The sequence below is a fragment of the Ammodytes marinus genome, assembly GCF_949987685.1.
Source record: "Ammodytes marinus genome assembly, chromosome: 8".
Classification (NCBI taxonomy): domain Eukaryota; kingdom Metazoa; phylum Chordata; class Actinopteri; order Uranoscopiformes; family Ammodytidae; genus Ammodytes; species Ammodytes marinus.
The window spans coordinates 12,081,142-12,152,984 of NC_137212.1; the positions used below are offsets into that span (position 1 = coordinate 12,081,142).

The 71,843-nt window shown below is 40.9% G+C and overlaps 4 protein-coding genes across 6 annotated transcripts in view; 2 read left to right on the forward strand and 2 right to left on the reverse strand.

Annotated features, from left to right (window-relative positions):
• Positions 1–19,883: 19,883 nt before the first annotated feature.
• Positions 19,884–38,743, forward strand: ptprc (protein tyrosine phosphatase receptor type C). Of its 3 annotated transcripts, none has more exons than XM_080032258.1 (32): positions 19,884–20,022; positions 20,145–20,254; positions 25,027–25,041; positions 26,632–26,781; positions 26,960–27,064; positions 27,294–27,317; positions 27,479–27,733; positions 27,822–28,061; positions 28,148–28,261; positions 28,607–28,732; positions 28,824–28,970; positions 29,461–29,622; positions 30,080–30,291; positions 30,378–30,438; positions 30,577–30,685; positions 30,953–30,990; positions 31,294–31,403; positions 31,575–31,665; positions 32,159–32,235; positions 32,498–32,534; positions 32,678–32,775; positions 33,023–33,148; positions 33,451–33,608; positions 33,956–34,091; positions 34,665–34,811; positions 34,994–35,084; positions 35,250–35,386; positions 35,678–35,812; positions 35,929–36,051; positions 36,156–36,316; positions 36,826–36,961; positions 37,604–38,743. In XM_080032258.1, exons 2-32 carry the CDS (start codon positions 20,191–20,193, stop codon positions 37,907–37,909), a joined length of 3,891 nt encoding a protein of 1,296 aa, XP_079888384.1. In that variant the 5' UTR covers positions 19,884–20,022; positions 20,145–20,190; the 3' UTR covers positions 37,910–38,743. The 3 variants fall into 3 exon arrangements, with proteins under 3 accessions (XP_079888384.1, XP_079888385.1, XP_079888386.1); XM_080032259.1 differs by having other exon boundaries at positions 30,086–30,291; XM_080032260.1 differs by lacking the exons at positions 26,632–26,781; positions 26,960–27,064.
• A 1,695-nt stretch (positions 38,744–40,438) lies between these two features.
• On the reverse strand, positions 40,439–46,993 carry LOC307254006 (protein ABHD8-like; the record flags this gene model as incomplete). The annotated part of the gene is made up of 4 exons (XM_080032227.1): positions 46,224–46,993; positions 45,133–45,303; positions 41,000–41,216; positions 40,439–40,717 (listed from the first exon to the last, which is right to left on the reverse strand). Exons 1-4 carry the CDS (start codon positions 46,985–46,987, stop codon positions 40,439–40,441), a joined length of 1,431 nt encoding a protein of 476 aa, XP_079888353.1. The 5' UTR covers positions 46,988–46,993.
• Positions 46,994–52,505: 5,512 nt separating this feature from the next.
• On the forward strand, positions 52,506–56,463 carry LOC307254793 (DET1- and DDB1-associated protein 1). Its single transcript, XM_080033306.1, has 5 exons — positions 52,506–52,818; positions 53,649–53,729; positions 53,901–53,952; positions 54,262–54,323; positions 54,491–56,463. Exons 1-5 carry the CDS (start codon positions 52,810–52,812, stop codon positions 54,593–54,595), a joined length of 309 nt encoding a protein of 102 aa, XP_079889432.1. The 5' UTR covers positions 52,506–52,809; the 3' UTR covers positions 54,596–56,463.
• A 2,864-nt stretch (positions 56,464–59,327) lies between these two features.
• LOC307254532 (anoctamin-8-like) overlaps positions 59,328–71,843 on the reverse strand; it is a 33,124-nt gene continuing 20,608 nt past the window's right edge. Inside the window, exons 4-19 of the mRNA XM_080032953.1 lie at positions 71,792–71,843; positions 71,613–71,709; positions 71,257–71,373; positions 70,999–71,126; positions 70,713–70,874; positions 69,408–69,560; positions 68,587–68,713; positions 68,325–68,380; positions 68,135–68,209; positions 65,139–65,386; positions 64,370–64,529; positions 63,844–64,242; positions 62,756–62,947; positions 61,991–62,122; positions 60,941–61,051; positions 59,328–60,441 (exon numbers count right to left, since the gene is read on the reverse strand). The exon at positions 71,792–71,843 is cut by the window's right edge and continues 87 nt beyond it. Coding sequence (XP_079889079.1) covers positions 59,710–60,441; positions 60,941–61,051; positions 61,991–62,122; positions 62,756–62,947; positions 63,844–64,242; positions 64,370–64,529; positions 65,139–65,386; positions 68,135–68,209; positions 68,325–68,380; positions 68,587–68,713; positions 69,408–69,560; positions 70,713–70,874; positions 70,999–71,126; positions 71,257–71,373; positions 71,613–71,709; positions 71,792–71,843 — 2,941 coding nt within the window. The 3' untranslated portion in view covers positions 59,328–59,709. The remainder of the gene's footprint in view (positions 60,442–60,940; positions 61,052–61,990; positions 62,123–62,755; positions 62,948–63,843; positions 64,243–64,369; positions 64,530–65,138; positions 65,387–68,134; positions 68,210–68,324; positions 68,381–68,586; positions 68,714–69,407; positions 69,561–70,712; positions 70,875–70,998; positions 71,127–71,256; positions 71,374–71,612; positions 71,710–71,791) is intronic.

Consider the following 71,843-nt stretch of genomic DNA (forward strand, 5'->3'; position numbering starts at 1 on the left):
AATATTTGTCAGTGGCTCATCTCCAGGGGAAATGTTGTGAGGTTCAGGTCCCTGCAGTCCTTTATCAGTAGGAAGCTACACACAAACACACACACACACACACACACACACACAATAAACACCATACATGATAAGCATGTGCACGCTGGTATAATGAGTGACTCTTGCTCTGCATGTCCTTAATCTGCAACCACCAGGCCAACACAGAGGGGGCACAGTAAAGTACAAGCAGCCTGCAGTGAGCTGAGCCAAAATAAAAAGCCAAGTGGCTCACTAAAGCCGTCAGGGGGTCTTAATAGGCACACACTGCTTCTCCATCGTCTGTCCAGCAGCCCTCCAGGAGGTTTGTAAAAACACCGCCCGCAAAACTGAAGTCGGAAGCATCGCTACAGCCTTCCGGAACGGGGCCTTTTCACAAACTGTAAACTATTGGAAACAAATGCCGTCTTAAACGTGTTCAAAAGAAACTTGATCCTCAGAGACACTTTACAGGTGGCCGGGGGTGTGTCACATGTAGACGGCCCTCCTCAACACACACACACACACACACACACACACACACACACACACACACACACACACACACACACACACACACACACACACACACACACACACACTGCTGGTGGTTTTGCTTCCAACATTATGTGGGACTTCATTCCACACTCCTCCTCCCCTCTGTGTTGACCAGACTCCTGCATGTAAATAGAGAAGGATGTCAGGAATGTTGTGTGTGTGTGTGTTTTTTTTATATAACATAACGGTTCCAATTACCAGTATGTTAACACCCCAATAATATGCATAATGCATTATGCATTATGACAACATAAAGGTAATAAACGTTTTAAATGGCATATGGCTTAATGTCAATCAATTCATTTTGCACTCAGGTCACTGTGGTTTCCACTAAATCCAATAAAAATTATTTGCAGGTTTAAATGTACGATATCACTCAGTCTGTGCTGGAGGAGCATCATTAGCATCATCTAAAAAATCTGATAAAATGGGGTTTTAATCTTAGGTGAACGCCAGTTCAGTGAAACTTTATCATCTTGTGTCCTTGGATTTTTTTTTTGGGGGGGGTGATAAACATTTTGGGTTTTATGTCCTCCTTAAGTCTGCTATATTTCAACCGTATGCCAGACTTCCGAAATGATTTCCCTCACTGTCACATGCACATGTGCTCGGCTCTAGTAAAATAAGCACTCTGGCCATAAACTTGCCAACGAGCTGTCCCCAAATAACCACATATGTCTGCTCAACTTAAACGGGCCCTAAAGAGTCACTTTTAAAGATGAAGGGGACCTCGCTGACTGCAACTCTTATCTCCGACCATGGAATAGAGAAGAGTAGATATCGTGAAAAAACATTCCAGTGCTGCTCAAGACCAAGATAATTCCCCAATTTGTTTTTTAAATGAAACAATCATACTTAATTCTTCAGCTGAAATATCATACAGTTTTAAGGTGCTTCGTTCTAAATGAATCCGTCACATTCTATTAGTTAAACCACACACTAATCCTGTAGGTTCTCTCATCATTACAGCTGTAGGTAATACAACTGACTTGGTTTTTATTGCCCCGGCCAAGGTTACATTGAAACCATTGCACACATAGGCTATGCACAGCTCAAGCTCATGGGCAGTTATAGGCAGTTCGGCATCTCACCTCATAACAGCAAAGCCTGTGACGATAAACTGATCGCTGGTCTCACATTTAGGCCGATGCAGTTTTTTTTGTCTCAGGAGGGTTTCAAACACAGCTGCATTGAGATAAGCTGAGACCCTAGTAGGTGTGTGTGTGTGTGGAGAGAGAGATGGGGGAGTTGTACCTGGCCTCAGTGAGTTTCCCTGTTCCCACGGTCCTCTCTGCGGTGCGGCACAACCCCTCCACCCCTGTGCACCCCATCGACCTGCTTCCTGAGTACACAGGCTGGAACTCCTCTGAAATTATGTAAAACAAAATGTCCTCCTGAAGCTCAGGCTTATAGGTTGCAGAGGACGGATAAAAGGCTGTGTGGGGAGTTGGGGGGGTTGCTGTCAGCATATCCGCGGATACGTTTGAGATGTCAACTTTTAAGAAGATGCCTTAACAAATGAGGCTTTAAGACAAGGCATTGTCTGCTAAAATAACGGGCTAGTCTGTGTTTCACTGAGTGCACCTGAAAGACAGGCGAGGAGCCAGACACACACACACACACACACACACACACACACACACACACACACACACACACACACACACACACACACACACACAAGAGGATAAAATGAAAACTTGGATCACGGTGAAATGCCGTCTGTTCTGGATATAATCAATAGCGAAAGAAGAATCCAGTTCAGGGTTGTCTCTCATATTTCAATCCCTGCTCTTCTGTGATCAATAAAAGTGAGCCGAAATCAAAGCGGGCCCTCTTTACTATTGTCTATTCAACGTTAGCAGACAAAGACTGAGGAGCCTTTGATCGCCCTGTCTGCAGGGCCCACAGCTAAACACAGACCCCATCCTCCCACTCCCACCACCCACCTCCAGGTGAGCTGTGTGTGTATGTGTGTGTGTGTATGTGTGCAGTCAAACCAAAATGTTTTCCACACTGGAGCACACACACACACACACACACACACACACACACACACACACACACACACACACACACACACACACACACACACACACACACACACACACACACACACACACACACACACACACACTCAAACACACTCACACACACACACTCAACAAAAGCACTTCTTATAGTATTAACAGAAAGGGAAGCTGTAAGGTTGTGTTGTTAACACATGACTATCTGGCCACCGTGTTAATTTGTGTTACAGTGTGTTGGGTTGTGCTGATCCAATCTACACTTCACTGTTGTTGTGTTGTGTTGCGCATTGCAGTTCAAGGCTGCACTCTTCCATTATTTGCTTTGTTACATTACATTGCACTGTATTCAGTGGACAGTTGTTGTCCTCTTCTGCCGTGCTGCTCTGTCTTCGTTCTCTCTGTCCCCGTCATGACCTCATCTGTTTTACTCTTTTCTGTCCCTTTTTGGGTCTTTTGTCCTCCATCATTTATTTGTCTTCATGTTTCCTCTCACGTCGTCCTTCATCTCTCAGTCTCTTATTTCCTTTTATGTATGCGCCTCTGTTCCTTTTTTTCTTTTTCATTTGTCTCCAAATTTTGTTAGTTCTGTCTCGTCCATACAGTGTGTCTTTGTTTATTGACAAGTGACAATAAAGTTGATTTGACTCATTGTCTTGTGTTGTGCTTTTGTCAGACCTTTGTTTGCTCCTGTGTGAGTCTTCTTCTGTCCTGTCCGTAATTTTTCATCCTTCCCTCTCTTGATTTCACCTGTTCCTTCCTTCATATTTTCACATCTTGCTTCACATTTGTCTTCTGATCTTTTCTTACCTGTTTTTTGTTAAATTGATCTTATTTTCTCCTTTCCCATTAACTTCTGGTCTGTAACCCTCTCTCTTGTTATATATGTGTCCTGTTTTCCCTAAGCTTTGTCCACTCCTGACTTCTGCAGTGTTTTGAGTCACCTTGGTCCTGTCATGTCACGCTCCTGACGCGTGCCTGTCTCATCCACTTGGGCTTTGTTCTCTTCTATCATGCCTGATTTGTCTTTCCTCTGCCCTGTCCAGTCCACATCTGTTTTGTTATCTTTTCTCCTCTCCGCTTAGAATGGCTCTTCTTCTGTGTTATTTTATTCTATTGTAATTATATTTTAGTTGTTTTCATCTTCTCCTGACTGTCCTGGTCTGTTTGTTCCCCAGTGTGTTCTGCTCTCTCTTGTCCCTTCTTCTTCTGATGTGTCTCCTTGGGTCTTGCCTCGTCCTCTTCCATCTTCTTTCTGTCACCTCTCCGCCTCTCACCTGCTTGTGTGTTCTCTGACAGCTCCGAGGAGACACCAAAGCAGCAGGACTCCTCCGACTCCCAACATGCACCTTGTTTACGAGTCCTAAACGACAGACAGCCCCGCTGGAGCCTCCTGTGTCAGAGGAGGAGGGGGGCCCTGAAGATCTGCTTGGGGTTGAACACAAACACAATCTTATGATGACAGCCCACAGCAGTGCACTCAAGATGAGCTTATTAATAATAAGGCGCACCAGTGCGCGCAGGTGCAGATTAAAACTGATACTCTCTCTCTCTCCATCTGGCCACAGGACTGCATCACCACATGAATGAAGCCGTGCTGTACGTGTTGACACAAAGACTCAGTGAGAGATTAAAAGCCCACAGACAGTGTCCTCTGTTTGCGATGCATTATGACGCGTTTGACCTATTAAAAAAGGGCCATTTTTAAAAGCTTTGCTCAAAACGGTCACTTTTTCTTCCAAATTTCTGCCCAAATGTCTTGAAAAATATATCATCTTTTCAAATGGTCATTTTCAGGAAAGGTTATGTATACATTTAGAAATAATTTGTACTAGTATGAAAATGTATAATGTACATGTTATGGATGCAAAATAATCAAAAACATTCTAATTGACCATTGCTTGAATAAACAAAACGAGCAAGCACAGTCAGCCATCAGTGTCTCGCCTTGAAGTTGAGGTGCAAGGAAAAGCTAGTAGTCCATTTATAATAGTGGTTGTGTTGCTGACATCTGTTGGATTAATACTTATACAGTGAGAGTGTAAAAATATTCCATTACAAGTAGAAGACCTAAAGTCAAATACCCCGAAGAGGAATGAACCCTGTGACTGATATTAATATTATATAAGTCTTCATTAGATTATTAACACTTAAAACCCCGGGGCACAATAATTTTGTTGTTTTAGCCGGATGGTGTGGAAGTATTTGGAACTAACTTGTCTACAGGGGAATTGTCAATTTGGTTGATTTGCTGAAAACTCATAGACAACCAGACATCGCTGTAATTGTATGGATGGGATGTGTCAAGGCAAAAAAAGATTAGCAAACACTGTTTTATTCTTAAATAAATAGTAGTTTACAAGATTATCATATAGTTTCTCTGTAAAATCCTACTCTGAACAGTAACTGGTAACTACAGCTGTTGAGCAACTGTAGTAGAAGTAAAGGTATAGTAGTAAAGGTATACATTATGTTGAAATGGAAGTACTAGTAAAAGTACACTTAAGTACAATACTCTAGTTCATGTACTTAGTCACTTTCCACCAATGTATTATTTGTTATCCGTATCTGTGTGTTGCATTTATATTTCACTGCAAGCCACATGACATGGATATACGCAACGCTTTTAATTCCCTATCTCTTCTCCGTCACCATGGCCAGAAAAGGTAACTCAGCCTTCCCTCACCACAGTGCCGGCATGTTTGCTTCTTGTTCTCCAACTTGCTCATCTGTGTGTGTGTGTTTGTGTGTGTGTGTGTGTGTGTGTGTGTGTGTGTGTGTGTGTGTGTGTGTGTGTGTGTGTGTGTGTGTGTGTGTGTGGGAGCCCGCAGTGCACGTCCCAATGTTTCTTCTCTCTGTAAGCTTGTTAAATGCGCTGTCACCAAGGAGCTAAGCACCCAAATGGACAGAAAGCCAAATTAGAAAGAAGTTCCTTTCACGACCCAGGAAAGGTGGAATCGAGTGACGTTTTATCAATACAAGCCATAAACAGAAATGTTTAGAAAAGTCACATCCACAAAAAGAGAGGGGACTGTTTATTCATTATTTATGAGGCATGCCGCCAGGTCTAATAAACACTGAGATGTTATTCAGATGCCTCAAAATTAATAGACGTCGTGAACTTTATAACATTCTTCTGTCGCGTTGTTATGCGAGCCGCAGTAGATGTTTGGCACAGAATAAGAATCATATGCATTTATGCAAGTGAGCCCAACATGAGGCTGGAAGTGTGTTTTGCGAATTTGTTTAAAGGCCAAAATTAGCATATAGCGACAGGCAGGCGGAGTCCTGACTTCCATTCAAAATCCCAGGTCCACGCCGAGTTCTCTAGAGCCAGTCAATCAACCCACACCTCTGAAATGAAATGGAGGGAAGCAGGGAGTGGACCTCTCAACTTTTCAACCAGTAGCACTTCCTGTGTACTTTGGTAGTGGAGGGGCCTTGGTGGTTTACTGTGGTAGTTGGGGCCTTGGTGAGCAAAAAAAAAAAGAAGGAAATAAGTAGTAGAAAAGTTAACTCAGAGGCAGAGCAAGTTTTCCTCTCTCTCCTACCCTCCATCCCCTCCCTCTCTATGCCTAACCTTTAAGCCGAGTGCCCCCCTGTGACTCCTGGATTCCTGATTAGTTTACAGTATACTCCCAAATCAGCATAATAAAGCGTGTGATGAGGCTGATGAGATCTAACAGCCTGCTCTTGTTTACCCCGCCACAGCACCAGCTCCTTCTCTGCATGTGTGTGTGTCTGACCCCGAGGCACCGAGTCACTTGATACGTCTTGCATCTCTGTCTAACACACACTCGCGAGCACACACGTACACACACACAAGTACACCCACACAACCCCCCCCCCCACACACACACACACACACCCGGTAGAAATCCTAGTTGTGCTGCTGGATCTCAGCGGAGGCCGGGAATCCACATCCCCTTTAGGCTACTCCTGGGGTGCATTTACTCCACACACACACACACACACACACACACACACACACACACACACACACACACAGCAACAAGCAAACACAAGCCCATTAATACATGCAGTAACACACACAAACACACATGCTGTATCTTAATGAGAGAAGGAGATGGTACTATGAAGGCGACAGCAGAAAGAAACCTACTCACCAAGGACTGACCTGCGGTTCAGGGGCGGCAGCAGCTCGACGGGGAGCTCCTCTCCCAGCACTGATCAGAGGGCTGCACCACCGAAGCCGCTCACGCTGACGGCGCTGGAGAAAACCAACTGATTAAACGCCACTGTCGCCTCAGCTCAGCTGCTATATGGCAAGAAAGCTTCCTCCCTTTCATATAGATTTTTTTTCACTCTCTGTTTGTTTGTCAGTCTCCTTTGTTTTCTTTGTCCTCTGCCGAGACAGCGGTGCCGGTGGATCGGAGCTGTGAGCGTGAGGGATTTGCGCGTAATTAGCTGAAACGTTCACCCAAGCAAGCACAAAAAAGTAAAAATGTTCAACTTTTTGAACTGTACTCCCTTTTAACGGGGATTTCACTGACACTCTGCTTCACTTCCAAGATCAAAACCTAGCTTCATGGTAGAAATATACTTTGTTTGAGTCTTTGGAGCACATGGACGGCACAACAGCGCTGCCAACTTGCAAGTCCCATTAACAAGTTGTGCAAACTTAAAATTGTGCAGAACGTGTGCATGAAAAAAAACAAGTCATGAATGTGGGAAGATATGAATATATTGATGAAATGTTAACAGAGAGATGGACTGAGTAATTGGATGCACTGACCACTGTTTGAAAATTGCATAATCCAACCCAGTCCATTATGTGCAGAAGCTGTTTTACTGTCGGTTTCACAGTAAAAACTCAGTGACTCCACGAAAACAAATGTTCAAATGTGTGAATACCTTTGGCCACATGAAGGCTTTAGGTATGCTGTTTCACTTAGTTATATCACGTCTCAAAAGTATACTGTATTTGCAACGCAAATCTTTCTAAAATAAATAGAAATGCTGTTATAACTTATAGCAGCTGAACAATAGAATGAACCACTTTATAATTTAAAACAACTCAGATACAAAGGTCATTAAATATGAGTGAGGTGATCCACAGGAGATATAGAAGAGGATACAACTTTGGGTCAGAGGTTAAGGGTGGCCTGCCCACAAACCTCTCCGTCAGCAGCCAATTCACAGTTCTCTGGACCACACAATGGTGATTATCTGTCTGTGCTTGGCCGTATAAGGTGTGGATCTAACATTGTTGAATGTGGAGACATTCTGGCACAAACCAAGGGTTAGAAGACTCTGCCCATTATCCGTGCCCTCTGGCCTGGTTGGGCGAGTCATCCAAGGATAGGCAGCGACTGTGCCAGCCCTGGGCCAGACTTCGCTGACTGCCAGCCCCCTTGTGCCACTTGAACAGAGTCAGCAAGCCATTGTTGGTTGATCTCAACAAAGCTGTGCTATACAGCACAAAACAATTGAACAATTGTTTTGATAAACATTACATTAAAAGATTTTTGAAAAAAGTTTTTACAAAAGTATGAAATATTGCGATATTGTAACTTCAGAACAATGGTTTTGCTGAGGCCAGTGTTCAGCTGCCCTCCACCCACTGTAGCCCTCGCCCTTGACTGCCACTGTTTGGCCGGGGGCTTCTCTGGCCAGAGTCGACAGATCATGGACAGTTGGAAGAAAGACAGTATGGGGGCAAACAAAGGAAGGAAGCTCACTGCCATGCCCTTGAATGACAGCGACAGACAGATAATTGCCACCCTGCATATCCAGCCAAGTCAACTTTTCCTTTGCGTTCCCCAGTTTTGTCTGCCTTTTTTATAAGTTAGCCTTTCTGTTTTCAAAGTCACTGTCCACCCTTTTGCCCCCGCTGTGACAGCCACGAGAGAAGTGAATATCTCTGGGCAGGAGAGAGAGAGCGAGAGAGAAGAAACAGTGAGCATTTTCTCATCCGGGCCCACCGGCAGCCGAGGGAAGGAAAGGAAGATTAGCGGAAAGGGAAGGTAAAGTAAGAAAAAAAAAGACCGGGCAAGGGCCGCTTCAGGAGGCAATGGCTGGCAGCACAAAGAATGGTTCTCCTGTTTTTCAGCTCCATTAATATCTGAGCTCCAGCCTGCATATATTCCTCATTCATTATTCATGAAGCGACCAGGAAAGAACGCAAGCGGGAGGAAGGTGGTAAAGCAAAGGCCAGAGATAGTTCCAATCAGTCCTGGTTTAAATGACACTGAGTGACAGAGCCTGGGGTTTGTATGGCTGACTGTTCAAATGAGACATTGCGTCCTGATTAAAGGTCCACATTGGCCCACTGTTAATGACCACCAGGATGTATAGCTAAGAGGCTGCGCCAATCGTAAAGCTAGCGACCACACTGGGTAACTAACTTATCATGGTTCCACACAGAAGCCCCGTGAGTATCACCGTATACTGTGCTTTACTAACCTGGACATGACCTAAGAAGAAAGCAGCTGAATACATTTTAAAAAGCTTGCAAAAAGTCATAGATAGGGCCTTTGATTTAAAAAAGAAATACTCTTTTGTTTTTAGTCTTTTAATTGGATTTAATGATTGACTTAAAAACATGGAATGTCGCATGCACACTTATCCTTTTAACATTTATGTTGGCCTTTGACACCCCCAAACTCTCTGTGAATTACATTGTTAACATAACTTATCAATTGTACAACATGTATTGTTTTATTCTCTGGGAAGAAGAAGCTCGATCAGCTGTGTGTCAGTATTCTGTATTAAAGCTTGAAATCATTTGTTCGATTATTTATTTCAGACAGTCAATATTAATACTATTCCTTTTTGCTTTTGTGTGCTTAAACAGTCTTGAATTGAACTGAATTTGATGCTTAGTTGGATCAGTGAAACCACTGTCCCTCAGGCACTGATGTCACTTTAAAAATGGCACACGCCTTCCCGGATCATTGTTCAGAGATTAGCAAACAGAAATGATAACAAGCCTTCAGTGAATATGTTTCAGTAAAAGGGAATTTTTAAGCAGAATGTAAACTAAGCATTTTGCAAAAGACTCTAAAATATGTTATCATCTCATGGGGCATCTGGTGAGTATGCCTTCACTTCACTGTCTGTCTGTCTGTCTGTGTGTGTGTGTGTGTGTGTGTGTGTGTGTGTGTGTGTGTGTGTGTGTGTGTGTGTGTGTGTGTGTGTGTGTGTGTGTGTGTGTATGTTTGTTTGTATGTGTTTGTGTGTGTGTGTGTGTGTGTGTGTGTGTGTGTGTGTGTGTGTGTGTGTGTGTGTGTTTTCCTGAAGTCTCAGAAATGGTAATGCCCTTAACCCCAATGCAGGGAAGACTTAACAGTTGGTATTGACTTTGTGAACATTTACCATTGAGGATTCAGACTATTCAATTCTATTTCAACTGAGGGCTGCAGACGGAGAGGGAGGAAGTCCCTTGGCTCCATGTTGCTCACACACAAACATACACACTCCCATACACAGGCGCACAGCTACACACAGACACACACACACACACACACACACACACACACACACACACACACACACACACACTCACACACTCACACACTCACACACTCACACTGCGTGTTGAATGTGTTATTCTCCAGTGATATCGACTCAATCGGATTTTAACCCCTCTCTGCTGGAGCCATACAGAGACAAACGCTCTCAACATAACAAAGGCTCCTCTGTGTGTGTGTGTGTGTAAGAGAGAGAGTGAGAGAGTCTGTCTGTCTGTATATGTGTACTTTTTGGATAGTTGTTTCAGATGTGTAGCCGCCACACATGGGACTACAAATATGCCACTTCTGTCAACGTAAATCAAAATAAAACTACAAGTCCACATTTATCACAGACTATTTCCTAATTTTAACAACTTGAAATCAACTATATTGTTTTAAGGAATGGTTCAACATTATTGGAAATACACCTGTTTGCTTTCTGGCAAAATTATTTTTGTGAGAAGATTGATACCACTGTCATATACGCTCATTGAATATGCGGCTACAGCCAGCAGCTAGTTAGCTTAGTTTAGCACAAAGACTAAATGGAGGACACAGATGTGAATAAGTAATTCATGTGGTCCTGGCCAGGAATAAGTCCGACACGTAATTCCCCATAAAACTATGAACACTGACTTGTTAATTATTTCGCTTTAGAGAAGCTAGTTGGGATACCTTTTGGTTCCCCCTGTTTTATAGTCTTACACATTCAATGCTTCCAACCTATTTTCTTTATTTTATTATTTGCTACTCTCACTTTTCGCACAGTGGATTCTTCAGTCTCAGGCCTGTTCTTCAACACTGCCCATGCTCTCTGAGGGTTGACTCCACACGGCCACCAGAACAACCCCCCTTCACCCACCCACTCACCCACATCATTTATACATGTGAGCATTAGGACTTGTCACAGCCTCTCAGTCAGGCCCTTTATCAGTCCGGGCCATAGATTCTCATTAAAACGAGTGAATCCTCAGTCCCTGACACTTTGGCCATCACATGTCCACTCTGCCATCTCTCCACCACTGACCATTTGTCCGATCCAACTGGACAGATAGTGCTGGGAGACACTGTGTTATTGTTTGGCTCTCAGAGGGGGCCAGTGTGGCATTTCTTCACTGCTTTCATATCGTACTGGATATCACACACTTTAAAGCTGCTCAGCATACACAAAACGATACCCCACATTCCGGCAATTAGTCAGAAAATCCCATCCCGAGCCCAAACAGTGTATTGCGTGTGCATCAGTGTATCTCTGCTTACTGTAACTTGACTGGATGATTGGCTAATCAGTTTAACCAGTGGTCAAACACGGTCAGGAGATAGCCAGTGTGTGTGGTCACTAGATAAGAGGGGCCAATCCTCGATGGCCAAGCTAGCTGCCTTGTTAGTGCTGGGTCAGTGAACTGCCGTCCAGATTTCTAAATGGCCACTCAAAGCTTCGAACTGTGTGTATGTATGTGTGTGTGTGTGTGTGTGTGTGTGTGTGTGTGTGTGTGTGTGTGTGTGTGTGTGTATTCGGTCTGTGTGTGTATGAAAGAGAGAGAGAGAGAGCGAGAGAGAGAGAGAGAGAGTGGAGTTTCTCTTGCCTTTTTCCACCGAAGGCTCACTGTCTACAGCATTTAACCAAGTCCCTTGAGCAAGACGTCACATTGGGGAGTTGTCTCTAAAAGCGGTGTTTGTATACCTGTGCTGTTGCTGACTTGAGATTAGAGTCAAGCTACTGAGTATCTTTTCACCGTCTGCATGGGATGGACAATACACACATGCTCCTGAGGGGACTCTGTTGTAATATTAAAGCAGGTGAAATATATCATTGGCATACACTATTTATTAGGCCTGAATAGAGGAGGCCTCACACCCTTGCAGCCCCTTGACCAAGTGTTCTCTCACACACACACACTCATATCCAGCCTGACCCCCACAACAGAGAGGCAGGGGGGTCGGTACTGAGCTGCTGCTGGTTTGACTGGCAGTTCATGTGTCCACAGAGACAAAGAGCTTGTGTGTGTGTGTGTGTGTGTGTGTGTGTGTGTGTGTGTGTGTGTGTGTGTGTGTGTGTGTGTGTGTGTGTGTGTGTGTGTGTGTGTGTGTGTGTGTGTGTGTGTGTGTGTGTGTGTGTGTGTGTGTGTGTGCGCACTATACAGGCCCAGTCTGGCAGCAGAAAAGAAAATCCCCTGGGAGGGCCGAATGTTGGGTCAGGAAGAGAGGAAAACAAGTGCGGAGGAAGAAAAGCTGGGTTGGGGAGAGAGCTATACATGGAAGACAGGTATCTATCTATACACATGGCTGTGTGTGTGTGTGTGTGTGTGTGTGTGTGTGTGTGTGTGTGTGTGTGTGTGTGTGTGTGTGTGTGTGTGTGTGTGTGTGTGTGTGTGTGAAATGTAAAAAATGGATGCATCCTCCTCCACCTCCTGCTGAATCAGGTTTTACTTGGCATATGGGAATCTCTCTCTCTCTCACAGAAACAGAAACATGCAGCATATGTATGTATGCGGGGTGAAACTGTGGTAGATTTTGACTTATACATTCATCTTGGTGCCGTGCATATATATTTATATTTATATATATTTTTTTCTTATACATCAACATTTAATGGCAGCAGGAGGGCCAGAGCCAACACATTTTTTCACCTCGGTTTGAATGCACCAGATCTGTCACTACACGGGGGGTAGAGCGAATGTCATGGAGGAGGTATGTCTTTCTTCATCGTATCCATCCACATAGTATTTTAATTGGGGTCTTCTCTCCTCCGCAGAAAAGAGAGAGAGAAAGAGAGGGAGAGAGAGATAGGGAACAGAGGTGAGAGGAGGAATGAATCATGGAGGGGTGAGTGGTGGTGGTGGTGGGGAGGGGAGGGGGGGCTGAAGGAAACGTGCTACTCTGGGTTTCCATCTTCACCTCCCCAGCTATGCCGTCTCATCACTGTGGCCCTCACAATGACTTCACACAGACACACACATCCATGTGCATGCATTCAGCTAGCCCTTGGTGGCATTGTGTGGCGTTGTAATGGGTTTGTATTGGGTCTTATTGAACAATGGTGCAGCTGACATTCCTTCTGTGCTGGATAATTCTGCATCATAGAAACACAATAATACAACTAAAGCCCAACCGTCTCCAAGTGATTGTCAAACCCTCCCTGAGCAATGGACAAACTGATAGAGCCTGAGAAATGGGACAGAGGATGTCTGCGGAGAGAGTAGATGTGTGTTTGGATGATATGTGTGTGTATATAAATATGGGAGTGAGCGTGTGTGTGTGTGTGTGTGTGCGTGCGCGTGCGCATGTGCGTTGTATGTTGATGGTTGATGTACAGGCCTGGAGGGCAAACGCTCCAGGCTTCTCTCGTTAAGAACCTGTCAGTCATCGGCAGAGAGGAACCAAAAGCAGTCCAAATCGCAACACTGAGCGTGTGTGTACGTGTGTGTACACATGTTTGTGTGTGTATAAAACGCATTCAGCCACTTGGCTATTCCCAAAAAAACAAGCGAGGAGAGAGCTGTGTGTGAAAAGGAGAACGGCTGTGGTGCAACATGAAGCCACACTGCCCTCCAGTGGTTTTCAGTTGCTTCACCACCACGGAAGACACACAGACACACCACATGTGTTGTGAAATTCTGGAGGTGGAGGCAGACCTTTGTCAATTAAGTAACAAAACACGAGGCCTGCTAGTTCACTGTGGAGATTTAAGAATTTTGAAAAATATCAAATATCTTTCCTGGATAAGACTGAGGGGTATGGCTTCTTGGAAACCGAATACTCAGTAGAGAGGATGCATAAATAGGCTTGCTGCTGTCAGAGTGTGCAATGACTTTGTGTACCAAAGAGTGCAGACAGGAAGGAAAAAGAGGAAGTGTAAAAGAGGTTGTTCTGACTCTAATCTTTAACACTCCTTACTGCCCTTCTGAGACGTACACGTCTCCATTTAGTATAACAAACCTATCGTGCAGACCCTACTATATACTTCTATAATCATATCTTTACATTTCTATAGCTATATATTGTTATGGCTTAATGTGTAACAAACACTCGAAAAGAGCCAAGCCCAACTATCGCTTTCTTCTAATCCAGTTTATTTTAATGTACTCTCCTCTCCATAACTTTATCTAAAACAAGCAATTGAACTTGAGAAACTGGTCATATAAATGAATGTATTTAAAATGATGGATCTGCACCCCCCTCCCCCCCTGCTAAAGTCATGAGATCGAAACTTTTCCAAGTTCACCTAAACTTGTTTCCCTCGTAAAAAGTAGGTTTCGTCACAAAAAGTTCATATTATAAGCGACACACAGCAGGATTTTCCATTGAATTAATTATTGTTAATGTTTTGCATTCACTTGCATCATACTTCCATCTTCATAATGCAGCTTTTAAGGCGTTTAAAACTTCTTTTGAGAAAACAAACAGGCACAAGTCGAAAACTTTGAATTGAGAATGACGGTATCCGAAACCCTTAACCCACACATAAAGTGTAGGTGCACCGTGCAAAAGAGTGGAGGGAAAATTGCGTGCAGCTTCTGGGTTAAGCACACACACACACACACACACACACACACACACACACACACACACACACACACACACACACACACACACACACACACACACACACACACACACACACACACAGGCTTGCATCGCCTGCAATCCATTTTCATCACACCTCCCTGTGGTCACAGCTGTGACTGCATAGAGGAACTAACAGCACAAACTTCAATAGTTAGTCCATGGCCTCTCTCATCCAATGTCCTCTATGCCACCTGTATGGAGCTTGGGAAAATCGAATGTTAGAGGAGAGGATACGAGAGACGAGGACATTGGTACGTAGATATAACTTTTGAGCAATAACTCAAGATTGAAGAAACTGGAATGAAAAAAAAAATAGATTGGGGAAGCTGTGACACAATTTCGCATCCAAACCACACCCCCTTCCTCAACCCATACATATACATCCACATCTTAAAATAGAGACCAGAGTCACTTTACTTTTACTGTACACACCAACAATTATGTCCATTCTCACCATGAAAACTATCTGCCCTCTATCAAATATTTTATGTTTTATGATCTCTGCTTGTGACATTTACCTCAGCGGATTCTATAACATGAGACAGTTTCCTCATGCTTAAAGAATACCACGTTTCAAACCTCTTCACTCTTCTATTCGCATGGGGAATGTACCTAACTCATGGTTAGAATAGTATTTCAACTCTTTAAATCTTACCAAACAAAGGGACGGATGTTATGTGGAAGGAGAGACAGTGTGTAGTTTCCCTTCACCTTGCAGCTTCACAGCTTTCTCTCTGATGGATGTGAAACTGGGAGCTGTTATTAAAATAGCACTCACTAAGCCTGGCCCGGGTTATCTAAGGTTAAATTGTAAAAAAAAAAAAAAATCACAAGACAAAGTCCTACACAATAACTATGTCACATCATTTCTCATATTTTTCTTAAGTATAAGCTGTGATTCCCCCAGTGTTTTGAAAAAATGTATATGATTACATGGGTTTTTACCTGCCTACATGTTAAACCGAAATATACTGCATTATAGTTTGAGGTTACGGAAACAATGTATGGGATTTTATTGCACAGATGTGATTCAGAGTGATTGTTCATAAACAAACATACAGTATATGTATTAACTATACACCTTACCATTATACATGGGCAATTATCTAGGTTTCACTCGGTAACATGTTAGCAAACAATGTTTACGAATGTTCCTCTTGGAGCCTCCTAGAACTCTGTTACCCAGAAGCACCTACTGACTTGAGATTTACCTGTATGATATGTCTGGTTTGAATCGGCCAAGTCCTCAAGAATATAGCTTTGTCTCTGGCTCGGTAAAAGTTTAAACAAGTATGATCATGATTTTGTGACACCCAATCTAGTTTGAGACTTATCGTGGTCCAATATGCGGCTAACACAGGTGTGATGTAGAAACTTGAAGAATGCACATGCACTTATAATGAACTTTAAATTGAAGCAGGAGACATATTTTGTCCAGCAATTAGATATTTGATATGAGCAACATTTACATATTTATATTTTCTGGATTTTTCAATGAATGGAAAGGAGAAGGTGTACAAATATTTAAAGACTTACATCACTGGTGGAAATATAAAGGTGTGTTGAACTCTGAGATCCTATGTAGTATAAATGTGCAAACATTTTAGAAATCAGTTCATCCTAGCCTGACAAAAGGCAGAAAGAGTGTTTCTCTCACTGTCTAACCCTACATTTCCCCATGTATGACATCACACATGGTAAAATGAAGGGTTATGATTAACAGGACAGCTGGGCCAAGGGAAGACTGAGGAAAGACTGAGGGAAGAAACATCTCATTCATTACATTATAATAGCAATTTTATTATGATAGAACGGCGGTTCCGTATGGGTGAAGTATTCCTTTAAGCAGTTACTTGAACTGTCTTATGAAAAAACACAGGTTTTTGGTCAGAGGGTGACAAATGGATCTCTTTATAGCTGCTCTTATTTTGTAACTTTGCCAAATGACGTATCTGCTACACCAACAAAAAATCATGTTCAACCACTTTTCAAAGCAAAATAAAATACATATTTTAGCCCAGAGTGTTGCAGGCGGAAAACGTTTTTAGCTGACACTATCCAGTGATTGATTCATTAAGGACTACAAACTTCCGTGTGTTATCAATTTTTTGTTGGTTCTAGTAAAGACAGTGGAAGGCTCCAATGGGCAATTGCAACAGTGTGTCATTGTGTTGCGTGACTCAGACCAAACAAAGTATATTCTTCACTCTGTGTCAACTTGTTTGTGTATTCGTCAAATTGGCACAAATGTCGACTCTGACTCTGAAAGATTAACTGAATATATTTTGGAAGTCAAAGGTTACTGCAACTTTACATATTGTCAGGTCACAGTGACCTTGTACTATATTGTAGCTTCTAAGGAGCTTTACCTTCTTTAAATCATTGCCCACCACCACTGTAATTTCACCGTTTGGCAGCATTTTCTAGTTTCTTAAATAAAAGATAATTTAGGGCAAAGAGCAGAGGCATTTAATTAAAAACTGCAAATGCTTTGTGACTGGGGGGCGCTGGAGGTGTAGTGGTAAGAGCGTCCTCCCCTTAAGACTAATTCCTCGCAGCTTGATCTGGTTCGAATCCGACCTGTGGTCAGTTCTCTGCGTGTCATTCCCCTCTCTGCCAAATTTCATCTCTGTATCTCTGCACTATAAATAAAGCATTGAAAATAAAATAAAAAAATATTCTTGAAAAAAAAACCTGTCCAGTGATACTAGGTGCATTTAGTATTGTGGAAACTGGCAGTGGGAGACTGGCATTGGTGGCATAATTTGATAGAAAAAAGCTGTGAAGTGATGGAAGCACTGAAATACAATATTCACAAGTACTGCATGTAACATGCAGACAACAGTGGGGCAAGAAAAGACATATTGCCATATTTGTCAAAGAATCCTGACATTGATTGATCAACACCAGGACCTGGCTTTTCCTTTTCTCTTTAGTGACACACATTGGAGCAATTTCTTTAACATACCATTAAATCGGGATTAATAATCCATGATCATGGGTTGAACATACGGTTTCCATAGACACAATGTCATGTTTTAAAATGAACTACAAAACATTCTTGTCTTCTATAAGATAACGCTTTTGAAACGCATACATATGTATATACAGTGTGTACGTCTATATACTGTATGTGCTTATGTAATTTATATGTAGAAGGTGTTCTGATTGTTTGCCTTCTACTCTAGCACATTGTTAACTGAATGAAAGATCACATTGTCTTGCAGAGGTTGTCATGCTAACAGTATTGTACAGCCTCAAAATACACTTTGAACACTGGGCCGACGTACTTTAGAATATTGTTTTGGTTGCATCATACCACAATGAAGTATTTTATTTCTTCAGTGCGAGCACATGCAGTTATATAGAGGTGGCAGCCAAAGGTGCAGCCATGCTGCAATTTACACTCCATTTCTAAATGTACTTTCCATCTTTACAATAAACAGTGAGCAACTCTGTTTTGTAGATTTCGCTACATTAAGGAACATGTCCTTGGTTCTTTAAATAAATCCGTGTGAGTCTCGAGGTTCGATATAAGTCATATTTTCAGTTAAGAAAGCAAATGGGTAGTGCTTATAATCATTTAACAATGATGTCATATCTGGCAACTTGACAGCAATGGAAGACTGTTACATGGTTGCGTGACCTGCCTGTGTTTTAGGGCTCTCACACATCCAACAATAAAAACCTAATTCTTTAGGATTGCATTGACGTGATGCTGCTTGCTTAAGAGCCACTTCCTGATTACAAGAATCTATACTCTCAGAGGTGGTTGTATCCACATCGCATGTGTTTCACTGGAGGGAAATCCATATTTAGATCATCATACTCAAAATGTCAGTTAACAGAATCACTGTCTAAACGATTGCAAGAACAGTCTTGTGCAGATGCTGGTGAATCCTGCATGTAGTTGTGTGCGATACCAGTCTTCCTTATGGAAGCTCTGGTACAAATCTCTGTTGTGATGTCTCTTTTTTAATATATTCTTGTGTTTATGTCTATATTTATTATGTGTGTTGTATATGGACCATGAGTCTGCCAATAAAGACTACTACTACTACTACTGTACTTTTCCATATGATTTCAGGTTCAAACTTATTTCCACATACAGTAAGTATATTACGACTAAACAGAGAGCAGCTATTGTGTGAATAGTTTCATCCCTTCAGAGGAAACACACATGCTTTTTTAAAAGATTTAACAGGATCTCTGTGGTCGTTTTGTATTTATCTTGTGGACCATATATGCTATCAAGATTCATATCATCCTCGCTACATAATAACGTGTACAGCTCCCTCCACTGTGTGACTGCAAAAATGGGTCTGCTTAGTTGCATGTATTATTGTCATATAAATGCATGCAATGGCTGAATGTGTTTCATTCAGATTCGCATCAGCTCACCACCCAGTGTGTGAGTCTCACTCCCTGGAGAGTTTCTCCACTCCTCTCCTTCCTCTTTTATCCCCCTATATTTTCTTGAGTATGTAAACAGAAGTAAAGCGTTTTTGGCTCCAAGGCAGAGCATGATGATCAAACACCACGCGCGATCAATGACTTTGAAGAGATCTAACATCCCTTATAAATGTATTTCACAAAGAAGGGAACCAGCAGAAATGAAGAAATTCACTTCTGGAGCCAATGGCCACATGTTTTCTCTCTCTCTCTCTTTTGACTGAGAAAGAGGGGAAAAAAACAGCAAACACAGTAGAACGAAAGACGGAATCTTTCTTCTTTTTTTTCACAGTGCAGTTCCATCTCCTCGTGCGTTTTTTGATTGCATGGCCGAGCGACTGCAGGCCTGTAAGCTCAAGCGCAGGGCGGAGTCAGTGAGAAAGAAGAGGAGCTCCAAGAAAGTTTCACCAGCGTACGTCTGGTGTCTCAGATGTGAAACATTTTTCACCAAGAGTTTGTTCATTTGAGAACTGTCTCACCAGAGCAACAGAATAACCCCGAAAGCTGTGTGTCAACTCCACCATTCCATTATGTTTATGTGTCTGTTGATGTGGAGTTAAACCGTGGATGTGAAAACAGTCATGTATATCTGAAAGCCTGATATATCAAAACACAATCTTCGGGTTAAAACAAACAAAAAATAGGCCTCACGCTATAAAGCTAAACTTCACTCTCTTTTTTTTCACAAGTCACAGGGTTTTCACACTTGAGCAAAAACCAAGTGAAGATAAGATGAGAGACTTCCTGTTCTTGGTGGTGTAGCTGCAATGAAGCTTCCTGTCAACCAAGCGCTAAGGTGAAGGCAGGCTCTTTTTGGCGAGACATCACTCCCATTCGCTTGACTTGAAACCAGAGGCAAGGTTTATTAGGGTTTGGGGGGAACAAGTCCAGGAAGCTGCTTCAATTGATAAGACAGTAAAAAAGTATGTAGTTTTTTTTTTATGGCAAACTTTTTTTTACTTATTTCTATCTTTTGAGTTAAAAATAGGACATACAGCTTCGATTTGGCTTGTGACATTTTCTGCCCCGTCGATCCCCCCACTAGGACTGTACTGTATGGTGTGCGGCTGTACACACCCTAACTCCTGGATATGGCAGGACTCTGGTGTCTCAAGACCCTGCTGCTATGGGCCGGAATCATCACTTTGGCCAATTGTAAGTTGACATTCGTCTTTTAATAACGGCTGTGGAAAAGAAAATTGGTGTTCCAGTTTGAAGTTGTGTCCTTGTGTCTGAAAGTCTTCCAGAGGAAAAAACAAATTCGTAAATAATGCAAAATGTGAACGTTGTAGGTGATGAGGTGATGATATTTTTTTCTAAACTCCTAAACCTAAGTGTTTTTTGAAGTGGAAGCATATGGTTGTTGAGCATTTGATCGTGCTGATGAGAAAAGGTGAAACACTTTCCGCGCCTCAGATAGAGACACGAATCTGTCAGCACAAACGCCCGACAATTTGCCCTTTTAGAAGCGCTGAAAAACATCACCACACAAAATGTAATCATTTAAAGTAAAAACCGAGGGCAGAAAATGACAAGCTACAGTACATGGTGTCTTTGAGTTGTGCCTTGGTCTGTGCTACTTCACGTTTCTTAAACTTTCCAAATCCAAGAATATAAGACAGTACAGCGCATACTTTTGATGTAAAGAGCCAAACATTTGACAGGTTTGTGAGCCCCTTTGGCAAAAGAATAAACACTTATGTTCAATCAAAGGCTGCTGTTAATAAGAAGACTTTTTAAAAGAGTGTTCTTTCATTTTGTACAAAGCTATGGGAATTTTTGCAATCATGTTTCTGTTCTGCTTTGACAGTGTGTGTGCGTGTGTGTGTGTGTGTGTGTGTGTGTGTGTGTGTGTGTGTGTGTGTGTGTGTGTGTGTGTGTGTGTGTGTGTGTGTGTGTGTGTGTGTGTTGGGGGAGGGAGGGAAGGGGGGTGCAAGTGAGTGTCTGTGTGTGTGTTGGTGGGTGGGGGTTCACCTGTCAGAGATGAGAGAATTGTTCGGGGTGTGTCCCTGCAAGCTCTTTGCTTCAACCCTAGTGGCTGTGGGTGTTGTGCATGATACACATCTGAGTGTGTGTGTGTGTGTGTGTGTGTGTGTTTGTGTGTGCGCGCGCGTGCAAGTGCTTATGTGCGTGTGTTAAGTCAGACCCACCTTACTGCCTCTTGCATCACTCAGGGTTCTGCTACTATTCCGCGCATCAAATAAATCTGCTATTTTCACTTTAGACGTCTGTACATATGAGCTAAAATAAACCGCCCATGCTATATATTCACTCTGTTGTCTTTGATGTCACTCAGGGTCAGCGTTTGCCATTTATTTCTAACATACAGTATTTCTCAGCTAGTGTGCAAGATGAGCCATCATGGTACACCGCATCAATAGACAATTTATTTATATACGTCTTCATTTTTCCATTGATCAAGCATTCATTTTTTCACAAGTAAAACACTGTAGAGTATTCCAAAAGGGATTTGAAAATAGTAACTATTGTAGGCTATGTTATAAATATTTTGTATCAATTTGATTGTCTTAATATTACCAGCATATGACCAGTAGTGGCAGTACCACCAAGTACTAAAACAACATTCTTATGTACTTTATATTAGTATTCTAATTGCTTGCCACTTTATCAATCTATAATGAGCACATATAATACAAATCATTGTTACACAGTACAGTCAAATAAACTAACAGACAGTAAAGCAAAAAAAGATCAGCTTCAACTCGGACACTTACATCATTAAAATGCTGTTAATGTTTATGCATCAGTTATAACTACACAAAACTGCAATATACTGTATAACAATATATCGCTGTTGAAGGGTCATTTTGCCGTATTGTGGAATCTTTTATTCTTAGGGATAAATTGTTATAGTTTAGTCTTTTATTCTAATTGACCAGACTACTTTCACCCAATTCCGGAAACATACTCAATTACTAGTCCTACATTAGAAATCATATTCAAGTAAGAGTGTATAAGTATTGTCAGCTAAATGTCCAGAAAAGTATCAATGAAACCGTGAAATGATGTGCGTCCTATACCTTCGAAACATGCTATATTTACTTTTAATATATTTGATAAGTGACAAAGTGCTTCCTCCCATCATACAAACTATTCTGTGTTAAATCCCATTTAAAACTCTGTAGAGTTCGATCAACCCTTCAAGGCCAAAGATGGTGTGAGCACCAGTTGAACGTATACAAACCAACCGGGTAATAGATGCTGTGCCATATTAAGATGCAGTCTTTCAAGCTGTCTTTGGCTGCAGCGTGACACAGTTGTGTGATCAGAAAAAAAGTTGACCACTTCCGTGTTCCATTGTGAGTTGTCTTCGTTTCCTGGCAGAGCAGGGCTGAGTGTAGCACCAGCAGCAGCAGCAGCAGCAGTAGCAGCACACTGACACAGAACTAAAGTAAATGACTTGAGCCTTTGCAGAGAAATAAAGGGGAAGTGCAGTGTCTAAAATGAAGAAGTGAGGTCAGAAATGTAAAGCATGCTTCACTATTAAAGCAATTTCTGGAAGGAGGAGGAGTCTGCTCGTCTCAAATCAGGGCACGGGGCTCTGCTTCCATTGCAAATTATGAGAGGAAATAAGAGGTAGATAACAAAATACAGTATATGTATATAAAGTGATGGTGAACAGTGGTAGAGAGAGACTTAATCCAGACACGTCATCTTCGGGCCTCTATCATCTTCTTTCTCTTTTACTTGTGACTCTGGACAGGCTTACAGTATATCAAATGGTAAATATCACACCTTCATTTCACATTCGGCCCTATAGACACTGAAAAGGAAAACACCCAAAATACCAGGGAGGCTCCAGTTAAAAATAGTTTGGCCATTTCTTCTTTTTTTCCTAATATAATTATTTTGGTTATCCGCAGAAAAAATTATTACACAATTTTTCCATCACGCGTAGAAGTGAAAAAACTAAAATAAAACTAAAAGAAAAAATAAGAAGAATTACAAAAACATTTGAAAGGAAAAGGAAAATGTTATTAGTCACTTTAATTTGAACCGTTTTACAATGATACAAAGTGATACATGAGGTATGTGAAAACATAGCAGTATTTAAACAATGAGATAGAAGAGAAAGACACTCAAGAGTCATTTCTAGATGTGTGAAGTCAATGCAAGGAGCATTGGCCCCTCAGCACTAAGCAAGTCAGTTCCACGGGTATACATGGTCAAGCACATGTATACCACAGTTCAGTAAAGGACCTCTCATTGCTCCGCAGAACTGCAATAATTGGTTTGTGAAGGAGGAGTCTGAATATCTCTATACCAAAATGGTGGATCTTTCTCTGTGTTCCGTGCAATGCTTGTGATATCACCTGGGCCAAGAGAGTATAGCAGTGCATAGAAATTAGAAATCAAATAGGGGACACCTTTTCAGTCAATAAGGAACTAACCCCACATTCATTGTACATGACATGCATCTGAAGGAAGTGAACTTTTAAATCTGACAAAATGGCTGATCTGTAGGGAACCATACAAGTGTTCTTTGGGGATGCTGAGATGTGACTATAGTTATTGGAAAGTTATAAGGACCCCTATAGTGGTAGAAGTTTCCAATCACATAGTGGAGCGGCTAAGTGCTTATTTTCTTCAGAATCTTTCAGTTGATGATACAAGCGTGGAAATTGGCATGAGCATTCTCCATGGGTCACTTGACAAGAACATTGTCCTACACAAAAAAAATAACAATTGTTTTGAAAATCCAATACATTTCTATGAGAAATTTTCAAAGAGACTGCTCATGTCAATTTCCACGCTTGTATCATCAACTGATTGATTCTGATGAAAATAAGCACTTAGCCGCTCCACTACAAGCCACAAGTAAAACAAATAAAATCTTAGGAGGAAGACCAGGGGAAATTCCTGGTTCCTTATGTGAGGAGTCAGAAATGAGGCGCAACTTCATGTTTACAGATTTCCGGACATACTCTGATCGCGTCGAATAAAATCTATTAACCTTTTGCTATCATCGATGAACATGCTCCATAATGAGGAAGGAGGACTTTAAATGCTAGAAAGGGATATTTGTATTGTTATAAAGTTGTGGCTGAAACAAATTTCATTTGTTTTTATAAAATGGGATCAGATTAAGTTTTTTTCTCAAAAGTAATTTGAAGTATACATAGAGCACAGTTGCATCTCTCAAACCTTTCACTGAAACCATTCATAATCACCCACCACACACAATGAAGTGTGTGTGTGTGAAATGTCACTGCAGAGATCATGCATCTGTGCTCCATACAGGCAAGCAGAACGCGCCAAAACCACATCCTGACACTCATTGTTTGACTGTCCCCCCTCACCTCATCATGCATCACTCATTGCTATTATTGTAACGATAGCTAGCTTAGACCCATTTACAGTAAATTAATTATTAAAATCAGGGGCTAATAATATCATAGTAATATCATAATACAGTGTATGAAAAGCAAAAAAAAATACACAATCATTCATGAATGTGTAAATGTCTGATGTCTGGCTTATATTGAGTTTATATAGGCATAAAATAATATTTTAAACTATATTTGATGACATCAGAGAGAAAGTCCATTGTGAAAGTCCACTCCACTATGAGGCAGTGCTCTGTCCAAATAGAAACTCATTTCGTAACAATGGGAGGTTCAAGGTTTTAGTGCAAAGCAGGAAATAGCGGTTTGTCTTCTGAAATAGCAAGTGTGGTTGATTGTCATAGCAACCAGGAGCACAGCACTGCCTCATGCAGAGCTTTAGAAGAAAATGATGGCTTCTTCCCCTTTCTGTCCCTGTACGAAGAGTTGTATCAGTCAGATGAAGGCCGACTTGCCCAACCCTTGAAGAAACTCCCTGTTTGTTGATGTCTTTTGTTTTGTGCTCTTTTATTACCAAAAAGTTGCAGTCATTTACACATCCTTTCTCTTTTGTTATTCCAGGTCAAGTCCCAAATGGTAAGTTAGCTTATATATAACATTGCAATGTTATTTTAATCAATTAAATGTTAATTTCTAATTTCGCCTCTTTGTGTGTGCTTTATGTGCAATAGCTTTACCTCCAACACACGCTCTGTTCATATAGGCCTACTGTCTCCTCATGGCCACAGCAGCAGCAAAGCCAGCTACATTTAATTAACTGAGTGAGCTCTACAAATGTGAATTATGTCCTCTTTACACAATGGTTGACATAAATCCATTTAGTCACTCTTATTGAATTTGTTTGTTTGACTTTGGCATACATTTTAATGACACTTGATACACAGATGAAAATAATGTGCATGTATTGCAGCCGTGGTTCGCCCACAATAGGTTAGGTGGAGAAATGTGGGGCTACAGTTTATCTTACCTACAAAAAAATGTATATTTTGGTCTGTTCTCATTTCAGAATATACTCAGTATTCAGTATTGCTTTGCTAAAAGGGTTTTAAAATGCTTAAGCTCATACAGTATGCAACTAATCTGCAGTGGCTATTTTCTTTCATTTCAACAATAAATTCATAAGCTGGAGGTACTGTGACGTTCAAATTCCTAACAAAGGTCAAACTTTACTCTGAAGTATTTTCCTCTTTGATTTCTTAATAGTTTCTATCTTAATTGTTAAATCAATTTGTCAAATGACTTGCTGGATAACATCTATTCTATACCATGATCAAAGTTCAAATGAGGAAAGAGCAGCAGTTCTGTGTGGAGTGCTTCCGGGATTTACATGAGTCAAATCTGTCTTGGTTCATGCAACTTTTTTTCCATCATTAGAACTAGTAAATCACCGATAATCCAGCCGGTGAAACATGGATCTTTATCATATTTTTTTAAATGTGCTTTTTCTCTACCATCATCATCATCGTGTCATGACCAGTTTGAACATGACACTGTCTGGAAGGCTGGAACTAATCTGGAGTTTATTTTATAGGAACTTGTCATCAAAGTTGAGGTCAAACTTGTCTTTCAAGTCAATGCTCCTGAGCTCTGATTCAATAATAGCTTTTTATAATGGTTTTATTCTTCAATCAATAAATTGACTCAAATGCACTTGTGTGGAGCAAAGGGCTACGTTATGCCAACACTGCAGTACTGCCTACACCATACTGTGAAGGTCGGCTACCTTCAGGCAACCATTTTACTGGTTTGCTAAAGGAAGAGAGCATTAACTGTCCAAAAACAGGAAGTAATTGAACTCACAGCTACAGGTAACACTCAACCCACTTCCGTTTCTGCGTTACTGTGCACATCCAAATGATTCAAAATTTGCTGTTGCCCAGTGCTACTATTTATGTCTGTTCTTGTCACCTTTTGTCCTTGTTTCGTTTGACCAAATATGTAATTGATATAAAATAGGGGGAGGGTTAATAAGTAGCAACACCATCTCTGTAACGAGAGGAAAAAGTATGTATGGGGTCCTCATCCTTCAGGCAAAATGCTACATGTAGTACCTGCTTATGAGGCGGGACTAGCCTTGTGATATTGTGTTTTTTGGGGGAATGTAGATATATCCGCCCTCTTACCTTCACGCACCACAACAAAAACCCATTATACTTTCATCTTCAGTGACCAGCCTCGTGTCCACTGTCAGCTCCTTACCTCCACGCACCATGGCAGCAACCACTGCCATGCCCACAGACAACCCAGTCTCTTCCCACACACCTACACCCATCTCAATGCCAATGCTCGCCACAAACAATACAACTGGCATTTCTGGTAATGTATTCATCTTCAGATGACCTTGAAGAAATTCCATTTTGGAAAAAGAATAGCATTGTATTCGGGATGATATTATCTTGAAATGGTACTCATGCATTATTTCAGGTAGCACTCAATGTTAAGGTTAAGGTATTTGCACTTGAAGCTGACCTCCAGCATGCTCTCCATCCTACAGCCATCACTCCTCCTGCAAACACCTCACTTGCAAACACAACCAGTCAAAACCAGACCCCACCTCCAATCACCACATCCAACACCACAGTGACTGCCACCACCCAAGGTTTGAAAATGTTCTTATTTAGAAGCCCCCCCCCCCCATGTTTCATTATATAGGACTGTGATAAGAACGAGTTATTCACATAAATGGGGACAACGATTGCTCTAAAACACAGACAGTTGCTTCACTTGCAAGTTGCATTACATTTTATTTTGCATAAAACATTTTATTTATATTGCATATTAATATTTTGTTCTTTCCCTTTCTTGTCTCATTTGAATGCACTCTTCAGCCACCACACAAGGCCCTGTTCAGTGTGAGTATCATTATTACTTTTCAAGATCAGAATTAGCTCTTATTTGGCAATGGAGCAAGTTAAACGGCTACACCAACAAAGTGTCGGATATTCAAAAATATGCCAACACAGAGTTTATTTTAACTAAGAGATTTTGTAATTCTGTTGTATTTTGTGAGCAGGCACTTACACCGTCCAGCCCATCCCCTTTGGCTTCCTGTTTAACATTGTGAACTCCACCGCCGGCAACTACACCATTGACATTAATAGAGGGGTCGAACCAAAGACTGTTAAACACTCCAATCAAAGCTCATTGCATGACATCAAACACCTGAAGCCCTGCATTGAATATGAGCATAGTGTGACATTTATTGACAGTGCTGGCAACAGAACGCCCTGCAACACCATTGAAAATAAAAATACAACACCGGAAATGGGTGAGTGCAATTTTTAATTCATACTGATACTCTTTTAAATTGATCAATGAGACACAGAGACATTTGAATATCACTTGTGTTTTTTCAGTTGATGGACACATTACAGAGGGCAGCTGCAAGGACAAGTCTGGACATGTATGCTACCGGAGTGAATGGAACATCAGCTCTTTAATGTCAGCATCAAATAACAATCCAGCTGAGCAATGCCCAAGTGACGACACAACATTCTGTATCAAATATGGTCTTGATGACATTTGTACAGATTTGACTACACATTTCAAAGACTGTGCAAACTCTTCCTTTACCCGCACCAAAAGTATCACTTTTGGTAAGCAAGATAAAGTTATCTGAATTTTGATTTTGATAAGATGGACATGTCATTTCATTAACATTACATTTGTCTTTCTTCCACAGATCTCTTAAATTCAAGTGAAATAAATCAGACAATCCGAAATGAACTTCCTCCAAAAATAGACCCAAAATTACCTCCAAAATGTCAAAATATCGCTGTTGATTACACCTGTCAGGGTAAGTGAACATACTAAAGTAAAGAGGAATTATCAGCCAGCAACATTATAATGGATTACATGGGAATTGGTAGAGTCAAGTTGCCAATTTGCCAATCATTCTGTCGTAAAACTAAAACAAATTAACTTGAAAAAAACAGTTTTTCCTGAAACTGAACTGATCTGAAAAGTATTTCTTTGCAAGAAGAACTTGATGTATGGCTTGGTTTTAAATATGATTTGTGTTGTTGTGTTATTGCTGTGTATGTGTCCGAATATGAATCTTGTCTAACCCCAAAGGACAACAGGCACTTACAAGGTACAACTTTTTTGAAGAAATGCTGTCATTCTTGTGTCTACTCCAAAGGACCCAACATTAGCCCTGTCCTATTGTCTGATCTGGAGCCTTTCACAAACTACACATGTACTGGTAACATCGCGTACAACAACATCACCAAAAAAACAGATGCCATATCTGTCAAGATTAATTGTGGTATGTTGATGTTCACTTCATCTCAGTAAATATGGATTAAAGGACAACACCAGATACTCAGTGTTACTGATGTGTATTGTTTTTCTAACAGTTTTGGATTTGGATATCGTCACACCGACAACCACCAATACCACGATTGAGTTGAGCTGGAAGACTAAGAGTACCAACTGTAAAGATGTCAACAACCTTGAACTTCTTTCCTACGACTGCAGTTGTAGTTTAAACCAAAAGATCCACAGTAAGTAAAATGATTTTTGATTATCAGAAAGCCAATCCTATAACTGGTCAGTTATCAATGTAAATATTAACATAAACTGGACATTTGAATCATTCATTGCCCTACAGTGCTCCATGCTTACACAAAAGCCTTTTCTTTGATAGTAGGTGTGATTTAGACAACCAGAGATGAACAAAACTAAAATTATATGTGATACAGAATTTTCAGAGTTTAATAATAAAACAGTTTACAACTTGGAATTGTTCCTCACTTAATGATGCTTCATTTCCACCTGTTCAGTTTTCTGATATGCTCGCTTAACAGCACACAGTGTAAACTAAACTGTTAGCTTGCAGGGCCAGAGTGGATTGATTGATGGTTGACTGAATCAACTGACATGCAATTTGCTTGCACTTAACAGGTAGTAATCTGCTGTTGTTTATTCCCTTAATTGTGTCTTTGTTGCCTTGCTGTTCAATCAATCACAATGAAATGGCTCATGGAACTACAGAGCCAGATATAGTTGAAGTTCAAAAAGATCGAGGAGGATCATGTCGCATTAAAGGACTGCAACTGTACACCAATTACACCTGTGAGGTCCAACCCATCTACAGCGGCAACAAAGTCGTCAAGTCATTTGTCCTGCCGACTTTTATAAAAACCAAAAGTGGAGGTAAGTCTCCCAAAATAATATGTGTTACAGAACATTACAGTCAGCACCTTTATAATACAAAAAAACAAAATATTTGTTTAGCAAGGTTTTTTTATTTACATTTTGTTGAATATCCAATCAACAATATGCATTCGCTGTCACTACTGATTTATAAGATTATTCTGCTTTATTACACTCTCTGTAAGTAACACAAAAAAAACTACAACTTTAAAAGGGAAACAATATATTAACTTCAAATATTTTATTTGTGTGTAATCCATGTGTTTCCTTTATTTAGCTGAAACATGCTCCTGGTTGAATAATTTAATACAAATCTAATTATCAAGCTTTGTATGTTTTGTATTAACATTAGTAGACAGACAGGACAATCAAAAGAACATCATGATGCTAATCTTTGTAGAAACTGAGTGTTTTGTTTCTAAACAGAAATGGGTTGTTTTTCTTCACTCTCTTACAGCACCAGAAGCTATTACTAAAATGGACGTGACTGTTCTAGCGCACAATGTGATTAATGTAACTTGTAAAAATCACATCACACGTTGGAATGGACCCCAGTCACTATTCATAGCACGTCTTAAGTCTGATAGTCACTCTCCGCCGGAGCAGGTGGAACGCAAATGCAGTTTTCAATTTGAAGATCTAAGTTACTTAACGGAGTACACACTGGAGGTTTGTACATTCACATTGTTTTTGGTCTGGCAGGATTATTTAAACTTTTTTTAATTTATATTCCTAATAAAAGATTTATCTTCCAGCTGATCGCTTTCAACGGAAAGTTTGAGAGCATTCCCAAGACAAAAATTGTTAACACTCAGTGTACGTGCTGTTTTTGATATTACCACAAATTGTCTCATACTGTTCAGTTGACGTAATGCACACACATCCTTTTGTGCATTTTGTCTGTAACACAAATGCTACTGTTTTGATATTCACCCCCCCCCCATCATTTTACAGATAACGACAAAGCTGTCATTGGGTTTCTGGTGCTTCTCATCATCATCACGTCTGTTGCTCTGCTTCTGGTCATCTACAAGATTTACATCCTGAAGCACAGCCAGTCCCGGTAAGGATCGTTATCTTGTGTCCTGCATCAGGTGGACTGTCACATAACAAATCTATACACCTAATACACCTGCTGGTTTTGAACTCCTAAAAAGGCAATATATTTTAATTTACAGTAAATAGATAATATTATGAAACACCCTGGTAACTAGCATAGGGAAAGGTGCTGTGTATGTGTCATGGAGTTATGTTATGTAATGTAGAGTTGTGTCTATTTTTCCATATGAGTTACAGTCTTTGAAATGAATCTTCACTTATGTCTTTGCAGGGACTTGAGTGAAAGCATGATGCTTATTTCGGCGGGAAGTGAGTAGACTTTAGATTTCCTGTTTTTTTTCTTCCCTGGACCAGATTATTATCACAATCTTTCAGCAGCTAAAAATTGGCACTCACTTGTTGCAGCTACTGTTTTTCAAATAATTTATGATGTTTGTAACACAATATAGAGCTGTATTCCTTTATTCCTTCTTAGATAACTAACCTGTTTAAGGATAAAAAGCAGAGACACATATTCAATTATTTACTCCGAGGCAATTTATAGTAGGCTAATGTCTAGTAATAAATGACAGCATTATATTGTATTATGCGCTTGCCGGTTTGCTGTTGCAGATGATGAGGAGAACCTACTGCCTGTTGAGCCAATCGCAGCGGAGGCTCTACTAGATGCCTACAAGAGGAAGCTCGCAGATGAGGGAAGACTTTTCTTGGCTGAGTTTCAGGTACATTTAATATCTGTGTGTTCTTTGTGGTATCTTTTATCAATTGACTGGTTTGCAATGAAGGTTGTACGTGCATGCTAATTGAGAGAAAGAGTGTGATTGCTACTCTGGAATTCCTGTTCGTTGGTCTTTGGCATCGGCAAATACAAGTCAATTTCTCTCTGCTTTTAGAGCATCCCCAGGATCTTCTCGAGGTACACCGTGAAAGAGGCCAAAAAACTCTGCAATGCCCCCAAGAACCGCTACGTGGACATCCTGCCGTGTGAGTAGCAGCCTGTCCAACAACACATGTGTGAGGAAAGGGGGGCGGGGGGTTGGGACGCAGATGCAGACCCAGGGGTGTCTCAAAGTTAACCACTAAATCGCAATTGTGATGGATGAGGAAGGGGAGAAAAAAACACAACAAAATTGTAAAGGGCCACCACAGGCTTTATTTTAAGAAATAAAGCACTATAAGAACAAAATGAACCACTGCTGCCAAGCTGAAATACACACAAATTACTAATAGATGTTTGTAGACAGACTGGCACTAGAGAAAACACCAGAAATAACCTCTCATTACTTCTGAAGGTGAGATAATGAGCAGAACATAGCACTAGGGTCTCAGGGCATATATAGACTCCCCACACCTGACCTCAATTAATATCAATCAGTGCCACATCCTGATTAAATTGTATTGTATCCAGAACGTTTACACAAACTTATTGATTCAAGGGTTGTGAAAGTTTCTTCTCTCCCTCTCTCTCTTTTTTTAGACGATTACAACCGTGTCCAGCTGACCAGCGGAAATGGAGATGCAGGGTGTGACTACATCAATGCCAGCTACATTGATGTATGAGAAACACCCTGATCATATACTAAAGCTAAAACTGTTACTACTGCTGCTGCAGTCATAAGAATGATCAATCGCCATTATAAAACTCTTTGCAAATTAAAAGATATTTGAGCAAATATATGTATAATTGTGTGTGTTTATCATGTTTAAGGACTACATTTTGACCTAAAAACATAGCTTTTTCGACCTGAATAGACATAATTCATGAACATCTTTCTCACAATAATTACTTTATAAACTTTTTTTTATCCTGCTACAGGGGTACAAGGAATCTAAAAAGTACATCGCAGCTCAAGGTAAAGCAAAGTCTTTTTCTTCACACACTCAATTAGTTCCCTTGTGTAATGATTCTGGTTAATACTCAAACAAATAATACACAAATAATCTTCCGTTGTGTAGAGAGTATCAACATATATACTGTGTGTTCTGTGTGTTGTAGGGCCGAAGGATGAGACTGTGAGTGACTTCTGGAGGATGGTCTGGGAGCAGCAGTCCTCTATCATTGTCATGGTAACACGCTGTGAAGAGGGAAACAGGGTAAGAACAGAAGTTACAGTGGTTTTTTGTTTCTTAAATTATTATGTAATAATTGTCCTGTATGTGGCAGCGGAAAAAGCACTGATTCCCCCGGAACTGTCTGAGTTGAGTCCGTCTTTCATATCGTATAGCTACTTGTACTGTATCATATTTGACTTATGGGTTAAAGTGCTCACTCAGCATTGTAACTGATGTATTCACTGATTTTAAAATGGGGTTGTCCTCGTTCTTTTCTCTCCTCTCGTAGGCCAAGTGTGCGCAGTACTGGCCGTCTCCACAGAGAGAGACAGAGATCTTCGATGAGTTTATAGTCAAGCTGAACTCAGAGGACCACTGTCCAGATTACTCCATCCGCCATCTCAGCCTAACTAATGTGAGTCTTCATCAACAGTTTTGTGCATAAAATAGCGCAATATGTGTCAGTACTTCAGGCCGCACAATTTGGATTTTTATTTGTGTGTGAGCATGCATCATGTGTGTCTATGTCAAGCCCAGCATATCTGTCCACCTTGATCTCAATCAATATACTTCAAAAAACACATCTGTTTATGTGTGTATATATGACTTTGTTTATGTTTGACAAACATCTCTGACTGTGTGTGTGTGTATGCGTGCGTGTGCACGTGCGTGTGTTTGCTTGTGTGCGTGCATGTTTGTGTGTGTGTGTGTGTGCAGAAACAAGATAGGAACACAGAGAGGGAGGTGACCCACATCCAGTTCATGAGTTGGCCAGACCACGGCGTCCCAGGGGAACCATCTCTACTCCTGAAACTGAGGCGGCGTGTCAATGCTTTCAAGAATCTCTTCAGTGGCCCCATTGTCATTCATTGCAGGTAGGAAAAAGGTCCCGTAACATGCATGTCTGTTTGACAATGAACATCATTTCAATCGCAAAAAGTAAAGCAAAATTATGATCTGCTGGATGGGATTTCTTTGATTAAAATTTTCTTTTAACTGTTTGCAATGTAATTGAATCTACTATAATCTACTTTGACACTAGTGCACAGTGCATATGATATTCATATAATGCCAAATTAGACAACATACAAAAACAAATCTGATTGAATCACTTCTGTGCACCCCGTCTCTATTTTCTTCTAAACTAGTGCCTGACTTCCCCTTTACTCTCCACTTATTTGTATTTCAACATATTAACCCAACGTTATGATGTCATGTGTAGTGCGGGAGTGGGAAGGACAGGCAGCTACATTGGCATCGATGCCATGATGGAGGGTCTGGAAGCAGAGGGCAGAGTGGACATCTACGGTTACGTAGTCAGACTCCGCAGACAGAGATGTCTAATGGTTCAAGTAGAGGTAAAATATTCATTCTGATTATAGTATAGACACAGTGTGTGTGTTTTATCAGAACCACATGTGTTGATACGGCTTGTGTTGATATCGGTTGATATAGTATTTTGGGTGAATCCTCAGATCGCAAACATACAGGAAGTTAGTAGACATGCAACTAAACAAAGAAAATAGAAACGAGTCAAGGTTACACAGGCATTGATACAGCGAACAAACATGCACAGTATACACATTATAGAACATTTAAGACAATACCAAATTGTTATTATTTTTTAAATCTGTTTTGCGCATTTCATTTGTTTGTACACTGAGGGCACACCATGTTTAGGAAGTTTAAGTATTTTCGTGTAGGCCAAACTGTCCACAACCAAAAAAAATGTTATGTATTAAATCTGAACCAAACAACATGGAGAGATATAACAAGCTCTGGGTGAGTTAGATGGGGCTTTCTAACCTTGGAGGGATCTGAAATGTGGATTATGTCGCTCAATTGCTCAGTTTGTCCTTTGACCATTTGTTCTATCCCCAAACTGTACATATACTTTGTTATTTGAAATAAGTGGATTTGTCCTCTCTTAGGCCCAGTACATCCTGATACACCAGGCGCTGCTGGAGCACACTCAGTTCGGAGAGACTGAGATCACTCTGCCTGAGCTCCACAGCACCCTGGGCACGCTCAAACAGAAAACATCCAATGAACCCACCCTAATGGAGGACGAGTTTGAGGTATGGCACTTTATTATTTATCTTATTATCTATACATTGTGTGTGTGTGTGTGTGTGTGTGTGTGTGTGTGTGTGTGTGTGTGTGTGTGTGTGTGTGTGTGTGTGTGTGTGTGTGTGTGTGTGTGTGTGTGTGTGTGATCCTAATAACCTAATCATTTAAAACAAATTATTTTGCCATTCAGAGACTCCCCAGCTACAAAAACTGGAGGACTTACAACGCTGGGATTGCAGAGGAAAACAAGAAGAAGAATCGCTCTTCAACGGTCATCCCATGTGAGTACCAGCTCAACGAGGACAAATTCAAATGATGACACTATAGAATAACAGCTTTATATCATATCAGTATACTGGTCTAGTGTGGTTATAGTATACAAAACTAGAGTAAATATGTTACATTTAAACCTGTGACGTTATGTATCATACTGTCCGACCCCTCAGACGACTACAACCGGGTGTTGCTGAAGCTAGACGAAGGACACAGTCATGACAGTGACCCCGAAGATGATGACGAGGACAATTCATCAGATGAGGAAGACGAGGAGTCCACTAAGTACATCAACGCCACCCACCTAGACGTATGTCATTTTACAAACCCTTGACACCTTTCAACTGGCACTTGTCCACCTCAAAGTGACCAGGACAAAAAATAATGTGGTTTGTTTAATTGAAACATGAACAACATGTGTCCCTGTCACCATCCTGTATATTCCTGTTGAAGCAGGAGCTATCTCATTGACTTCGAAAGAATTGCCATCTTTCGCGCGGCCGGCTGAATTTTTAAAACGATCACAAATTAAAATCATCACGTCGTATTTGTTCGGACTGTGTGCAACAATGGTTGGGATGTGTTTTTCTTGCCCACGCAGGGTTACTGGGGCCCACGCACCTTCATCGCAGCACAGACTCCTCCGCCAGACAGCGTGGCCGACTTCTTGTTGATGATTTTCCAGAAGAAACAATCTGCCATTGTCACGCTCTCAGACTGCAGTGATGGGGATGCGGTAATGAAAGCATCATGCCAAATACCATGCACATACAGTATAATGATGTGCAATCTTGTACCTTTCATATAGAATACACTCTATACAATGTACACGTTTGACCTCTTGTTCTACAGGAGTCTGAGTGTGTCTACTGGGGCAAAGACAAGAAAACGTTTGGGGACTTTGAGGTGGAGGTTTCAAGCACAGACGTCTCCCCGACATTCACCACCCGCAACATGCTGATCCATCACGTGAAGGTAAACACAACAGCAAAGTAGTCTGTAGTTGTAACAGAGTCTGCCCAAACCGCACATTTCGACGTTGCGAGCTGCTTTAACCCATCACCCTGTTCTGTCGACAGAGGAAAGAGAGTTGGACGGTGAAACACTTCCAGTTCCTGAAATGGGGGAGCGGAGAGGTGCCCGAGAACCCTCAGCACCTCACTGACATGATCAAGGACATCAAGCAGAGCTCCGGCAGCAGCAAAGCACAGAGGAACATGCATGTCCTGGTCCACTGCAGGTAAGACATCCTAAAAGAGAGGACGTCCTCCAGGGATCTTCAATGTGCACTATGCATACTGTGTGAACCATTGATGAGAAGCACTCCTTTGGTCACGTGATTAATCATATGCATGAACTGAGCCGAATAGCTGCTCAACTCAACTTATCAATAAGTGGTGTATTTTTCAGCAGAAGAAAAATGTTTGTTTGTATTTATTATTACTCAACATTTCCAGTAGCAGTTCGCAACTGCAATCTAATGTATTCCTAATACTGTATATAAATAGGTATGAAGTAATGAAAATCACTATTACTTTTAGCAGTTTGATAGGGCGCTCTGCATCCCAATGTGACTTGGAAAAGGTGTAGGTAAAAAGATAAGTGGAACAATTAATTGTTGGTGTAATCTAAACCTTTCAATGTGTGTGTGTGTGTGTGTGTGTGTGTGTGTGTGTGTGTGTGTGTGTGTGTGTGTGTGTGTGTGTGTGTGTGTGTGTGTGTGTGTGTGTGTGTGTTCCCTCTCCTCAGTGATGGCTCGTCCCGTTCAGGGATTTTCTGTGCTCTGTGGAACGTTCTGGACAGCGCTGAGACTGAGAAGCTGGTGGATGTTTTCCAGGTTGTTAAAACCCTACGGAAGGAGAGACAGGGCATGATCTCAAGCCTGGTGAGAGAATAAGGACCCAATATCTGTCGGCACACACTGTCACAGCTTTAACCCCCAATGGTGTTCAGTTTGACAAGTAAAAGTAAAAGTGACTGTCTGGTAGTAGATTATGCTCTATTTAATCTTTTTATTTACCTCCCAGTATCTGTTCATTGGTCTACTGCTGCAGGTTTTACCAAGAGATATAGGTTGAAAACATTTGTAATGTTATTAACGAATTTCACATCTTCACCATTATGCTTTTGCCTTCTTCTAGCTCCCTTTAATTTTGATTCAAGACAAGGCTGATGACTTCCTATATTTCTGTTACTATAAACAAATTCCAAGAAAAGACACCAACCTCACAATATGCTTGTTCCTCTGTATCTCTGACTTCCCTAACTTGTCTGTGCCTCTTATATCCAAACCCATTAGTTTCTACTCAATATGTAAATCTTGAAAACAAGTCACTTACATTTTTTTTATGTATTTTTTTTAAAGCAGTACAATAAAGGAACATTTCCTCACCTAGAAAAACAATGTTGCTTGTTTATGTGTTTCTAATTAAGTTTTAGACAACAAAAGAGGTCTAACATTGTATATGTTTATATCTTTTCATTGGATGTGTTGACATTTAAAGTTGTCTTCTGTTGCTCATTACAGGAGCAGTACCAGTTCTTGTATGACGCACTGGAGAGGGTCTTCCCTGTCCAGAATGGGGAAGTGAAAGCAGCGCAGGCCTCCGCAGCCGACTCCGTCCTGATCATCAACGAAACCCAAACAGCAGAGCAGCCATCCGAGGAGAAGGCTGAGCAGCCAGCCAGCACTACCAACAACGACCAGCAGGCTACAGCAGAGAGCTCTAGGAAAGAAGAGAAAACAGACGAGCCCGAAAAAGTCTCCAGCCCCACGGAGACAAAGCCACAAGAGGAAACTGGCAATGGCCCCACTGTCACTGTGGAGGTCTGAGTGAGGTGGCCGGTTCAAGACTGTGCCTCTTTTTCTTTTTCTTACTTTGGGGGAATAAGCGCTTCAGCTGAATGCTTTCTTTCGATTACTATATGAATGTATAAACATTGTACACAGTGTTTTTTTGGGTTGAGAATCTGTCGAAGAATTTGATCATATATGAAATGTGAAAATATGATATAAATGAAGTTATAAATATTTTAGTTGGAGAAATTATTTGAATATTAGTTTCTGTAAACAAAGTTTAATAGAAATGCTGTCTTCAAACTAGAAGCCTTGGCAAAAGGCCTTTTAAATAGTGAGACATCTAAAAAGTAAATATGAAGTAGATAGGTTTCTTGTTTCATATGTCATTATGCATCTTTACTTGATTTTCTTGCTAAATAAACAGATGCCGTAGTCTACATTTATATATATATATATACAGTATATATTCTGAGGGAGTAAGTCAGTTCTAAGTTGAAATGTTGTTATGTAACACTGTGCGTTTTCATTAAAAGGCAAAGAAAGTCAATATGTGCCATTTTGAAGTTTTGTTTTTCATCATAGATAAAGACACCAACATCCATAGCATGTTTTAAAGCCCCCAAAAAAACCATTCCCTCGCCCTTGGTTGTTACTATGATTGATTTGCCTAGGTTAAAAGTTTTGGTTATTTCACATTTTAACTTTTTGAGCTCTTCTCACTGGTTTGATGTGGCCAGGGCTCTGTTTGAAAAATGTCACATGTTTCAAGCTCAGCAAACCCAAAATAAAGTTAAAATAGAAAACATCAAATTTGCCATACAATACATATGTATACATAAAAGTAAAAACATTCCGAAATACAACATGAAAGACAGAAGAAGAAAGCTGTTGAAAATGTACAGTAATTTACTCTGATAAAATGAACGTTTTTCAATAAGCAGTTTTTGTTTGTGTAATCATTTTTAAAGGCAAACATTTACAAAACGTAAGACACAAGATAAAACATGAATGGACAATCACATTCAACACAAATCTGTCACATTGCTCTGATGAGGGCTGCATGATTCAGTTGATTTGCTGCCACAATTTCTGTTAAATCTCTAAAAAGTAATCACAAATAGAATGACAATGTATAAAAATAATTATCTATGTATAAAAACCATCAAATACTACAGAATCTGAGGAAAAAAATGTGTGCTTCATTCAAATCGAACTTTTGATCATGTTATGTTAGAGGCTCCATAAAGGTTTGTGAACATTATAAAAACCCTGATCTATTGCAGCACTAAGAACAAAGATATTATTGCAGTGGTGTAGAAATACAGTCACTGAGGATTTATAAGCTTCCTACTATAAACTATCTGGCCTGTGATGTAAGAACATAGATGTTCACAAGAGTTAAATAGATAGGGAGAGCAATGATATATCGATGCAGATATTTAATTGGCCTCTTATCATGTGCATATATCAGACTCAACAATACTTGGAGATGAGTCAAAATACAGTTTTTCTGCTAACGGTAATACAATAATAAATGATTAATTAAAGACCCCAACATAGTTTCGGTGAGAAATAAATGCCAAGCACATGAAGAAATTATAACATATTCAACAGCTGCAAACACAATTGAGGAACTATTAAAATAAGTGATTTTTTAATACTGCATGGCAGTTGCTACATTATTGACGTTTAGTGACTTATTGTAATAATGGGGATTTAAATTCTCAACGATGTTACAGTACCAGCAACTGGCTTCATTGCAAAAATGGTAGTTGAATATTTTCAAATGGCCTCAGATATACCATTGTGTGCTACAGTTTGAATACCAAACCCTGCATCTTAATACAAGCCTTCTTATTACTTGTACTGTATTTAACACATTGTTGTGTACACATGACTTGTGCAACATCTTTGGCTCATTCTGTCACAGATTATTATTATTATCCTTTGCTGGGCCTGTGGTGGGTCATTGCTATAGTTACACCTGACTGGACACACATTGACCTGAAGGATGTATACTTCCACTAGTGTCTTTATCAAGACTCATGATTCACCTGTTCAGCTTCACAAGTCACAACTACATCACTCTCAAAACCTTTATTGAGAATATTTGTTTTGGTTTCAGACCAGGCAATCGAGTCTTGTTCTTATTAAAATCTAGCTGTCAGTGTGGCAGGTGACACTTTTTTAATTTGTCACTTTTGTTGCTTGACAACTGTTAATTTTCCCTCTTGCCCTCGTGGCTGTATGTTACTGTTTCCCGGCACTTGAAGGCACAGCTATATCTTCCCTGCTTTATGTTGAGGACATGGAGTTGCGAGCTGAAATATTGACCTCCAAAATCCATTATTGGAGCTCCTTTCCCTCTGTCCCTCAGCTGGTGACATGACTGGAATCAATCACTTGAATTCCTTGCAATTCAGTTGTCCGACCATTTCAGTTGAACGGGCGCCGCAACAGGATCAACAGCTAAACCCAGCTCATATCGTCAGGAACTACTAAGTGCATGGCCAGCCATGTTATAGTGTAACAACCTCTGGAAGCTTGAGCTATAATCTTCAGTCATTTTGTGGCCTTGCTGTCTGGTTTCTCCTCTGTGCTGCCGGTCGATGTGTTCTGCGTAGCAGTTGCAGGTCTGACTTTGGAAGCGTCAGGTGTGGCCTTGTTGTTGTCGGATTGGGCTTTGGCTGTCTCTGGACGTGTTTTGGACTTTGGCGGTGGAGGGTTGACCGGCTCCCAGAGAAGGAACTCATGCAGAAGTGTGTTGACAGCCTCTGGACACTCCATCATGATCATGTGACTGCCGTCTTCCAGGACCTTCAGGAAGGCCATTAGGAGGATCTGACAGACGGAAATAAAAATCTGAGAAGTTTGACTTTGGAGCCATGAACAAGACTTCATCTACTTCATAGTTTGTCTATATTTTTCTGAATCCTTGCCCAAATCTTTTTTTTAGTGATCAATTTTGCAACCACGTTACATTGCTAAGTTTGGTCTTTAAATGTATAGTTTTCTGTGTTTTCTCAGAGAGTAATTCTACACATGACCTCAGTATCTTTTGTAGCATCAGTTCACCCGTTTTAAAGTCTGAGCTTTGGGGATTGAAAAAGGCGGCCCACTCACCTCCGCCATGCGCTGGTCCTCCTCCACAGGGACAAACTTGTCGTGCATGCCGTGAACCAGCAGGGTGGGCACAGTGAGTTCAGCATGGTAGACCTCGTCCCCCTCAGGCCAGTACTGCCCGCTCATCATGGCGCGCAGCACAAACGATGACACGTTGAAGGCATTGTTGTCTTTCAGCAGCTGCTTCTCCTTGGCGCCCTGCCGAGCAAAGCCAGCCCTGTAGGGGGCAGAGCAGAGGGAGATCTAATTGAATAACAAATAGCTTCCAAAACAAGACAAAACAAGAGTCTGGTGACATTAAACCATGGTTGAAATGAACACACACCGTGCCAGATGAAGATAGAATTAACATAAGTACCACAATGGAGCAAAGACAGCAACATAAACGTTTGGGTCTCTCAGTTGGACCAGTTATTATTCCTTTGATAAGAAAATAATCATGCTGCTTTTATGTATTTTACTTCGACATGAGAAAAAAAAATCGATACCCCTGTCTTCTGGCATTCTCATTGTGTTTGGTCATTTTTGTCCAGCAAATGTGATAATGTGATGTGATGTATAAATAAATGTATACATCTATGAACGCTACTTGACACAGATTTAAGTTCATCTCTATTTCTTTTTATAACACTTTAAACCAGTGCTTCTCAAATGGTGGGGCGCGCCCCCCTGGGGGGGCGCCGTGAGTTGTCAAGGGGGGCGCGAGTGGCCTTGATTTTCAACTGACAAAAAAAAAAACGTTTTTTTTTTTTTTTTTTGCTAGCTAGCGCGATGTGTGCTTGTGTATGGTCATAACCGCGCGAAAGGCCGCGATTTGCAGTAAATAAACGTCCACATGTGTCTCCAAGTGTCTCTGTATGCTATTCAAAAAGAAATCAAGCAAGTACACTAATAATAACATTAATGAATTATTGGTTATCGCATCACAGAAGGCATATTGGCCTATAATAATAAAAAAAACACCACCTTTATTATGTTCACAGTTTAAACATGTTTTGAATGAAATGCAAACCTCAGTCGTGAGATTCACACAGACTGTTACAAATGTTACAAATTGAGCTAATAAACTGAGCCTCGAAGTTTTTTTAAGTTGCTGCAGAAGTTATCTCAGCTAATTTTATAATCTAACATCTAATTTGATAATAAGGTGATTGTATGCAGAATGTTCGTGCCAGAAACTCATACAGTGGTTTTGTACAGATAAATTAATAAATATTAGCAGGTCCTCAACAGTATTTCAATTTAGGGGGGGCACGAAAACATTTCTGTCCCCTAGTACTGTCATTCTATAATTGAGAACCACTGCTTTAAACAATCAATAATAAAAGCTAGTTATTTTCAAATTAAAAGCCTAAACAAATGTGTCAGAACCCCATTCTTCACATATAATAGCATAACGTTGTTATGAAAAAATGCTTGGTAAGTAATAGGGGAAGGTGGGGTGATTTGTGCAACTTTTTACTCAAAGTGATTTTAAAGTGAGGCCTTGACAGTTATGTCTCCAACTCAAATATGTACATATATTTCAGGATGTTGTGCATCCCTGGCAATAAAAACTTTGGATCTGGAATAAACTGTTTAAGAAATATAGCTTTCGGAAAAAAAGTTGTCTTGTCGCACAAATCACCCCACGTAGTGGGGTGATTTGTGCGTCATTGTGTCACAATGACAAAGTCACCATCATCATCTTTCTGGCCATCTGAAATCTCATCAGTGGTGTCGTTAAGTGGAATTGAGATGTCACTCTCTTCTGAGCTACTGTAGACAATCACTTTCTTTTGGTGACCAGCGTATACAGCCATGCCACTGGCACAACTCTCAGAAATGTACTTTGCACTAGTTGCTCCGTGCTTGTGGAACCAACTGCCACCTGACAAATGTGATTCCCCCTACATTTCTGCCTTTAAATCAAGGCTCAAAACCCATATGTACACCCTGGTGTTTCCTCCCCATTAACCTCTGCACTACTTACTTACCTCTGCACTACTATCTGTGTTTATGTGGATGTATGGGCTTTACGTCTTTTATTTTGGTTATTGTTATTTTACCTTCATTGTTTACCTACTGAATGCACTATGTACAGCACTTTGGACAGTGCAAACTGTCATAAATGTGCTTTTATAAATGCAAACTCATAGGAGGTGAAAAAGGTGACAAACACCCGTCCCTTCTAGGGGGGTCGGGTGTTTTTCGCTGTCCAAACGATTGGCTATTGTTAAATATCATTCACACAACCAGAGTTCTCCACTATTGCCTCCAATGTCCAGCTGGGTGAAAATAATAGCCAGCTGAGATCTGGGTTGGGCTTGGTGCTCTTTTTCTTTTATGGGACATATTTCTCTGTAATATAATGAATACATTTAAATGCAGTGAGAGGAATGAAGCAGAAGAACTCTGTTGTCCAGCTATCTTTTTTTCCACAGATGAGGCTGAAATAGGTTATACAGTGCATGGGCATCTGAGCCCCATTTCCAAATGTCTTTAAATAAACTCAATACACACTGGACGTGAACGTGACGTGATCAGTTAAACTTGGATTACCTCCCAGATGAACTGATTAAATTATTGGGCTATTAACTAGGCTATCTAGATCAAAACATTGTATTATTTTTTTTGTATGATATAATAATATGATGTTAATATCAAACACACAAACTAAAAAATAAAAATAAAAATAAATTGGGGGGAGGGGGGGGGGCGGGGCTGTCGGTCGGCTCTGATTGTGAGCGCACTGCAGACACTTCATTTCTGCAATGTGCGCTCATTAAACTGTCAGCTTCACTTAAGAGTCCTGTGTGGGTCAACAGTGCAGTGCAAACTATGCAGCATAAAGTTATAACATTCGTCTACGACCGTGATGTTAAATCACCTTCACACAAAGTCTCCGCCCCAGCAAAGCAGCGAGTCGATCGCTGTGACGGTGAAAATCACCGGGACCCGGGAGACCCAGTGAGCGAGTGAGACGCCGCTCAGAAAAAACTCTGTGGTTTGATGGATGAAATCAGTCGGGGATATCCTGCCCGTTAACTTTGTCTACGGGAACGGCTTCCGCGATCTTTTTCTATGTCTCGAGTCTAACAGAGAGCCATGTCGGCAAACGGACAGCGTGACTAAATACAGTGAGCTGCGTCCCTCCGTATAGTTTCTGTTTCAGTAGGCTGTTACATTAACCTCTGAAGCATTGACAGTGTTTAATCAAAGCCTCTAATTTTTTATTATCAAAAGGGTTTTGATTGAGACTTTTAGCCAATTCTAAAGTCTGAACACACAGCGGCAGCAGTGATGCTTGTGCCCGATCTTAACGCTGATTGGACAATAGGCTACTCATGACGTCTACCAAAGATGTTTTATTGCCAAGATAACGATATTCCCTTGTCTCACACTACGGTAACTCGCCCACACAGTCCAGTCTGGGAAGCGCTGGCTGACTTCTCTGGCAGCTGCCGCTACCCCCCCCCCCCCCCCCCCTCCCTCCCAAAAACAAAAACTCTTCGGATCTATACGATTCACGTGGGTCATATATTTTGATTCTAAACGGCGATTTTCGCCGAAAAGCGACGAGTTTGCAGGTATGATAAATACATTTTACTTACTTACTTACTTATAACTCACCCAGGCCCTTGTGCACAAATCACCCCATCCCCAGAATTTTGGATAATAGGCATGATGCAGCAATTTAGGGTTGACATTGTGCTAACTATATAGACTCAAAGTGTAGCATACCAAAGCACTAAAACATGTGTCAAATGTTTTCAAACGTGTCTATAATTGTTCAGACACAATAATCAAAAAACCTTGATCATGGACATTTTACTTTGAAAGGCAAAACACAGTTTTTTGAGCTTAAATGTGCTTATATCTTATTCCTTGTGTCTCCCTTCTTTACAGGATGAGTCAAATGGATGGCTCTTCTTAAATATGTGGTCACATTTCCAATTTCTTCCACGGTTTTCTAGAAACAAGGGGTTTTGCAACTTCCAAAATGCACAAATCACCCCACCTTCCCCTATTTAATTTGGCTGCTAAAATGGTTTGTAGCAGTTCATTATTGTTTAAGTCTACCAGTCGTGGACAGATCAACCACACACAACTTTGTTTGGTCTCAGTTACTGTTGCCTTGCTGTGTGTCTCACTTGAGAAAGCTCCAAGCCAGCAGCGGGGAGAGGCAGTGCAGCACACAGGTGGGCAGGTTGAAGATGGAGCAGAGACTAGGCTCCAGAGCTGTGGGACCACCTCCGTTGATCATCACCATCTTGTGGATCTGTTCTGGATACTCGTGGGCCAGGAAGGTACAGAACGACACACTATAGGCAAGCACAACAGCAGACTGGTTACAGGACAGGCTAGAGAACTCAGGTTCAACGATGATCTTTGTTTGGAGGGGGTTGCCTTTCATAAAGTGTGTGTGTCTGGAAAGTGTGTTGGGAGAGACAATTCTGGAAAATTACCATATTTTGAAAATGTAAAGTGTACAGCCAAAGCACTGTGACACTTTAGTGTAGAATGGCTGCAACATTAAAACAAACAAAATGTACTGTAGTAGTAAGTTACACATATCTCAATTATTTATCACATACATCAATAAATCCTGCAGTAATCAAATTCTATTTTTTTTTTAATTGTGAAAAATAGGCCTACACTTCCTCCCAGAGACAAAGGTTACTTTTTTTTTACCTGACCAACTTCCCCAAACTTAAGTTGCACTTGAACTTTTTCTAAATTAACCACTGTGCCTACACTTGGCTGTCATTAAAAATAGACGGTTCCGTTTCACAGGAATATCTATGTAAAGTTTGCTAACACAAGCTACCATTAGCCACCATAAGGTGCTGCTCATACCAAACCAAGTACAGCTGTTAATGGCAAAACCCCTGAATTTGTGAAATTAAACTATGGGGCATTCTATGGCAAATGAATACATTTTTTATAATAAGTTAATTGAGTTATACTTTCCTGTAAATCTTACCTAGTGTCAATTTAAGACGTCACACATGCTTTATAATCATATTAAAAACAGAAAACTTAGCAAATGCAGAAGCACTTGTGAGGCTCAAACCAGCTAATGTTTTCACATTTTGCTTATTAAATCATTAAGCAATTAGGCTCAACCTCTTTAAATCGATCGCACATGCATGATATTTAACCATGTTCTGCTTATCCTGAAAATAAATCAGCTTGTTCAATTCAACTGTGTGTTAGGTGAATGTAGTGATCCGAAATTTACCCATAAGAGTGTCCTATGAGAATATTCCTCTTGCGTGCGTATCTCTTGAAGATAAGTCTCATGTCCTCCGCTAGGGCATAGAAAGTGTATGCAGCAGCTATCTGCGGTGCTGAGCTGGCTCCGTGGCCTGCCAGGTCTGCAGCGATCACCTCGTAGCCCAGCCTGGAGAAGTAGTCCAACTGGCTTCCCCAGATGTCTAGGGAGCCTCCCACTCCATGGATGAAGAACAGAGCCACGTCTTGATGTGAGCCTTTACAGGCCGATATCTTCCTCTCGCAGTCGATCACCACGGTGCGCTTGGGCTTCCTCTTGCGCCTCCTGGGTGGCTGCGATGGATCAGTGTGTGCATTAGCAGCAGGTGCCTCTCCTCCCGTTTCACATGTCCTGTCTTTCTCAGGCCTGGTCTCTGGGATGCTGGCGGGCGGCGAGGAGTCTGTCAGGTCCACCTCTACAGTGCTGTTTGGATCTCCGTTCTGGCAGGCTTTCATCTCTGCACTCCCCCTGTCACCCAAGTTCTCAATAAATAGCTGTCCATTACGATATACGGTGATCTTGCGTTTGCAGCTGACACTCCCACCGACCCCAGTGGGCTCCTCCACCACAGCCCGGTCAGGGATGATGTGTCGAACACGCAGCACGCGGCCCGGTTTCACCTCCACAAACTCAAAGCCGTCGGCTGGTTCTGAGGTTTCTACAGGAGCCACGGCGTTGGCCGACTTGGAGGTCAGGCAGCAGAGAAGACCCTCTATAAAGCTGGTCAGCATGGCTGCCAGTCTGTAGGGAACATCCAGATATTATCATCAACACACACAAACATGAATGAAATAAGGTCACAGAAAGCCAAAGGCACGTCCACTATAAAATTAACCATATTAACAAACAAGTTCTCTATTGAACTTTAAATGATACTATAATGTCGTTAAAAACTGGTCAAATGTATCGAAGTGCCAGCTACAATTCTAATCAGGTTTGGATACAGTATGTCCTACAGTGGTGAAGTATATTTTTTTGTGGGCCCAAATAACAGATGTATCCAAGCTCTATTATTATTGGCCAACAATACTCGTAGATGAATCTATCTAAATGCATTCATTTATACTAGTGGTGTTCAAATGCATTATATCAAAAGTAATTGACTTATATTTTAAAAGTTAAAGGAAATTTCTGGTAAAGAAGATATAGGACAGCCATTTACAACAAACACTCCTGAATATCCTACCAAAGTTGAGTCTGGTGGAGTAAAAACAAGCAATACAATAATGTGTGTGTGTGTGTGTGTGTGTGTGTGTGTGTGCGCATCATATGAGCATGCATACCTTAAATGTCACACTCAGGAGGTAAACAAATGAGTGTTCCTTTACAATCTGGCATTTACTCACAACATAAATTCTTGACACAGTCTGTGAAACGTAGCTGAGCAGCATCTTCCCTCAGTGTGGACTTTGGGGGTATATATAGACAGGAACAGAAATAGCTCCCTGCGTTAAAGCTGTCTGCCATGTGATCAATCTGCACCGCCACTCCCTGCCATAACGTCACAGTCAAAACCACAAAACGACCAACTGTAAAGGTAACTGATGGTGCTTTGTCAAAGTATGGCCCATTTAATAAAGCTCCGTGAATCATATTAAGGACCAATGGAGAGTTAGATTATTACTTTGGTGTAAACTAATAGAACGAGATAGAACACACACACTTGTACATTCAAAGTCATGGTGGTCCTCACATGTTATGACACCTTGGTGAAAGGGGTTAAATGAGCACATCTGAAAAGGTAAGGATTTAGTTATTACACCAAATAACAACCACCTGCAATATCAAATTGCCTTCTTCGTGAGCTGCTAATTTAGAAAAATATAAAAAATGTTCCAGGTTCAGTATAATGCATGTCTCACACAGACTACAGTCACAGAATACAGCATATTTGCTACATTGACAGTTGATAATCAGCCATGCCACCATAGCATAGCAGCAGAGCAGGGTCTCCAAGTGTCTGTGCTGTTGGCATTATCCTGCCTCTCTGTTGCTCTGCTAAAGGGGATTATACTCTCGGTCTCTGTGTCTAAATCCACACAGCACAATCTGTCAATCTCCTCTCTGAATGAAAACAACTATCCTGAAAAGCAAACAGACTTACCCTGCGTGTGACTGTATTGCATCTTTTTCTATACTTGCAGAATGCAGACAAAAAGCAACCGCTTTGATCCGGGGATCATGGGCACAATGTTATACAGCATTCCTGCTTTGCTGTCTATTCTCGTGCCCTTTCTGCTTATACTTGCACATCCTTTATCTAAACAGCAGTGATGTACAGTTCTGTGTCTGAACCGTTTAGAGGAGGATGAGCAGGCCATTTCAATATCACTGAGTGTGTCACATTCACCCCAAATATTATTCCTAAATCAAAAAGAATGCTTCATGTGTAATATTAGAAAAACATGTACATTTTTGCTACCATGGACTAAAACCAATTCAAAAACCCTTTTTCTAATAAACATAAAAACTCCAAATCATCCAACATGTCCCCCTTCTAAGTTGCCCGATTCCCCTCATCCACCTCAGGTATTATAATCCACTTTAAAACTGAATTTTAGTGTGACACAAGTCGTATTGTCATAAAAAAAATTCATAAAAAAAAGCTTGAGGGTTAACGTCCATGTCTTAACAATAAAACACTTCTCAACATGGCAATACATTGCATCCAATCTCTTAGTTGAGGCTGTAACAAAAGCTCTCATTAGGTTAAGGGGGAAAAGGCAAACTATTTCATGTGTACACAGCGATTATCAAGCACTGAAGACATCACAGTCTCAACACTGCCTTTTAAACCGATTGCTCCGCCTGACTGTACTGTTCCGTCACTTCAGTGCAATCTTAGTGCTGTGTTTCATCAGTGTGTGGGTTTGACTCCATGGGCTTCATGTCATTCATTTGGACAGTGCTGTATGATGACGCACTGCAGGGTGTTCTTCTAGTGTCTTGCTATAGTTGCTATACTGTTCGTGAATGGCTTCTGTTGTCAGCGGCTAGAGGAGGCAAAGGTTACATAACGATTCACGCAGGTCAAACACAGTGGGGACTGCTGCCCAGAAAAGAGCAGAGCCTGTCATTGGGCATTAAAAACAACCGCAGCAGGCTCACTGTCAATGGACTCTGGCTTGCTCAATTAGGTCTCACCTATCAGTAACCCTGGTCTTTAGACACTTCACTTGCTTGTTTTTGTATTCCACAATTTAATCAATTAATAGTTCCATCTATGACTGACTTCGGAAAGAGTTTCAGCATTAAATAACCACATCATATTATGTGTTAAGGGGAAAATGCCATCACTGTCTTGTATGCTGCTTTAAATGAAGACAGTGCTCTAATCACATCTGGTTGAATGAAATAAGTTATTCAAATAGTAGGCCTATAGGCCTTTTGCCACAAGTTAATTAGAAAATATGCATCATTCTAAGAGAAAGAAACAATGCTTCAATAAATGTGCAATTCATTAAAAGATAAACACATTATGCATAATTTGTGCAGTTTGCACCACAGTGTCTTAAATTGTTAAATTGGACATTTAACTAGTGGCTGCTTAGCAAATGCGTCAAGCGCGCACAGGCCGAGAACAGGTCAGATCTGCATAGCGATTGGAGCAAAATTAACACAAGTGCGCCCACAGGAAAAAGTAAGGGGGCTTCATTTCATAATAGGCCTATTATAGCTTTATTCCTGGTTTGCGTAAAATAAAGCGTGTTTTACTGGTGTTTTGGATGACGCTAATGGTTCCCCCCTTTTCACAAATTAGAATAAATAGAGTTGAAAATGTAACTCAGCAAATGAGTCAACAGCCAGAATAATTTTCCCCTTCAGTCAACTCTAGTCAACACTATTGCTAAATGTTATAGGATATAATGTCATAATTTCATAACCCTCAACAATCTGTGCTGGTCAGCGCAACTTGATGTGCGTCTTGGCTGTTGCTAATAATCCACAGAATAAAGTAGGCTATGTCACAAAACAATCAAAATAACAAAGTAAAAACATAAATAGTTGGCAATAAGGAACTATGCTTACCTTTATATTTCCGAAAAACTCCTGAATTGTGATCAGAGTGACGTTGTTTTCATATAGAAGCATGAAGGGAGAAGGAAAGCTAATCTGTTGCAGTCAATCCAATAATCTCATTTATCTGGATTCTGTTGTCCTGCAGTTAGCCTCCACATGGCGGCCAGAATCAGCCTGATGCCAGCTAGCTCTCTGAGGTTCAGAGGTGGATGCAAATATCTGCGTGTCCAGTTCAATGTTGGAATATTGGTGACGAGATGTCCGGGTGTTTTTAATCCATCAACTGTGCGAGTGAATCACACTGTCTCCCCTTGGCTCAGTTTGTGGATGTGAGGCGCTGCCCCCTACGGCTTTGCGATGCGAGACAACCAGTGTAAACAACTGCCTGCTGAATTCACTATAACAGAGTAAATATATTTATATTAGTAACAACCTAATAATTTTATTGATTTTCAAAATAATCAATAAAATTAATGCCTAGATGTTTAGCGTGGGTTATGTAGGCCTATCTAAAGATCTGAGATCAACTCAGCTAATAGTAGTCTACTTTAATTTTTTATCATGGTATTTGAATAGCCTAGGCCTACTGGAATGCGGGTTTGAAGCATTTTGAAGCAAAATTTGATTTGAAAGAATCATGTTGGAGCTATTTATGTGTTGTTATAGCCTAGTAGGATGGGGCCTACTTGAAAATATTACAGTTTGATAATAGCTAGGGCCTTTTTATTTAGCTATTTACTGGTTGGATAAGGCTAGTAATGAGAGTTGTTGTTAATTGGGTAAAGGCAACACATGGTGGAAAGTTTTTTGTTGTTTTGTTTTCATGTTGTTAGGCTAAAGGTTAAAAATAACTCATAAAAAGCGCTGAAACCCTGAATGATACATTACATTATTCAACTTTTTTGGTGGCTACCTAAACAGTCCCATGAGACTTTAGTGGCCTTTACAGGCCCAGGCCCATTGGATCTTATTTTATTTTGAACTTGATTTTTTTTTCCATTTAGGCTATATAGCCTATTTGTAGGCCTTTAGCTCTTTATGGGGAGAACAAAGATGAGTAGGCCTAGTGGTCTAAATAGTAATTGAATTTAAATGTTTAAAATATTGTCATATTCACTATTGTCTTATTCACTCCTCAAGTTACCATAACATTCCACAATAGTGTAGAATAATGTATTTGTCTTGTTTGTGTTACTGTTGTTGTGTTGTTATATGGTATGTGCTGATATGGACCTGTGTGTCTGAAATAAAGTTGGTTTGGTCCCTGCATCTTCTCAGCATCATATCTCCAGCACCATAAGGAGCTGGTCCTGTGGCAGTTGTCATGGCTGTTGTTGCTAGGTAACTATTTGTATGGAGTCACAGATCCAGCTGCCAGGGATGTGAGAAAAGAATCAAGACCCAGCGAACCAGCAGCTGAAGTCTCCCTCCAGCTGTCCGTAATTTAAATACATTTGAAGTTAATCTGCGAAGGGCGTAGGCTACATCAAAGAAGAGTAGATTAATTGAACACAACAAAAAAGCCAATAACTGCAACAATGCCTTTAAAAAAATATATATATACAGTAGGCTGATAAAGCCTATGTTTTAAATATCAGTCGATCATCTGCTTTAGGATGTATCAGGCTTATTACTGTTTTTGTCTCTGCAATTCTAAGAATGTCAGCGACTGTCACACTTCTTCACAAGCTTTCCCACACCCATTCATAAAACAGCTATATTTATGTGGTCAACACACCAGATGGTCCAGCTAAGTTAATATACAGGACATGTCATTATTTATTTCTGACATAGATACCCAAAAGTATACCAATGATAGTGATAATTATTTTTAGTCTGGTATTTGTATAGACTGTCCATGGTTCAGAAATATAGCCCATGTAGGCCTATTTCATACAACTGTGGGCCAATTTGTCATGGCCCTTTTGGTTTGTGTGAGCTGATTGCACAATTTAGCCTGCACTCTTCGCTCCCTCAATGATGGTAGGCTATTGCCAATGACTGCTCCTTTAATTGTTGTGCATATTATAAATAAACGATCTGGATCATTCAATTACAAATAAACTGGAACTTGACTTAATTTAACAGAATAAACCTTGTGGGAGTGAAAGATTTCCCTATCAATGTTTTTAGGAGGGGTTCAGATATGTTGTGTTTGGTGATTGGCTGTCAGGTGAAGCCTGGAGCAAGGTTTGGCCAATGGGCACTCTCGGAGCGTGGCCAAGGAAGCAACGCTACCACCTAGGCACCATGCTATCTTAAGTCCAGTATGAACAGTCCTCCTGACAACTTAAGTTATTTTTTCTGGTTGTTTTGTCCATTTGTAAACATCGACGCTGGGGTCTACGATGGAAACGACAACTTGTGTGTGACGGCGGCTGTTTTCTTCGCCAAGAGGAGCCGATAGAACGGAGGTCTCGGTGAACTAGCCTGTGAGCTAGCGCAGCTAACCGTAACACACTGTCTGACTGCAACCTCCACCATCACAGCAGACGCCGAGCCTGGTCCATAAGTGGACATTTCTACCACCATCATGGAGAAGGTATTCATACCACACAAGCCAGCCATGTAACGCTATATCTCGCTGCTTCTCAGTTATTTGAGGGCATATGGTAACATCATAGACTATATACAATGGGTAATGGTAAACCAAGCTAGCTAACTGTGGATAGCTAATTGCTGCTAGCCACACCTGCTTCTACTGCTGGCATTCATTCACCGAGGCCAAGCCGACATCGACTTGTGTCCTAAGCCGTTCGGTTCTTACTCGCTAATATGACACCACGTGTTGTACACTCTGCTACACACTATATATCTGGTATCATAACCTCAAATTGGGAGGTGACAGGGAGAGTAGCATGCTCCCATGAGCAGGCCCCATTAGCGTGCATGGGTTTGCTGAGATGAGGGAACGCCCAGCACAGACAGTGAGACACTATCCTGTATTTACAATCATGCAGGGACCGCCAACCTCCGCCTGTCTAACATCTGTATTAGAGCAGAGGTAATTTCCTTAAACTTTTGAAGGCCCTGGAAACCCAAATCCACTAAATCCTTGTAACTATGTTATTTGGGGGGTAAAATGAATGCTAATGTATATGAAAGGTTTTAGGAATATCTGTCATGGGCATTGGATTCATTGTTCTCTAAAATAAGGCCTTCATTAGTATTAAAAATGTCTTGTCAGAAGTCTTAACAATGCTAAGACACGTGCTTTTATCTGGCATTGCGGTAGACTATTATGAAATGATTATGGATTACTTCAAGCTTTAGTGTAGCCTTTATGGTCAGATTAAATTCAGGGCAAAACAAAAGACATTCACTTAACACATGTGCTGCAGTATAATTATCACCTCACCCTCTTTCCCACAGGCGGATTTCTTGAAAGGACTTCCTGTATATAATAAGAGCAACTTCAGCCGGTTTCATGCAGACTCTGTTTGTAAAGCATCTGTAAGTAGCCTATGATAAGATGACTGTCAATATCAATCCTTGTGAAAACTTTATATGAATATGATGCTATATACAATTGTCTAAAATATCTTCCAGACTCGCTGTGATTATTAACACAAAATGCAAGAAATCACAACCCAAATAGTTACCTCTTTGTGTCCTGTTTTACAGAATCGGAGACCCTCTGTGTACCTTCCAACAAGGGAATACCCCTCTGAACAGAGTAAGAACCAAACATGCAGCTTAGAGCTCAAGATCAAAGCTGTGTGCGAAAAGTCCTACATTTAAAACAAAAACTATAGATAACCATAATAAGGTAACCGGGTGCATTTAAGGTGAAGTTAGCTATTCTGGAGAATGGTTATTGTCAAAATCACTTTTTTTTGTTGGTCAAACACAGTGAATAGTCCCTCACAATCCACTAGGAATCAATTTTAAACTTAATTACTTACGTGTTTTCAATTAGTATTTGTTCATCATGCTTCCAAAATAATAAATTGACAGTACAATGATGATTGTGTTTGCTCTACAGTTATTGTAACAGAGAAAACCAACATCCTCCTGCGTTACCTCCATCAGCAGTGGGACAAAAAGGTGAGTGTGCAGTTAATTTCCCAAGTCTGGCTTCACTTAACATTTGTCGGGTCTTAGTTGCCCATGGGCCTCATGAAACAGAAATTCCTGTTTGGTCTTTGGTAGCTGGATTATTGTTTAAAAAAAGTGTTTTTACTCACTGATTTATAACATGTTGTGTTTCACAGAACGCAGCAAAGAAAAGGGAACAGGAACAAGGTGAGGGGGACAGCCCAGCACCACCAAGGAAGATTGCCAGGACGGATAGCCAAGAGATGAATGAGGACTCATAAATGTGTGTCGTGTGTGTGTGTGTGTGAGAGTGAGTGAATGTGTGTTTTCGTACATATGGTATAGCCATTATAATCAAACACAAACAAAGGATAATCCCTCCTAAATAAAGACTTCTGGCTGTTCTGTACTATGGCAGGAATGCTTCTCCTGGCATTAAGGAGTCGCCCATGGATAATTTGAGAAATTCCCATAAACAAAGCCGCCATTTATGATGTAAAGATTGTGAGCATAAACAATGATGTAAATGGAAAAGAAAAGTCACTGTTGGTCACTGAAACTGATTGAACAGAGCAGTCGTCAATGAGAGGATATTATGCCGGTGTTACTTGTCGTTATGTTGGCTATTCCCTGTGCGGGTTAGTAAAAGTGTCAAGTTTGTATGCATGCTGAGCTGTGAGTGTGAATAGTGGCTTGTACTGTACTATATGTGAAAAGTGAATGAATAGTTGAAAGTGTGTCGGAGAACATTTAAGATCAGAGATGGACTTGACAGATTACGTCAGACACTACCATTGAAAACAGTCTCATATCTAGTGACTTGTGTAGCCTTCTGTCGTCTAGAGAGACTGTCCTGATTTGTGCAAAGAAAATATTTTGTTACAGTTTTAATTTTATTCTAACTACTATTGTTTTATGTATGGCAATGAGCTTCCTGCCAGCCACAGTGCCCACCCTCTCGGTTTCACTGCCCACTCCGCAACCACACGGGGGCATTGCAACATATCTCCACACTGTTTGAATCAACAGAACCAAGAACGCACTGTGAACAACAGCACAACGTAGACACAACGCTTCCAGAATCTCTCCCTCAGCTGTTTGTGTTTATGGCGGACATTGCATTTTCTCCCCCATCCTCTTCTGTCACTTGTGCTTTTGGGATACATGTTGTGCTGGTGTTTCTGAGAAATATTTTTAACATAGTCTAGTACGAATGGGATGTTCTGAGTGTTAGCTGGTCTTTCATTAAAGCATGTGAAATGAAAAAGAAGGAAAAGGCTGTTGTAGTTGTAAATTGTATTTTTCAGATTTCCAGTTGCACAACTAAGTAACAGCACAGATGGTAAAGAAGAATATGTATATTGTCTGGAAAAAGGGAAAAATAATAAATTGTAATGTGTGTATGTAATTGCCGGCTGCAGAATAAGTTCATCCAGTGGAGTATCTTTGTGTCTGCCTTTTTGTAAAATAATACACTCCCAAAGATACGATGGGAAAATGACCCTTGTGAAGGAGAAAGTAAGAGCGCCGGTATAGTAGGTGTTTCCCTTGCCTTGCATGTTGTCTGCTAGATATGTTCTAGTTATGACACTCTAAGGGTTTTGAGATTTTGGCATTATCTGTGACTGGAACGTGTTAAAACAAAAAAACCCGTCATCGTGGTTTGGACCCTTTTGCCAACCCAGCTCAGGGCCTGGGATAGCTGTCCTGTTTGCCCTGGATGGATATGTCCTTAGAGGGCAGGCTTGGGTTGAAGACAGCGGTAGTTATATTTTCAGCCATAGGATGCACAACAAGCATGTACAGCTAAGTGCAGTCAACATCCTGCCTTGTTCCCAAGATTCAGTTTGTATCCATGTCAAACTGTACACCATACTTTCTTTATGTTTTTATCACTGCCCAGCAGAGTAACATCAAAGCCTCTTGTCCTTTTCAGTCAATGCTGCAATGTGGGTTGCAGTGTGGCCTGTCTTCTTCCTACGTACACTGTAAATACCGTCTTGTTTTTAAAGCGTAAATCAAAAATAACATCATGCTTCTGCTCAGATAGACTGTTCTACACCCGAAGCCTTGCCCCATCTTGTGTGTTAGGTCAAATCTGTTTTATTTTTATTTTAGCTTTGCTGCAATAAAACTGGATTGAAACTGGGTTTGTTGTGATGCGACTCCTTTTTAAGATTCTTTCTAATCCTTGATCGGAGGAGATTCCGATTCCCAACATTCGTGAGTGATGGGGGAAATGTTTGTGCAGGAAGAAATCGGTTACAACTCACGAAAGGCATTTGAAATAGTTTTTATTAACTATTCTTTCAGGTCTTACAAAAATATGACAAAATAAATTAAACTAAATAAATAGTCCCATTTCCCTTTTTTTGTTGTTGTACAGTGGTACATTGGAAGAGCGTATGTTCTGTAAGTGAGGCTTCCATGAAGAGGTCTTGAATCTTTAACTGAGGTTAGGGTCAGGTTTTTAAATGTAGCTGCGGTGAAAATCTCACCTGTTGAAATCCACTCCAGAAGAAGACAGCGCATTTACTCAATTGAGTTCTCTCCCACTGGTTACACATAGGCTGATGGTACTCGGAAAGTCTACAGAAGCCCATATCCTTTAAAGAAAACCCAAGTTTGGTTTGACAGTGACTTACAGACGAATAATGATTCTCAGCTGATGGACATTGGTTCACTGACTCCCAAAACTGTTCCAAGATCTGTTTGAAGACCTCCATGATAACCACATGCAGTACAAGTGTTGCTGCTGCCAAAGAGTGCAAGGATGAAAGAAATAAGTTGATTAATGCTGTCCATTTTTATTAAATGAAGTTGTACTGTAAGTTTTCCCTGAATAAGGAGCAACTACATACATGGAGGCAAGACCTAAACGTCACTGCCATGCAATACTATTATATCCACCTCTGCTTTGCCAATTGGCTTCTTATACTCTCAAATGATGATAAATGGAATCTATTGCATCGTGCTTTCACTCATCCCTGAAATCCAAATGCTGCAAGAATAAAAGGTTTGGATGAGACTTGCTCAGCTACGCTTACCATCCGGATCTCTATCCCTGTAATAACCTCTGAGACACTGATACATATTCAATTTCTCTCAGCCTTGCACTTCTCATTTTACATTTATGATGAACACTGACTTCCAAACATTTAAAAAAGAACATACCTTATATTGAGAGTCAAATGATAGTGTGACCACACAAATGGACATCTTGCCTATTCCCTTATTGCATTTAATGTCAGCGAGATCCTTTTGCCCGTTTGTGGAAGTACATTTTTTTTAGGCATGTGATCCAAAGGTGGTCTTCAACTATTGTGAAGTTTTTACAGACGCATAAAAGCAGCCACAAAATATAAAAAATAAAAAAAACTGTTTTGGGCTTAATGTCATCCTCACCCCTAGTCTAGACAGGTTGTGTTAGCACAGAGCAGTGGATGAATGAGATTATTGTTATGTTAATTGTGAGTCAGGGGAGATGGTTTTACATTAAATATGAGAGCAGTGACAGTGAAATTTGAGAGGACAGATGAATAAAGTTTGGCTTTGGGAGTGGGGATAATGCATGGGGGATGGGTGCTGCAGGTGGGGGGTTAGTCTAGACGTATAGTAATACATGTAAGTCCCCTAGTACAAAGTTTTATTGCCCAAGTCCTTGCCATAGGTGATGGTGTGGAAATGCATAGTTAATGTTTCTGTCTCTCGGTCTACAGTGTGATGGCCCTGTGAGATTTTTTTCTCAGTGTGTGCACCTTATCTTATGCCAACACAATACATTACTTACATTTCAGCCTGGCACTCTAATATGCACACCCTGATGCTGTATATCGATGACTATCTGATGTTTGGGGTAAATAGTCAACAGTGAATCAGAACAAGTGGTTCAACGACAGGTTTTGCTATCCAACTAAACTCTGGCACCCCCCTCTGGAGACATCGCAGAAGTAACTCCAAATAACATTATGCATATTCTGTAGACAGTGTTGATGTACTGTATAATGATTAATGGGATATCCAATACATACATCCCGGATTAATCTCGGAAAAATACCACTTTGGTTTAAAAAAAAGGAGGAAATCATCGCCATTAGCACTGCAGTGAAGCAGTGCAGCAAAATGGTGCACATAAAGATATGGAGCTCAACAGAAATAAGAGCAACTATTGTAAAAAAAAAAAATCTGAATATTTAGGAAATCCCGCAGCTGCTGAGAGAAGGGGCAGGAGAGTAGATGGCATGTACCGTGTGAAAGGAGGAAATCAAAACAACCCAGACATTGCATAATGTTATGAGTCAGGCTGGTGTCGGCCCTCTCTCCTGCTAGAGGAAGAGACGTTTTCTATGCATTGCGTAGGTTTTTTTTTTTAGTGCAAATGTTGCTTCATTAACTCGTACGCTCTTTTGCAAAGTCTGGTTAGAGTGTGTGAAATGGAGCACCATCTGTGTTTAACACGGGCGCTGTACCGGCTTGGATGGAGAACAGCACGCAACAGGCTTACAGGCTCCATTTTCTCAATGTCACCTTTGTCTGATAATTCTTCATTCTTTTTTTATTTTTTGCTTTGCCTTGTCTCTCCTTTCCTCTTGCTCTCCAGGGAAAAATACTGGCATGCGACAGCTCGACTTGTGCAGCTCTTGACTTCCTTTTATTGACAAATATGCCACCGTCACAGAATCGGAAGAAGTGTACAAAGCTCAGGCATCCCCTCTGCTTTGAAAATAAAGCTGGTGATATATCAGGGACGCTTACTAAGGGAGGGTGCGTGTGACGATTGATAAGAATAATTAAACACTGACTGATATTGCTTTTCCATTTTTCCACTTCGATAGGGGCCTAAGAATTCCTCACTGTTTCAAATGAGACAATATCTAACGATCACTTGTGTTGCAAATTGCAACAGCAAAAAACTCTCTCAGCAGTTATTTAATGTTCAATCAGTGATCCTCTCACACCACGCAATACATTTTTTGGGGGAACGGGGGGGATGACTAGAATGAATCAAGATACACAGCTCTCTGCTTTAAAGGCTTGAAAATATAAGAAACGCAGCTCATGCATTTCTTTATTGCAGACAAGGAAGGATTTGTATGTTTTTTGTGTGTGTGTGTGTGTGTGTGTGTGTGTGTGTGAGGGCGTTTGTGTACGTGGGTGTGTGTGTTGTAATTCGTTATGGTAGAAAGGCTTACATCTTTCTCATGAAGCCTCTATTTCTTCTGTCTCTCAGCAAAAAAAAGCCAACCCAAACTCAGCTCAAATGACTTCCATGGTTCCCTCTCTCTGCTTAGAGTACATCTACACACAGCCTGTGGTAACACAGGAGGTAGGTCTTCTCTCACAGTAAACACATCACTTATTCTTCAGTTGACCTGTACGTTTGTTCTCCACGGAGCTACTGAACTTTAGAGCCGGCCGGGTCCAAGTCTGTCAAATGTCCGTTCTCCGACCCTTCCCCTCCAGGCGAGGGGATCTCGTCTGGCACTCCGTTCAAGTCAGACCTGGATGGTTGTCTTTCTGATGCCTGCGATGATGATGATGATGATGAAGCCCCGTTCACACACGTCCCTCCCTCAGATTTCCCAAAGTTAAAGAGCTTCCCAGGGTTGAAGGCTTTGCTGGGTGACTGGGAACGCTCCTGAGAGCTGCTGCCACCTGACGCCGAAGAGGACAATGACGCCGTTGCTGTGGCATTAGCGGCTGCGGCGTTAGCGCTAGCCGCAGCACCTTCCTTCTTACTGTCGGGTGATTTGAGGAACTTGAAGCTCAGGAAGCCGGGCAGTTTGGGCTCGTTGCCGGTGGGCGACTGAGGGGAGCGGGCACCACCACCACCACTGGAGGAGAACTTACTCTGCAGCGGCATGATCTGTTTGAGCTTCATCACGTTGTTGTTGGCCAGTAGAGAGCTGGGTCTCTTGGGCTTGTCTGACCCACTGGCCCCGGACCGGGACTTGCTGCCGTGGCTCTTGTCGTGGTGGTGATCCCCGGAGGAGTCGCCCTTGCCGCCACCGTCGTCACGCTCCCGTTCCCTGCGCGCCATGTGCTCCGCCTGCCTCTGTCTCTCCTCCTCCTCCCTCTTCCTCCTCTGCAGCTGCTGGTAATGCTGCTGCGCCTGCCGCTCGTGCTTCTGCAGAGTAAAGGAGAAACATTGCCCCCACAAGGTGTTTACATTGATTAACATTACCACCACATTTACAAGAATCAGCACTAAATCTAAAAGCTAACCATCGCAACACTGCAGTGCTGCTACCCGTCTAACAAATGCCTAACTATAGATCCAGCATTGGTACTGCAGGGGACACTACAGTCAAATCCCTTTTTTCATCTTTAAAAAAAAAATCTTCTGAAAATTGTGTTTCTCAAATGTTTAATTTCTTAAATATCTCCAAAAGTGTATGTACCTCCAAAAACAGAGCGGCAGTGCCGCAGTACTGTGTTTGCAGCATCACGTTTGGCTCCTATGATGACTTGATGACTACTGCTATGGATTTTTCTATAGTACAGTACATATTGTAGTCTTTGAGGGCTTGTTCGAACTTCCTGAATACTTCTTGTACATTACCTAACATCCATCTCTTTCAACTTTTCCGTGACAATTACAAACTTGTAATGGTCTCATCTTTTACCTTAAACGCCTCCCTGCGCTGATATTCCAGTTTAGCCATCTCCTCTCTGACCCATGTGGGAATGTCAGGGATGGACACGTGGATGACGTACTTCAGGAGAATGGCAAAGTGCTGCAAGTAGAAAGAGGAGGTTTGGGATGATATTAAACATTATGGAATCAAAATGATTTAGCACAAAACAACAACAACAAGGATACTTACATATAAGAAACATTAATTAAAAAAGGAAACCCATAAAAAGCCACAATCAGATGGCATGTTAGGTTCCTTACAACTATTCAACAATACATAACATGAAGAGATAAAAAAACATTATCTGACACAACATAATTTGGGCCTTGAAACTTTTTTTCTTTTCTTTTTAAAAATGAGGCTAGAACGAGCTGCAGGCCGTTTACCTTTATCTTAAAATAGGCAGGAACAGAGCGAATCTGATTAATTACAAGAGGAGAAACATGTGGAGAGCCGTGATTAATCTGTCCATGCTTTTAATGGGAACGTTGGAAACCCATTTCATGAACACTATCATTATTTATCTGTACCTTTATGATTGCCTGTCTGGTCAGCTCTTACTGTAAGTAATAGTTAAGAAGCTAGAACAAGCACACAACAACAACGATATGTAGTATACGTAGTAACATATTTAACATGTAGCATTTACCGTGTCTCTGAAGGTAGACAAAAAATATACACACACAGATGTAAACTTGTTCGCACCCTACAAGCCTGGCACATTCTTCTGAGAACCATACATTTTATAATAATAATAATGATATTTATATAGCACCTATAAAAACAAAGTTTACACAGTAAACAGACAGACCCCACAGAAGAGCCACAGAACAGGCAAAGTTACATTAAAACAGTTTAAAAAAGAGAGAGAAGGCAAGACACTTCAAAACAACCACAGGAACACAACAAACAAAGAGGCAGTAAGACAACAAAATAAAATCAGATAAAACGACATAAGAAATATGAAAAATAAACAAATAAAATAAATAAAAATAGACAACACTACAGACCAAAGGGTAGGAACAAGCTGTGGTTTACCTCGAGGATGACGATGGAGATGATGGCCATCTCAGGGCTGAGCCACGGGAAGAGACGCTGCAGCTGACCACACTGACCAATCAGGTAACAGTTCACTATGATGGCAATCAGGCCCATAGCTTCCATCGCAGACTGTGAAGTAAGAAAAAGCATACAAAAAAAACAAAGACACATGGGCTTAAGTTTGCTGTTTTGTTACAATGACGTTTGGAATTTGTGCTATACTCTAGACATAAGAACGATTTCAATTCGGTTCTGTTCAGTTAAGTCTATGCAGTAACTGGCAAAGTATCACTTTTAATTGATCAAAATGAAAAAATTTACATTTACATGATCATCAACTGTCTTCAACTTTTAAAATAGAAATCAAGCCAGTGTGTAGGAGCCAGTAATGTAGTCAATAATCTAGTTACTTGCCAATACATAATTACATTTCTGAACCAATTACATAACAACTTTTGGCCCCTAATGTTAGACCATATGACATTATTGGACAGGTTTGAAATAACTGGAGCAGTTAATGCAATAATATACTTATATCACTATATAGTATCACACTTCCATGGGCACTTATTTTTTGCTACCAGCCAATAATGTAATGACATAATTGACAGTTATTACGATAATGGTTCAGAATTGTTATTATGTTATTGGCAAGTTATTCCATTATTGCTACAATGTTATTTTTACTTGTTACTATTTTTTATCAGTCGATTAAAATTCCAGTCAGAAAAACCTCATGGTTCTGTTTGTTAACTTTCAGACCTGCCACTGGCCGATGCTCTCCACTCTGAGTCCAAAGGGCCTCTGCAGACCGGTGCACAGCTTAAAGGCATCACTTCGGATCTCTATGATGTTGTTGATGAGAGCGCACATGGCGGCCAGGGGGAAGGCAGAGGAGAAGAGCACTACGTAGCCAAACTGGACAAACATCTCTTGGTAGTCCTGGAAGGTGTCCTGAGAGGGGGCAAAGTGGACTCTTTTTAGACCACAGTCATGACAAGACAACACAACCGCATTTCTATAGACCAAATCAATGCACAGTGGCAACAAAAAGATGTGGTTAGCTTGTTTAGCTGCTATATAGGAGTGAGTTTATTTTTTACTTCACACTCATGACACTAATGTGGCGTCATGTAACTGTGACAGCTGAGGGATTGTGTTGGATTCATATTGCAGTGCTTCTGTAACACGTGTATGAAACCTGACCCAAGTATGGGGAGAAAGACATGCAAGTGTTCCCCAGTTGTTTACTTTGTAGTATACAACGTTATTTTGTTATTTTTCTACCTATTCTAATTAAAACAAAACCATTTCCGACGGTGAGTAATTATTATTCACAATACAAATTCCAAATACATTTCTACTACAGAAAACCTTCCAAATCCCGCTAGCTGTTGCTGTCAGCTTTCCACATAAGCTGATCTCGTTATTGGTCATCATGCACAAATAGCAGGGCTGCTTTTTTTCCAACAGCGCAAGGTTGCAGAACGCTTTCAATTAAGCTTTCGCTAAAGGTAGTTCTTGAATTGCAAAAATTAAATGACATGGTACACAGCATGTCGTTCTCTTTGGCTGCCACTGTACAATGAACGGATGCTGCAGTTGGCTTATTGCTTAACAAGCTCATAGATGCATGAAATTGTTTCAGATAATATGCGTTTTCTGGAAAGCTGTAAGAGCGTCCTTGCCCCAGCCCTAATTTGCATGCTTCCCAATCACGATAAATAAACTACTATCACGATAACGCACACATTGACAACCTTTGACATTTAAATGGTTTAAAGTGCGGCCCTTTAAAAACCCTGGGGACGAGGTTAACAGAAGAGTTCAAAGCAGTTCATCTTTCTTACGGCATAGGTCTGCATGCAGCTCTCCATCTCGGCCTCAGTGAGCGTGTTGCCCTCTCTCTCTTCGGGGGGCTCCATCCAGGATTCCCTCTTGGTCTTGGGCTCCACTCTCTCTACGCTGCGGCCTCTTCTTCTGTGTCTCATTGATGTGCTGCTCTCCGGCCCAGCAGGCTGCGGGGCAGTGCTGGAGGAGGCCCCAGCCGCAGCATTGAGTCCCTCGACCGAAGCGCTCCCTCCTCCCCCACCTGCCTCCTTCACATCATGGATGCCATTGTCGTCGTCGTCATCACACATCTCAAACACAGACGCGGGGTCCATCCCTTTCTCCACCATAGTGGGGCTCCCCTCCTCCAGGAAACTGTTGTCCATGGGATGCCTGCTGCAGGCCGGCCTTCTGTCCACCTTAACAACAACAGCACATTAGAAAACTCCAAACGTCACTATTACTTTCACCCCTAAACCGTTACTAGATTGCCATTACACCTGCATGTTAACCCTTCATAAATGGATGTTGTCACACAGCTAATACCTTCTCTATGAAGCTGACTTTCCTCAGCTTCAAACCGCAGTCGATCAGACTTTCCTCCTCCGTCTCCCCCTCACTGAACCTCCCACTGTCGGCCTCGTCCCTCTCCCCTCCCTCTTCCTCATCAGGCACCCCGCATCCACCGTTCAAACACTTCTTCTCCCTGAGACAAGTTGAGGGGACAGACAAAGTGTACTGTATGTGGCAACCGCTCACAGTGGTGTTCTCTTGATGTTCACAAGTGCAAATCGAGTGTTTTTCATTCTGAACCCAAGCATGTCAGTTTGTAGTGACTGTGTGTCTGTGTGAATGACACATGTCAACCAATGAATGTAATTTTCTTCCCACACAGACTATATGAGAAGGTTTCAGTTTCTCTTCTGCTTCGGTAGAGTTAAGTTAATCAAATGTTGGTCAATTGTACACAGGGCAAATTGAAATGTTTCTTTTCGCATATCCCCTTACAGTGTTCTACTTCGGAGGGGGTCAGAGCGCAGTGTCATCCATAGTAAAGCGCCCCTGGAGCAGTTTGAGGTTAAGTGCCTTGCTCAAGGACACAATGGTAGAGATGGTGGGCACTGTAGATGTAATACCAGCCACCACTAGTGTTACAAATAACACCCTCCTGTCCGGTGCCGGGGATCGAATCGGTGGTTATTGGACGGCCCCTCTATCCTAGGCCATCCTACCACCCTAAAAGGATTCATTTCACCTCTTTCTGACATCCCACTGCATTTATCAATAGAATTTAAGCATAAGTAATGTGTTTGACCTTCTTTCTGACTTGCCCAACCCGGGTCTGGTGCCCCTCAGCCCCGGTCCTGGCATGCCCTGGTCCGTGGGAGAGTCCTGGGCTTTTCCAGCTGCCAGCCGGGCGTACTTCAGCAGCACTGAGAGCAGCAGGTCCCACACGGCGCGCCATGTGAGCTCACCCAGCTTGTGGCGCTCGTACAGGTAAGGCTGCAGCACCTCCTTCACATTCTGAAGGAACTGGCGTATGATGAGCAGAGTGGCCAGCATCTGAAAGCAAAGAAAATAAGAGAGGGCCGGTGAGAAAAGGATTAACAGACACACTGAATAAACATCCTGTGAATATGTTGTCTAAATAAAGCAGAGATTTGAAAAAAATAATAACTGGGAGCAGTCCAACAACGGTTTTCTGGACAATGTGATTCACTGTACATTCGATAATCAACATTTCAATGGTGTTTGATGCATCGAGGCCAATGAGAGATGCATATGGACTCCTTTCAGTGTATCTAATCCTGCACTTTGCAGAACAAATAAGATAGGAAAACAAGGTAACACTTGAATCTGTTTTTGTAATAACAGCGTACTCAAGTTAAATATGTCAAAAAAGAGCAGTCTGACATAGGAAGACCTTCATACACAACACACTACAACACTTGAACTCTAATAATATGCCAGCCCAGGATAGTTCATTTGATTAACTTTTCTTTTTTTTTTTTTTACTTTTATTTTAATGATTTTGCAATTTTTTACATACTAACACAACAAACGGAATAAGTAAACACATACAATACATACACACCCCCCCACCCCCTCCCTCACATAAACAGAAGTGAAATAAATAACTAAGACAAAATGATTAAGAAAATAAGCTGTAAATAAACAAAAAACAAAACAAAGCTAAAAACAAAACTGGGGCAAACCTCACACATTCTAATTCCCTATGTGCTGGAGCACTGGGCCCCATACGGCGGAGAATCTGTGGGGGTGGCCGGACAGCTCATATCTCAGCCTTTCGATGTGCAAAATGCCCACCAGTTCCCTCAGCCAATTATCGAACTGAGGGGCCAGGTCGGATTTCCACAGCTTTAGGATACATCTTTTAGCAATTACAATTATTAAAAAACATTAGAATACCATTGAAATACAAGACACCAAAAGTTGTAAAGATTTGGACATTCCCAAAAGTGGTGAGCAAGTGTACCCTCAGCAGTCTTACACCTGTTACATAAAGGCGAAAGATTTGGTAATATGTTATGTAGTTTAACCTTAGAATAGTGCAATCTAAGTGTGACCTTAAATTGAATTAACTGAAGCCTTGAGTTTATAGAGCAGGATTTTATGCTTTTTAGCACTCCCTCCCAGACATTGTCAGCTATTCCAATGTTTAAGTCTTTTTCCCAGGCTTGCTTTATTCTTAAAGTGGATTTGTCCTGCCGGTCTAGAAATATTACAACCCCAGTGACTGTCGGACTGCTGCTTTGTTTCCAGTTCTCAGCAATTAACCTGGCAAGTAAAATATAGGCTGAACGATGTTATTTGTTTATTTTTTAATTTTTTTGTGAAATCATTTGAACATAATGTTTTGTATTTTCATGCTTTTCATTTTGTTTTGTAATTTTGATATGTTTGAAATAAATTTAAATCAATCTATCAATCAAAAAAAAAAATGTTGGCCAAAAAATATAAAAAACAGAACCCAAGTTGTAATAAACCAGAGTGATCTTTTAACAATCAAAATCAGGCAGCAGGTTTGGTCTTTAGCGTTTTCATAAACACCCTGAGAATATGCACACTAAGATTAGCAGCATCCTTTATTGACTTTAATCTAAAAATGTAATTGTTTCCTAAGTCAAATAATGCTGATGCGCAATATACACACTATAGCTGCTAGCCACCACAGCACAGAATGCAATTACAAAACCACAATACATTCCTCACAAGCACATGGACAGAATGTTATTTTCAGTCAATAATGGGAGACCTCAGAAATTTAGCAAAAGGGGATACTGTTCCCCCAATGCTGCTTACAGAATCAGGCTGATAACACCAGATAGTCTTTAATTGTAGACACTCCAAAGGTATCCACAAGTGTTTTTGCATGTCTCTAACCTTTGGAACAGCTATTTGTTTCCATTCATTTCACTTCAGTATAAAAAGTAATTTAGAAAAATTATGTCTGCAGACATTTGTCACGTGTTATTTTACTCTTGCGTCACAATGCTGTGGAATGATTGACAAAGAAGAAGAAAATATACCGTGAAAATATTTGTATCTCAGCTTGTCATCAGGCACAGGAAAACTACGTAGTCACAAGACGTTAACAGATTATGACAAGCTCAAAGAGGTGGCACTCTGGCTGAGAGCGTAATAGAAAGTGAGAGACGGAGTGAGAAATGGAGGCGTGAGTGGTGAGAGTTGTATCGGAAAAACTATTCACAACAACTTAATGGAAGGAAAAAGAGCCTGTCAAAAAAATCCACACTGAGTCCACGTGTGCGTGTTTCAAGGAAACAAGCACACAAAACCACTTAACTACCTTCACTAGGAACGATGCTGAGGTGTCACAATAGAAACAAGTCATTCAAACAATTAGACTAGAGTTGAAGTTCTCCACCACATTAAACTGCCTCTCAATAATCTCTCCCCGGTAAGTGCCAGGTCTTCAAAATATGGCGTTTTTTTAAAAGCAAGGAAAAGGTAATGGAATTCCTTGAATACAAAATGAAACGACCCAAATGACCAAAGTTGAAGTCGCAAAGGTTTTCAGCACACGAATATGATCAAAACTGCATAGTATATTATTTCAATGGGACAGCACCAGCGGCATCTTCCGCAGATTGAAAAATGGACGGATGTGCAGATCGATGGTTGTGGAAATCAATGCATGTAAGCAGAGAGGGCAAAGGCTTTTAAGGATGGGCGTATTAAACCACTACAGATGTTAGAAGCGATATGAATTACTGAATCTGTTGCGTGAAGGAGAAAGATTAGAGCTGGACTTGAGGCATTTCTTACCTCTTTTAGCCGCTCCATGTCTTTGAGGTAGAATCCAATGTAAAAAAGGCTGAGATAAGAATTTACAAACTGAAACTGCAAGAGAAAAGAAATGGAAGGAGTAACTTACAAGAAAGGCATGTTTTAAGAAATATGCTTCTAAATAAAAATGTGTTGTGTAAATATATCATGCAATAAAAAAGCCACTCACAAGAACCATTTTGATGATGAGATTTTTCTCATAGGCACTCTGGAGTCTATAGTTTTCTGTGGAATAAACATGGAAAAACATTTAAATATATACATATAGTAAACAACTACTACAAATCATCTTTCCTTTTGTACCTACTTAATCACTCATAGACAATTTTATATATTCAAGAGGAAAGCAGTCTTATCAAGATTAACATCTGGAGATGCACTGCTCTGGATGGGAAGAAAGATTTGGATCAATCTGGAAGCATGACTCTCACCCATGTCATTGAGCCAGCAGGCAATTTTCCTGTACACCTCGTCACATGCAGTCACAGTGATAGCCAGCATGATTTTGGGGATGAAGCGGGCTAGCCGAGGCATTTCCTTGATCCCCATCACAAACTCCTGCAGAGACACAACCAGCTTTGTTTTACCTCGGAGAAAAACATCCAGCAATTGCTTCACTCTCAGGACCAACATTTTGAAGGAGATTGTGTTTCCTCTTACAGAATACATTTTTTGTCTTGCAATTTTTTTTTATGTTTGAATAAATATGCAAATTTAGCAATATCTAACTACACATTTGCATGTATTTAAAAAACAAAAATCTTAATGTTGGATAAAGCCAAAGTTAAAATCTTTATTTAATTTTTACGACTAATTAGTATCCAAAGTTTTTAGAGAAAATATGTTTGATACAGACTTTTTTTATTTTATATATATAAAAAAATGCTATGTACAGGTCTTCAAAATGCATTTTCAGCATGTATGTATGTTTATGTATCATAAACGAGACAATTAACAACATAAGAATAGATCGTTCTGTAATAACCTTCAAAATAGTGCTAAAACTAATTTAGGACCTGTTATCACACCACTAGTATGAATGAAGACAAGTTATGGAAGCAAAATCGCAAAGAATCTCGGAATCCACTAGTGCTTGAAAAAAACAATGTTTTGCCTGCAGTTTCTCACATCATCATCATCATCATCATCATCATCATCATCATCATCATCATCATCATCATCATCATCATCATCATTATTATTATTGTTGTTATATAAAATGTTTTTGCAATCCTGCTGACCGCCCACTGACCTGCAGCTCGAAGCAGATGAGCATGACCAGGAAGACAAAGCAGAGACAGAGGATACAGATGGGCAGGCTGACCAGCCACCTGAACACACGCCTCCGCCATGGAGGATAGTAGAACTCCTCACATCCTGTTACGGGACTGCAGCGCATCACTCCCTAAAGAAAGAAAGAAGGAAGGAAAGAAAGAGAATGAGAGAGAGAGATCAGAATCAGACAATGCTCAAAACAATTGCTCCATAGAATAGAAACACACATAGAAAGATACAAGTGTAAGGAATATGTGCTTAAGGCCAAAAGGTATAGCCAACAATAAAAGCTATCAATATAATAATATAAGATAGGGCTGTCAAATTAACGCGTTAATTTCGATTAATTAATCACAGAAAAATTAACGCGATTAATCGCACTTCTATATTGCCCTTTGACCCGGTGCAAAAGAGGTGATAGCGGAGCTGCACCTGTAGCTTGCTGACACGGCCCGCATGGGATTAAAGAGTAAAGAAAGAAGGTCTCTATGGATGTGTTATGGGCTGCTCCGGGCAAATAAGCATGAAGGTAGGAATACGTCTTGTGTTATTCTCCGCAGTGTCTGTGCATTATTTATTTAGTGGGTGCCTAATTAACAATGTAGCCTAGGTTCAAAACAGTATCTCTCAATCTTCCTCCGTGTCTCACTTTTGTTTGCTAGCTGCGATGGACACCCGCCCCCTCTCACTCTTCCTAGCATATGCCTGTCTTTTTTCCTCCTTTCTGTGTGTGTGTGTGTGTGTGTGTGTGTCAATATTTTTGGCTATGAGTAGGACTGTGAATGAATCGGCATAGGCTATGCGCACCACACCTGTGGCAGTGCAGCGTTGTCTGTTGTGGGAGATAGACAGTCGTCATTTAGCCTACTTGTTTTTTTTTAGAGGAGACAGAAGTTATGAGAGGCTGGGAGAGAGAGAGAGAGAGAAGCCTACAGTTGTTTATAAACAGGCATAAGTGTCATATAAGTATTCGATTAATTTAGATTAATTCATCACAGAGTCTGTAATTAATTAGATTAATTTTAATCGCTTGACAGCCCTAATATAAGAAGAAGTAAATAAGCAAGTAAGAACATTAGTCTACAATATGTACACAATGTAAATACAGGAAATAACTTGAAAATGAAGGTAGATTACAATAATAAATAATAAGTGCTAAGTGTGAAGGGTTGAAAAGATGACATAATGGAAGGGTCTGAAAGAAAAAAAAGAGAAGAAGACAGGAAGATGGAAGGAAGGAAGATGGCAGGAAGTCGAGAGCGTTCGTTTTTCTTTCTCTCACCCGAAACTGAGGCCGTGGCTCCTCCAGGGATTCAGACGGTGTGTCCAGTGTTCCCCACTTGTAGGCCAGCTCAGCCCCCCTCCTCTTCCAGCGCTCCAGGAACAGAGTGGCCCACACCACGTTGAAGAGCGCAAACACCACACAGCAGATGTCCCGGCTCGTCTGAAAACCAAACCCAATCAAACACTCAGGCGTTTAAGACATACGATCAGCGGGCGATGATCACTTTACGGTCGGTGTTGTTCCTAGAGTTGCTTCAGGCATGCAAAGCTCCACCTCCACTCACCTGATCTGACTCGGTGAGCATCCACAGCACGAAGCCGATCACGGCAGGATATAACATAGAGGTGGTATAAAATCCCAGCCAGGCAAAATACATGGCAATCTTCACCCCAAAGTAGTCACAGATGTCATCTGTTAAAAAAAAAGGGTATTGACAAAATTAAGAACAAGGAACCTTGAGAAGAATAAGTGCTTTACACTAGTGGCACAAATATTTGTTGTGTACTGGTTGTACTAGAGGTTTAAGTTTTGCTCCACTGACCTAAAGGTTGTTTCTCACAAACAGCCTGGACCCAAGACTTCATCAACTGACTGAGGATCCTCTGCTCATGGAGAGGAAACACCTGCTGGATCACACCTCGCGCACTCAGCTCTGGGACTGCACAGAGTATCAAAGCATCACATTGAAATGACTTCATACTTGGTTTGATAGAGAGAACCCAGACATAAGAAAAAGTAGATAGTAGATCAAAAACAAACTATTGATTACAGTAAACCATCAAATCCATCCAAAATTGGTTTCTAATCAGTTTAAACCCAACAAACCTGAGGGATTAATTCCAACTATTTTCAAATAAATGTCTTAGCACACAGTATAGAATAAGGATGCCAACTTACTGATTGGCTGGCCCTCTAGGAAGTTGATATTATGAAGCACCTCCCCATGTTTGGCCCGTAGATTTTCCAGCCAGTATTTAATGATGCTCTGCCTCTCCTGCAGCCAACGAGAGGAGGAAAAGAGTTCAAAGACGAGTCAAGCCTTGACGGCATGTGGACTTGCATAATGTGACACTGACCTGTGAAGTGAAGAAGCACAGCTCGGTCTCGATGTTCTCGTAGATGTAGTCC

Bases quoted from the DNA above. Each gene is read 5' to 3' on its own strand.
- ptprc (XM_080032258.1), top strand. From the start codon at position 20,191: ATGGCAGGACTCTGGTGTCTCAAGACCCTGCTGCTATGGGCCGGAATC. The intron at 28,971-29,460 runs GTAAGTAAAATG...ATGGAACTACAG, and splicing joins TTTAAACCAAAAGATCCACA to AGCCAGATATAGTTGAAGTT. The intron at 35,085-35,249 runs GTGAGTACCAGC...CCGACCCCTCAG, and splicing joins CTCTTCAACGGTCATCCCAT to ACGACTACAACCGGGTGTTG.
- LOC307254793 (XM_080033306.1), top strand. The intron at 53,730-53,900 runs GTAAGTAGCCTA...CCTGTTTTACAG, and splicing joins ACTCTGTTTGTAAAGCATCT to AATCGGAGACCCTCTGTGTA. The intron at 53,953-54,261 runs GTAAGAACCAAA...TTTGCTCTACAG, and splicing joins GGAATACCCCTCTGAACAGA to TTATTGTAACAGAGAAAACC.